The sequence below is a fragment of the Canis aureus genome, chromosome 11 (assembly GCF_053574225.1).
Source record: "Canis aureus isolate CA01 chromosome 11, VMU_Caureus_v.1.0, whole genome shotgun sequence".
Lineage (NCBI taxonomy): Eukaryota > Metazoa > Chordata > Mammalia > Carnivora > Canidae > Canis > Canis aureus.
Genome location: NC_135621.1, coordinates 45,184,379 through 45,246,575, shown reverse-complemented (window position 1 = coordinate 45,246,575; position 62,197 = coordinate 45,184,379). Strand labels below are relative to the sequence as shown.

Sequence of the window (62,197 nt, the reverse complement as noted above, 5' to 3'; positions counted from 1 at the left end):
GGGCATTGCTACACAGTACAATAACTATTCACCTGGCTTCTGGCAGTTCTATGCTGTCATGTTGCTGCTATTGCTTTGGAAGTCCAAAATCCGAAAAACCATCAGTGGACTGGGTTCTGTAACACCCTTCCCCTATCATCAGCTCTGGCTGGATTTTAGGGCTGCTGGGACTCCTTTCACTGGGGCACTCTCCCATCTCTTGGGGTCCTTGTTAGCATGTTAAAGAAATCCTGAGTCCTAGGAGGCTGCTTCCAAATTGATCAGTTCTCTTTTAAGCAGGTTATATTCCAATTGTGTTGAGAACATCCCAGAATCCTACCCCACGAAGTCTCTTGCCTTCTGCTGGTACAAATGGGGTAGGTCTATTCCTTTGGGATACAATACTCTCCCCAACCCCTTTATCAGGCTCAGAATATCCCCAGGAGAATTTCACTGTGATTTAACCCTATTATAGGCTTAGTAACCAGGAGGATAGGTGGGGTAGATCCTGAGGGGTACAAAGTGTTAGCCCCTATAGGAAGGAGCCTTTGCATTATCTCTATGCTACTTCTGTGGATAGGTCCTGTAATTAAAAAATAAATCTTTGCCATTTGAAGACCATGAGATTGAGAGGATGCTTGTTACTGTAGCATCATATAGCCTATCCTGACTGATACATCTGATTGCATTCTGAAAGAAAGGAAAGACATCTTTCAAGTCTCAAGGACATAAAAAGGAACGTTTTTCCCAGAATAGTATGCCTTTTCTTTTTATTTATTTATTTATTTATTTATTTATTTATTTATTTATTTTGCCTTTTCTTTTTAAAACACGTTGATTCAATAATCATTCTGAACACATGTAAGTAGATGAGACAGACAATTTTTTTCATATCTCCATGTCCTTGGTTAGTTTCACCAAATTCACTGGCTTGGGCCTTGATTTGCTAACATGGTCACCGGGCCTGGAGGGAAGCCCAGAAGAGGGTACTGAGGTGGGCCACAGGGCTGGGAGTGGGCAGATTTCTGGGCAAAAAGCCAAGTTTAAAACTGAGTTAAATAAAAAATTTAGCTTCTCAGCCACATCAACCACAGCTTAAGTGCTTAACAGCCACCTATGGGTACTGGTGACCATACTGGACTGCACAAATAGACATTCCCATCATTTCAGATAATTCTGTGATGTAGTGCTAAAGGATTTAAGGTTAGGCACTCCATGAAATACCTTGAAAATGCTCATGTATAAAAGAATACCAGTTTAGGTTTTCCCAAATTTAGCAACAATCCTCATAAATGGTATAACCAACAACTTGTGGAAACTAAAAGAAACTTCTAAATCATAAAGTTCTTTCAACAACCACAAGAGAAGTAGAATTTAAATATCATTCTCTCTTGAGAAACTAATACAAAATTATCATAGGAAGAAGAGATCAAAGTGAATGCAACCAAAAAAAAAAAAAAAGAGGAGGAAATGTATCATAAAGGTGTCAGGCTATTAATAAAAATAGTTTTTAGTATTTTGCAATGAGTGTGGTATATCCATTTTCAAAATTTTTAACTTACTCCTTTTACAATTCTAAATATACATTTTTATAACCTAACTCTGTATTTGCAATTTTATATTCCTTTTCTCATGAAGTCCTACTCCACTCACTTATTCCCCAAAAACTGCATAAGCCTCAGTTCTTATAAAATCTTATATGCCTTGGATAGAACTATTCTTAAAAAGTGATTTTTATTTTTAAGGCAAAGCCACTGACAGCCTCTTCCCTTATTTTTCTAATACTGAATTAAGCTGGAATAGTTCTACATCTGTACTGGGTTAAATGGTGTTCCTCCAAAATTCATATCCAACTAGAACTGTGAATATGACTTTCTTTGGGGATAGTTTTTGCAGAGGTAATCAAGATCATGCTGGATTAGGGTGGGCTCTAAATCCAATGATTTAGATTTCCTTGGTGTTCTTACACAGGAGGAGGGAGACATGGACACACACAGGGAAGAAGGCCACGTGATGACAGCGACAGATTTGCTGTTAAGTTGCCACAAGCCAAGGACTGCTGGCAACCACCATGAGGTAGAAGAGCCAGGGAAGAATTCTTCTTAGAGCCTTTGGAGGAAGTGCAGCCATGCTGATGCCGTGATTTGGGGCTTCTAATCTCCAGAGCTGTGAAAGAATAGATGTCTGTTGCTTTAAGCCACTAAGTTCGTGGTAATTGGTTGGAGCAGCCATAGGAAATGAACACAATATTCTATGCATTAAACTGATCTAAATTCCAGCCGTTGTACCCTATTATTTGGGTGCAATTATTTATTAAAGAGCATTTACAACACTGTATATTTTATTTACTCCAAATATCACATCTTAGATATAGAATTCCAATGAATGAAAATGAACAGTACAAGAATACATGAAGTAAATACTGCAACATTTAAGACTGGCCTCACTTAAGCAACAGGAAATGCCAAATACTTATTACATCTTTAACCACTGACTTGATCTTAAAAAATAAAAGGCCAGGATAATCTACATTAATGAATGTGATAACACATTGCCTATCTCTAAACAGATAAAAGCATAATTTTTAAGTTTATCTACTTTGACTTAATAGTTCAAACCTGCTCTTCTAATTAAGAAAAAAATACACGTTAAATTTTTAACTGGTAAAATCATTTCACAGCTATAAAAGATGCTAATGACACCATCCTCTACTAGCAAAGAACAATATACAAATAGAGCTTTCTGACCTATTAACAATTTTTTTCTACAGTTCAGTGGAAAACTGTGTATATGGGTTGGGGGGATAGAGGGTGAGTAGTATGAGAGGTAAGATAAGCCAGTCACTGATCAAACTGTTAGCTTACAAAACTTGACCAAACCATTCAAGCTAAAAGACAAATAAATGACAAAGGTCCCAATGCAATGTTTCAAATGATCTCAAGAGTAAAAGGTTAGAGATAATCCATGTTGCAAATGCTGTTTTTGTCCTCAAGAGCCACACAGACCAACTCAGCTTTATGACTTGGGCAGACTCCCTCAACAGATTCTGTTGTTACCTGGGCTCACGCTCTTTCCCTGGGGACTGTCTTATGCTGAGAGGCCTCCCTGCTCTGCAGAGCTACCCCTCTGCCTGCCGCACAACTACAACAGTGGTTCTGCTGCTGAGCTCTGCACATACGAAGGCCTGTGCCCATGGGCCCAGGCCCCACTTCTGTAGAGAAATGCCTACTCGTCGGAGAATACATCTACCTCTCTTTTACAGGGGCTGTAGTCAGAAATGCTAGTAGAGCTTCTTTAATCATTTTTTAAAAGATTTTGTGACGTTTCAGCAATATGGGGGCCTCCCTGATTGTGAAGAAACTGCTCTTCCTGGTCTGGCCAATTCTTAGAGACAACAAAAGACCCACCACTGAGCACACCCTTCCTATGAAAACCAGCCAATCCACAGCCCACACTCTCAGCTGCTTTCTCTATCTGGCTCTTATGCTCTGGAAGGCAATATTCCTCTGCCCTAATCACCCAGAGTCAGCACCACACAAATAGAGGTCAATCTGGCTTATAGCCCAGAGCCCTCTGACATTATCCAAGCTAGCCAATCCTAAGATGTTCCTCTGCCCTGCCTGGCCTTTCCTGCAAAAACACTCCATTCTTTCCCAGCCCTCCTGCTTCTTCCTCCTCAGTGGCTCTGGTGTGTTTCCCTGTGGCTTTGGCATGGCATTAGCTTTTCCATGTTGTCACTCGGTTGCCTCCATAAATAAAATCCTCTGGGTATATTTTAACACAACTGATGCAGCAAGAAGGCTGACAATTTTGTCAGAGGGGCAAGCCTCTTCACTGCTCCTGACTTGCTAAATAGATTCACTAAGTAGCCTGCACTGCCTATGAAAGCACAGCCAGCTGTTGGCATGCTTGTACTCTGGCAGCTACACTTATGCTGCACCTGCCATATGGTGACATGGTGTTCCAGCCTAACTTGTAGGAAGACCTCAAAGGCGTGTGTGTCTATGGTCCTCATTTACTCTTAAGCGCTGTAGCCTAGGCTGATGGGAATCCAAATTCCCTACCGGGATAAATAACTGGACTCATGGCTCCCACATGATTGCTTACCCTGATATGCCTAATTTCTGGACTAATGACCCTCATGGACTAGGATAACTGGAAAACACACAAGGCACACATGGACTTGCTGTAGCTGTGACACTTATGTCTGAGCTACTGGCATTTGCAGAGCTCCCATAGGCAAGAGGCTTTTCCCGACCAGGACCGAGAGTGGCTTCCTCTAACAGACTGTTGAGATGTAAGCCTGACTGACTAAGCCAGCAATGCCAAAGCCAGTCAGGCCTGCTCGACTGAGTTAGCTCTCTCCTCATTCTGTGACCAACTTATCCCATCACACTGATGCCAACTTCCTCCAGAATATCTTCCTTTTAGAAAGTGTCTCTGGCAGAAATCCAAGTGTTAGTCCCCAGGACACTACAGGGATCCATCAGTAACATGATGTGAGAGCCCTCCTCATGGAAACCACGGATCTCAAAAGGCTTAACATGTTGCTTCAAGGGGTGCCTGGGTGGCTCAGTTGGTTAAGGCTTTGACTCTTGGCTTTAGGTCAGGTCATGATCTCTGGGTCATGAGATCAAGCCTCGCTTTGTGCTTTGCCTGGGTCCTCTGTAGCAAAGGCTGTAAATGTCCATTGCTGGGGGCCCCTGCTCTCCTTTCTCTGTGGGATACAATCCCTCTGAGGGGATCCCTCTTGGTACTGAGCTCCCCTGGACTGAGGGTTGGGGCTAATGTGCCTGAGGACCCAGGACGATGGCAGTTCTGCATGCAACCCATCCCTGGAGCACAGCTCCACTGAGGATCAGTGTACTGACTTGGTGCCAGCAGGGATACTCTCAGCTAGAACTTCCTTCCATGGACAACAAAGGAGAACAAGAGAACCTCAGCACCTTCACCACCAAGGACTGCAGTAGCCCTAGTCAATTATTGCCACCAGCAAGCCCTCCATAGTTTGGGCCACCAAAGATCTCCACAGCCTTTACTGACACTGAGCTCATCTAACAGGCCTGCGTGGAGACTGTGTCACTGTACTCTCCCCACAAGAAATGCACCCTACTCAGACAGTGCCCTCACAGCCCACCTTCAGATAAAAGTCTTTCCCCATCAAAGCCAGTCTGAAAAGACTGGAGGAGGTAAATTCTCCCTCAAATGCTCAGACATCAATATAAACCCACTAGAAACACACAAAAAAGCAAGGACACATGACATGACAAAAGGGAACACAATAACTTCCAGCAACTGACCCCAAAGAATTGGAACTCTGTGTGAGTTACCCGAAAAAGAATCCAAAATAATTATTTCAAGGAAGCTCAGTGAAATTTAAGAAAACACAAGTTGGTGAATTCAGGAAAATAATGCGTGAATAAAACAAAAAGTTCAGCAAAAAAATTAGAAATCATAAAAAATAACCACACAGAAATTCTAGAAGTGAAAAATACAATAAATTAGATGAAAAATGCAACAAAAAGTTTCAGTGAAGCTGGCTCAACAAGCTGAAGAAAGAATCTTCATGGGGTAGGTGAACGTAAAGACAGAGAACTGGTACTATCTAATCAGAGGCCAAAAAAGAAAAAGAGTGGAGAAAACCTATGTGAATTACTGGACATCAGCAAGCAAAAAAATATTCGTATCAATGAATGTCATAGAAGGAGAAGAGAGAGAGAAAATCAATTAAAAAAATAATGGAAGAAAATCCCCAAACTGGGGAGAGATATGGATCATCCAGGCATATGAAGCTCAAGGTTTCCCATACAGATTCATCTTGGACAGATCTTCACCAAGACACAGTATAGGGAAACTCTCAAAACTCAAAGACAAAGATGGGATCCTGGGTGGCTCTGTCAGTTAAGCATCTGACTCCTGATTTCGGCTCAGGTCATGATCTCAGGGTTGTAAGACTGAGCCCCATGTCACAATCCATGCTCAGCAGGGAGTCCCCTTAAGATTCTCTCTCCTGGGGTGCCTGGGTGGCTCAGCTGGTTATACCTCCAACTCATGATTTCAGCTCAGGTCATGATCTCATGGGTCCTAAAATGAAGCTCCATGTGGGGCTCCACATTCAGTGGGGAGTTTTCTTGAGATTCTCTCTCTCTGCTCCTCCCCAACACTTGTGCATGTGTGCATGCTCTAAAATAAATAAATCTTAACCAAAAAAATATTTTCTCTCCCTTTCCTCCACACCTCTTACTCTCTTTCCCTCTCTAAAACAACCAATCAATCAATCAAAACGAGAAGTTTGAAAACAGCCGAAGAGAAAAAAGACATCACATACAAGGAAACCTCAGAAGCCTATCAGCAGATTTCTCTGCAGAAACCTTGCAGACCAGGAGAAAATGGGATGAAGAAAAAAAACTGCCAACCAAAAATGTTTTGCCCAGCAAAGTTGTCCTTCAGAAGGAAATAAGAAATAAAGACTTTCCCAGATACACAAAAGCTGAGGGAATTCATCACCACTAGACCTGCCTTACAAGAAATGCTAAAAGAAGTTCAAACTAAAACTAAAACTAAAGGATGCTAATTAGTAAATTAAAGCATAGACTATAAAATTCACTGGTAAAGATAAATATATAGTCAAATTCAAAATACTCTAATCAAATCACTTTGAACTCTAGCATCTAGGTTAAAAGACAAAAGTGTTAAAAAGAACTACAGCTACAATATTTTGTTAATGGACACACAATATAAAAACAGGGAAACTGACAGCAACAACATAAAATGTATGGGACAAGTAAATGTGTAGAACTTTTAATGCAAATTAAAGTTAACTTGTTATTAGCTTAAATAGACTATTAAAACTGTAAGATATGTTATGAAAGACTCATGGAAATCATACAGCAAAAACCTATTAACAGATACATCTATGATAAAGAGAAAAAAATTCAAAGCATACCACTATAAAAACTCACTAATTCAGAAAGACAGACAGTAATAGAAGAAAAAAAGGAACACATTAACTATAAAATAATAATAATTCACAAAATGGTGATAGTCACTGCCTATTAATAATTACTCTAAGGTAAATGGTTTAAATTCTTCAATTAAATGACATAAAGTGGCTAAGGATAAAAAAAATTAAGACTCAACTATATGCTGCCCACGGGGACTCAATTAAGCTTTAATGACATTCGCGGGCTAAAAGTAAAGACACAGAACAGGATATTCCATGCAAATGAAAACCAAAAGAAAGCAGAGGTAGCTATACTTAATGTCAAATAAAACAGACTTTTAGTCAAAAGCTATAACAAGAGGGCACCCAGTTGGCTCAGTGGTTTAGCGCCGCCTTCGCCCAGGATGTAATCCTGGAGACCCAGGATTGACTCCCGTGTTGGGCTCCCTGCATGGAGCCTGCTTCTCCCTCTGCCTCTCTCTCTCTCTCTCTCTCTCTTTCTCTCTCCCCCCTCTCTATCTCTGTCATGAATAAATAAATAAACAAATAAATAATCTAAAATAAAAAGCTGTAACAAGAAACAAGGTCATTATGCAAAGACAAAGGGATCATCAATTCATCAAGAGGATATAACAACTGTATATATAGATACCACATATCGGGTACCACATACCTGAATATTTAAAAAAAATTATTACCAGATCTGAAACTAGAAACAGACAGCAATGCAAGAGGGGACTCTAACCCCATTTTCAGCAAGGATTTCATCTAGAGGAAAATCAACTAGAAAATAATGGGCTTGAACTATACTTTATACCAAATGGGTCTAACAGACATACTGAATATTCTACCCAACATCAGCATAACATACATTCTTCTCAAGTGTATATGAAATATTTTCCAGGACAGATCATGTATAGGTCACAAAACCAGTCTTAAGAAACTTAAAAGATGAAATGTTATGAATTATCTTTTCCTAACAATGATAGGAAGCTAGAAATCAATAACAGGAAGAAAGTTACAATATTCACAAATATGGAGAAATTAACATACTTTTGAACAATCAATTTATCAAAAAAGAAATCAAAAAGGTTTATCTTGAGACAAATGAAATGGAAACATAGCATATTAAAACTTACAGAATGTAGCAAAAACAGTTCTAAAATGGAAGTTTATAGCAATAAATGCCTACATTAAGAATAAAGAAATATATCAAATAAACCTAATCTTAAACTTTAAAGAACTAGGAAAAGAAGAACAAACTATGTCCAAAGTTTTCAGAAGGAAGGAAATAATAAAAATAAGAGAAGTAAATGAAATAGACACTAGAAAGACAATGGAAAGGATCAATTAAGAGTTGTTTTTTTTTTAAAGATAAAATTGACAATTCATTAACCAGACTAAGAAAAAAGTGAGAAGATTCAAGTAGGTGATAAACGAAAGAGGAAACACCACATATAATACTACAGACATACAAAGGACCGTAGGGGAGACTACTGTGCTGTGAGCATTTATGTCAAATGACAGGACTTAGAAGAAATGGATAAATTCAAAGAAATATACAAATTACCAAGACCAAATCATGAAGTAATAGAAAATCTGAGTATGTCAATAACGAACAAGGAGATGAAATATGTGATCAAAAATTTCAAAAAAAAAATTTCCTAAAAGGAAAAGCCTAGAATCAGATGGCTTCACTTGCAAATTATATCAATCATTTAAATAATACCAATCCTTCTCAAACCATCTCAAAAAAATGGAAAAGTGCATATTTCCAAACTTACTTTACAAGGTCATTATTGCCCTGATACAAAACCAGGTAATGGGCACTACAAGAAAAGAAAATTACAGACCAATATCCTTGATAAAGATAGACTTACAAAATCCTCAACTAAATACCAGTCAGCCAAATTCAAGAGCATATAGAAAAGATTTACCCATTATTTACATCATGATTTACATCGTGATCAAGAGGGATTTACCCTTGGGATGCAAGGAAGGTTCAACATATGCAAATCAACCAATATGACATCCACATTATCAGAATGAGCTTTTCAATAATGAAGAAAAATATATGACAAAATTCAACAACTTTTCATGATAAAAACTCTCAATAAGTTAAGTGTAGAATGAATGTTAATGTCATAAAGGCTACATATGATAAGCCCATAGCTAACATCATACTTAACAGTAATAAGTTAAAAGTCTTTCCTCTAAGGTCATGAGTAAGACAAAGATGTCCACATTCACCACTTTTATTAAAGATGGTACTGGAAATCCTAGCCCCAGCAATTGAGCAATAAAAATAAATAAAAAGCATTCAAATGGGACAAGAAGTCAAATTATCTCTTATAAATAGAAAACCCCAAAGGTCCCACCAAAAAACTGTTAGAACTAATCAATGAATTCAGTAAAGTCACATGATACAAAATCAATAGTATTTCTATACACTAACAACAAATTATGAGAAAGAGGAATTAAGAAAACAATCCCATTTACAATTGCATCAAAAAACAATAAAATACATAGAAATAAGTTTATTCCAGGAGATGAAAGACCTGTACATTGAAAACTATGAGACACGGATGAAAGAAAATGAAGACACAAATAAATGGAAAGATATCTTACGTTCTTAGATTGGAAGAATTGATATTGTTACAATGCCCATATTACCCAAAGTAATCTACAGATTCAATGTGATCTCTATCAAGATTCCAATGGAATTTTTCACAGAAATAGAAAAAAGTCCTAAAATTCTTATGGAAGCACAAAAGACCCTAATAGCCAAAGCAATTTTAAGAAAGATGAATAAAGTTGGTAGCATCACATTTCCTGATTTCAAACAAAATTATCAAGTTACAGTAATTAAAACAATGTCATGCTGGCATAAAAAGGCACACAGACCAGTAGAACAGAACAGACAGCACCAAAATAAACCCATGCAGATATGGTCAAGTAACCCTGACAAGGGAGCCAAGAAAACATAATGGGAAAAAGATAGTCTCTTCAATAAATGGTATTCGGAAAGCTGGGTATCCACATGCAAATGAATGAAAATAGACATCTATCTTATACCTATAAAAATTAACTCAAAATTGGTTAAAGACTTAAATGTAAGACTTGAAACTGTAAAACTCCTAGAAGAAAATGAAGAAAAGAAACTCCTTGATACTGGTATTAGCAATGATTTCTTTTGGGGTAAGATGCCCAAAGCATGGGCAAGAAAAGCTAAAATAAACAAGGAGGACCACAAAGTACTAAAGTACTTTTGTACAACAAAGAAAATGATTAATAAATTGAAAAGGCAATCTATAGAATGGGAAAAAATATTTGAACCATACAGGAAATGAAATGAACTCATATAAGGAATGAAATTAGGATTTCGAAATCTCTGCACCCTCTGTTCACTGCAGCTTCTTCACAATAGTCAAGATAGGGAAATCTTAATGTGTTTCAATGGGTGACTGGATAAAGAAAATCTCTCTCTCTCTCTCTCTCTCACACACACACACAGTGGAATATTATTCTGTCTTAAAAAGAAGGAAATCTTATCATTTGTGACAACAGGGATAAATTATGCTAAGTGAAGTAAGCCAGACACAGAAAGACAAATACCATATGGTAACACTACATACGGAATCTTTAAAAAAAAACAACAACAAAAAAGCTGATTTGATAGAAATAAGGAATAGAATGGTGGTTGCTAGGGGCTGGGGAGAGGGGGAAATGGGAGATGTAGGTCAGAAGGTACAAACTTTCAGTTATAAGAAGAGTTGGTTCTGAGGATCTAATGCACAGCATAGGGACTAGAGTTAATTAGTTAATTATCATGTTCTTAAAAGCTGCTGAGAATAGATTTTATACATTCTCATTACACATACACTGTAAAGTGACAGCTGTGTTATCTCAATGTACATGTACATCAAATCATCATGTTGTACACTTTGAATATACATAATTATATTCATTCATTTTTAATAAAGCTGGGGAGAAATTTCTGATTGCACTTTCCTCTATTTAAAGGGAGATATGTGTTCAGATGGCTAACAGATACATGAAAAGATGCTCAACACCACCCATCAGGGAAATACAAACCAAAATCAAGATGAGATACCATCTCACACCTGTAAAGATGGCTAAAATTAACAACACAAGAAATAATAGGTGTTGGCGAAGATGTGGAGAAAGGGAATCCTCCTGTATTGTTGGTGGGAATGCAAACTGGTGCAGCTACTCCGAAGAACAGTACTGAGGTACCTCAAAATGTTAAAAATAGAAAATACACTACAATCCAGCAATTACACTATTAGGATTTACCCAAAGGATATAAAAATACAGATTTGTAGGGGTACATGCACCCCAGTGTTTATAGCAGCATTATCTACAATAGCCAAACTATGGAGAGAGTCTAAATGTCCATCAACTGATGAATGGATAAGAAAGATGTGATATATATATATACAGGATGGATATTATTCAGCCATCAAAAAGAATGAAACCTGTCATTTGCAACGACATGGATTGAGCTAGAGTGTATTATGCCAAGTGAAATAAGTCACTCAGAGAAAGACAAATACCATATGATTTCACTGATGTGAAATTTAATAACTAAAATAGATGAATATATGGGAAGGGGGAAAAGAAAAAAGGAGAGAGGAAAACAAGCTATAAGAAACTCTTAATGATAGAATAAACTTAGGGTTGATGGAAGGAGGTGGGTGGAGGATGGGCTAGATGGGTGATAGGGTAACAAGGAGGGCACTTGTGGGGATGAGCACTGGGTATTGTATATAAATGATGAATCACTGAATTCTATTCCAGAAACCAGTATCACACTATATGTTAGGTACCTAAAATTTAAGTAAAAAAAATAAATGGGGGTATGTTGCCCTCATGTACATTAAAAATTCATTACATGTTAGGCCCTTTAACAAGTTTTCCCCCTCCCTTTATAAATTTTTCTATCTTGCCCTCATCCCACAAGGGATATAGGCCAGATTGAGGGCACATACTTTCTTGGGACCCATTAATCACAGACATTCCCACAGGCCAGGCGGCTGCTCAACTGTTAAGAGACCCAAGTGAACCTAAACCAAAAAGCAAAAGCAAAAACTGCCCAGTGTAGCTGCCCACCGTTCCACTGACCGTTGGTCTTATTACTGCTGGTCTGGTTGCTTTCATTGGTTTGCAAACACCTCAAGTAAACCACTGTTTCAAGCAAACATATCAAACCCACACCAACCTGAGTGGGTACCCACTTAAAATGGATACTCCATGTCTCACACCCCAGACAACATCACTCTGGTCAGAAGCTCACTACTCAGATAACATCTCCCAGACCATAAGCTTGCCACTGGAGAGAACTCTACCTTGGACACTAGAATTTATGCCCATGGACTACCTTTGCTAAGTCACAAATTAGACACAGGGCATTTTTAGTTCTCTTCCTTCTATATTAAGAATTCTATTATGTTTCTGAGCTTCCTGCCCATTTAGTGCATTGCCCTGGTATATTCCTTGCTCTCTGCCAAAACACACACTCCTACACTCTCATGCCTAAAGTGAAATCTGATAGAAGTTACTATCTGTACAGTATTCCAAAAAATGAATGGTGATTATTACTTTCCCCAGGAACTCTCAGTCAACCCCTGAAGTCTCTGGGAGAGGACCACTCACTCACTGTCCACTGCCTTCTCCTACTGCCCTCTCCAGCTTTCCACCAGAACCTCCTGCCCCATGTCTCCAATCATAATACTCCTTTCCCTTGGTTACACATACTCACTGCTTAATCATTAATTTATTTACTAAATTATCACAGGCTCCAATAGCATAACTGCTGGACCTGCCATCTTGACTCAAGGAACATATCAAGATATTATTACCACACTCACACTTTTCATATAGTTTACAACTCCACCCAGATAGTGTTGAAGATCCCCCAAGATTCCAGATCTATGATCCTGGCTAATGTGTATAAATGGGAACCTTAGTTATAGACCAGCCTCAAGGACTCCCTACACCCCTGCCTGTGCTTCTCCTTTCTACTCTCATAATAAAATGCTTTCTGTTCTGTTTAAGCTAACATATGCCTTACTCTTTTATGTCTCCATTCTCATCACTCCAAAGATTCCTTAATATGATGTCACATCAGAGGGCCAATTGTATTAATCATGTGTTTAAGAAGTATGATATTTTGACACCTTGGGGGCCTCACTGGCTGAGGAGACCAAGGGCTGGTCTTGGGCTGGTCTTGGTCTTGGGCTGGTCATTCAGAAGAAGCAAAGGGCCCACAAGGAAGCATACCTTTCATATGAGAATTAACCAGTCCAGAGCCTAAACTCTGAGCCACCTTCTTTGTCTGGCTCTTACAGTCTAGGAGAAAAGAGTCCTTGGCCTTAATCACCCAGGGCTCACTACCAGACAAGTAGATCCCACCCTTATAATCCAGAGTCCACCACCATCATCCAAACTAGACAGTCCTAAGCTGTTTCCACTGCCCTGCCTGGTGTTTCCTACCAAAACACAGTAAGGGCTCTTCCCCTCACTCCTGCTTCTGCCTTGTGGCTCTGGTGCTTCCCCATGTGGCCCTAAGTGCATGCCTGTCATTTCTAGGGGAAATATGAGTAGCAATGAATTTTCCTTTCAATGCCATGGACCTCTTTGGCAACTTTAGAAGTCTTGGGCACAAATCAGAGCTAATGTCCCCAACTAGTCCACCCACCATGGGGGCACTTGAATTTCTTCCGTAGTTTATGCTACTGCAATATTCTAATACTCAATATGCTAATGTTCACCCAAAAGCCGATACACTACTAAAAGCTATTTGACTAAAAGCAGATTTGGGTACATTTTTTTTAGCAGTTGAAAGGCCAAAGTTAAGGTGAAGTTAAGGCGAGGAGCTGCAAAGTGGAAAGATCTCCCACAAGTCAGAAGGCAATGCCTCAGAATGAAACATTAGTCCTAGTAGGGATGAGGTGATACTGGGCAACAATCAGGGTTCAATTTTTCCCACATGACTTGCATAGCTCACCCTACTCATTCAGATCTAGCCTCCCTGGTTTTTAGTTTTGATGAACTATAGAATCAGAACAGGGTCTTTTAGTAGGGGCAAAGCTACAGACAAATAACTTTTTTCTGCAAGCTGCCACTGGCATCCATGCTGAGAATGAAGATAGGGACCTCTCTACCCTATTCCATAGGGGTATTTAGAAAAAATAAAAACCCATGCCTTAAACAAACAAAAACCACTCACATTTATTTTCCCTCCTAATGCTTTTTCTTCCTCATATCTGTCACATTATTTGACAGAGCATCTAAATTTTAAGGAGTGGTATCTACCAAAGTAGATACATAAAAGGAGAAAGGAAGAAGAAACAGACGAGTACTTTTAAAAAGCAATGTAAAAGCCATAATGACTTCTATGTAATACAGCCAGGTCAGGCAATGGAGTATTTTGATTATAACAACTGCCAGTTTTCAAATAATTTTAGGACAAAATGATAATATCACAGTTGATGGCAATTCTACCATCTATAATTTTGTTCCCTGATGATTCAAAAGTCCTGTAGTAAGACTTGATATGTGTTACTAGTTGAGATATAATTTACTAAACAATCTTGGTGTCTTTTGATATGGGAGGTAGGGGGGTGATGCTTAAGAGAAGAAAGGACACCTTTAGGGTTATAAAATGGGATAACACTTCCAAAAGTTGGCACATGAACTGGTTATGAACCACTTATTGTGGTTGCATGGATAAATCTTAAAATTTAAAAAAAAATTTAATTCAGAACTTTAAAAAATATTCTAACATTCTGAAGATGAGCACACACAGGGAATGTGATACCCTAAAAATCTCATGAGCTTTCAGCATACTGCCCATCAGGATATCAGCTGTATTTCAGAGACGTAGGCAGGGATGGAATTATGAGTCAAGCCACTTAGGAGAGTGAAATGGAAAAATACCTAACAGAGTGTACAGAATGTACTTCAAGTACTATACTTAAAGAAGAAAAATTACTCCTCCACACTGTTATTATTACTCTAAGTAGATTCTGTTTTTATTCTGATGCAACTAGACCGTTAGTGTTGGAACATTTTCAGTAAAATTAAACTTGAATGTTCTGACTCTGAACGAGACCTTATTTTCTGAGAAATATTAGACATGACATCTCCATGATAGAAAAGAGGTGTGTGTGTGGAGGGGAGCTGTTCTACTGCTTTAGCTAAATTAGTAGCAAAATGAGCAAACTGGAGTTTAGGCTTCCTTAAATTTGTAAAAGGAAGCTTCTCTCATAATATGACTTGAGATATTATTTCCCTGGTCCAACTTCCTGAGAAAGAATGTCATCTGAGAGGTACCTGGGTGGCTCAGTCAGTTAAGTGTCTGCCTTAGGCTCAGGTCATAATCCCAGGGTCCTGGGATCGAGCCCTACAATGGGCTCCCTGTTCAGGGAGAGTCTGTTTCTCCCTCTCTCTCCCTTATCTCCCTGCTCATGCTCTCGTGCACACATATTCTCTCTCAAAGAAATAAATAAAATCTTTTTTAAAAAGAATGCCATCTAAGTGCTCACAAAGTGGCCATCTGCTCCTGCTCTGCTTTAGGTAGACACTAGATGCTCAACAGAGCATGAAGTAGTCACAGTCCATTCCCTTGGGTGTCAAAAGACAAAGACAACAGAAAGTTTTGCTGCTCTATTTACATCATTACTGACAAACAGGCTTTTACACCAGAATACTCAGAATGAGAAGACAACTCAGAAAGAGGCAGACATAATTAGGAAGAGATACGTTATAGCTCTGGTCAGAGATCTGTGCCAGTTATGACATTTCAGGAGTAAGACTGAGAAAGCAACAGCATCCAATGGGTACAGGAGAAGCCCTGGTACTCTGAGCACAGAGACTTAACTTCAGGAAAGCTCCTGGAGAAACTATGATCACAATGTGGTTATTTTACACATTCCCAGATGGAAACAGCAATGATATGGTTTCAGGGTAGGAAAGATTCTCCAAAAGAAAAAGAAAGAGAATGGTCAGTACATACCTATTTTCATGAACCATTCCTAAGAAAGGTCCTCTGACATATTAGATACAGTTTTGCTTTCTTTTAGATGATCAGCTTAGGATACACATCCTAAAACGGCTGGATATTGTCATTAACACATGAATCAATAAAACAGTTTAAAAATCACTTGGCTAAACAGCCTTTAAACCATGTTCAAGATGAAATTTGAGATTTGCAATAAGTGAGGCACTAGAAACGTCTGACTGGAAATACTTTCACATTTTCTCTTTATGACTAAGTTACACAAGAATAGTATTTTCTCACTCCCATAATGGAACTGAGCTTTAGCTTGAAAACTCCAATGAAAACAAAATACAATCATAGAGTCTTTCTAATAAAATGCTTGATGGATTGATAAACCAACTTTTGACATTATGAAATATATTTGTTAAAATTCAAATATCATATACCTTGAATGAATAAAGCGAAACTTAAAACTGTGATTTATTCCCTGGTCTGGTTCTCATCATCTTTTAGTTAAGAACATCCACAGCATATACCAAGAAGCCAATCAACACACCAGTTGGTTAGGCCAGTGAGGACAATTCAGTATCTCAGGTTCAAGTGGTTATTTCAATTAATACTACCAACATCTGTTAGAGGTTGAAGTTGTCATTATATGGTTCTTTAACAGATAACACCAGGTCTTATCACTTCTACAACTTCTTTTCAAAAGACACAAAGCCAATTTTTAGGTTGAGGATGGAGGAAAAACTTGCCGAATATTTACATCCCATAACCATCTCCCTCTTCTTGCATATTGTCCTGTTAGGCTTTCCTGGAATAGATAAATTCCCATTCCACAGGAGCTTTTTAATATCTTCATATATGAGTGGGTGGATGGTAAACTCAAATTACTGATGGGCCTAATTTCCAATGCAAATCCATCAGAAAGAGGGCTATTTTCTCAATGCTTTGTATCTACCAATTTAATGAGATAGGGTTATGCTTTCAAGGAGGTTTTTATTTTTATTTATTTGCACTAATTTGACTATGTTTGACATCCCAATGCATGTACAGTTTTAGCTAACTTTTGCTCTCACTCTTCATTGAGTGTGTATAAATATGTATCCTTAAGTCACCATACTGTTCTCAGATTTTCTATATCCAAGGTACACCTTTGTGTATTCTGACGTTCATTTGATTACAACATGCAATGTACAACACCTGAACTACTGCAGGACACAAAACACAGTTCTATCCGGCAGCTACTACTTCTTGGGTGAGGACTAATTTTGGCTCCTGCACTGGACAACAGTTTGATTACTCAATTTCACAGACAACTTCACAGTGACACACAAAGCCTAAGTGCATTTTCAGTTAGCCTGTGCGCTGAGAAATCTGCTTCTAGATAAAAATGTGGTTTCCCCCTTACTGTCTAGCCACTAAAGCATGCTGTTTCCATCTGGTGTAGCAAAATACTTTACTGGGGAGGGAGTCCTTCTTTCTTGCAAAACCTAAACCACTCCTCAACCATCTGTGGTGTTCCCTGCTGTTAGCGAACTACAAAGTAGAGCATCTGCTTCAAAGAGATTCTCTTAGGTTCTTTTCCAACCATAGGCTCTGTTCAAACTTCACACTAACCTTGTACACAGTCAGGTTCCACCAGGCACAGACTTTTAACATTTCAGTAGGAGTCAATGTTTGCTAAATGTTCCATTTTGTAACCCTATTAACAAGCACATTACAAAGCATGATGAATGGGATGCTACTCGTCCATGCCTAGCACTCCTCAAAAATGTACAAGGGCTCCCAGAAAAAATCAATTATTTCTCTCCCTGCTATTAACCAGCTCCTGCCGACTATTCATCTTACGAGTGATGATGACCAATATTCGCCGAATGGCAAGCAGACGCTCTTTAAGTGAGATCATGCCAAGAATAGCCAGCTGAGCCTTGCGCTCCAATGGCAACACTGCCAGGATCCACCAGGACCATGCAGGACCACTAGGGTTACTCTGAAAAAGAAATGAAAGCAAAACAAAATTATCATCTAAAATACAAGTCTCTTCCCTGATACTGTCCTTGTGTTTCACCAACAAGTCATGAGGAAGAATTAAATGCCACTTTGTCTTTTAGGTCTACTTTCCATCCATTCAGCCCTTGACATACAAAGTTTACATTCCTGTTACACATTTAAATATGGGAGAACTCAAAATATAGAGCTTGCAATGAGAAGTATCTTCCACAAGGAAATTCCATGAATTATTTGCTTCTGTTCTCTCAAAGCTCTAGTTGTGAGTATATATCAGCCAGAAGAGGAGATCATACATTTTTACCTCTATTTCCAATGTTGTGTTATTGTTTTTTAAGTTTTAAATACACTTTAGAAAGTTCAATATTAGGAAGGCAAAAAATATGTGTCTGGGTATTATAATGCTTCTAATATCTATGTGATGAATGTACACATATAGATGCAACATCTATGTATGAATTATTGTTAATCCCATGAATTAACTATATAAGAGTTATTAAGCTGACAGCCTTTATTTCACATACCAAAACACACAATTCTGGATTGAGCTCTAAGCAAAGTTGGTCATAAAGTTGTTCTCAGTATTCCTGGCATTAAGAACCACAATATCCAGGCCCCCCTGTTTCCTGTCTTGGATTCTCCTCCCAATTCCACCCAAAGGTATACAGAATCCCACTGGGAACTACAGAGGGTGGACTCTGGAGTCATCTTAGCTTAAGAGGAGAAAGATTCTACTGAAAGATTGGGAGTATCATATTTGGGACAATTTTTGGCTTCAAGGACAGGACAGTCATGAGTTTGGACAGTCATAATTTGGATGGGGGTGGGGACAAGACAGAAGTCCTCGAGAGACAGAAAAAGAACCTAAAAATGGATGAGAGAAATATAAAGGACATTTCACCTTCCCCCCGATCTGCTGAAAGCTGGTCCTCCAGCTCTACTTTCTCTATGAGACAGGTGAGCATGTACAGTAGAAGGAACTACATACTCTCAGCTATGAGCCTAAGCCATTCCTGCCTGGTGGTCATCCAGAAGAGGAGGGGATTCATTTGCACTTAGAACTGCTTCACAGCCTGAAGCCACACTCTGCCTGAAGAGCCAGCTTCACTAAAAGCATCCTTGCAGAGCACCCAAGGAGGCCACATTGGATAGAGGGCAGGAAGGCTTCTCGTTTACCCAGAGCTAGATTTTTCTCTTCATTTATTCAACACCTGTTTCTTAGGCACAAGGCAATATTATATGTAAAACATGGAGCATTCATGCTAATGTACAAAGATTATTACTCTCTAAATCAGAAGATTTATTTTATTAAGATTTTATTTATTTATTCATGAGAGACACAGAGAAAGAGACTGAGACACAGGGAGAAGCAGGGAGCCTGATGCAAGACTAGATCCCAGGACCTCCAGGATCATGACTGAGCCGAAGGCAGATGCTCAACCACTGAGCCACCCAGGCATCCCTAAATTATAAGATTTAAACAGCTGACTGAAATAGTTGGTGAGAGAAGTGAAAGTACTAAAGGTAACAGCCAATCAGAACAAACTCATTTCCGATAGAAAAGAAATTACTTTTATGCAGTATATTAATCAGAAAGCACTGACTGTTTTGCTCCAAAAGGCACATGCTACTCTGTTAGGTGCTTCTCTGGGCTCTCGATGAATGAATCGGTTCATAAGTGAGCATAATGGAGTATGCGGCATAGTACTGCCTAATTTTCCAGCAGAATAGTATGTCTTAACACATTACGGCAGCAAATAAGAGCATTATAAAAGAAATAAGGAGAATATACCTGAGGTTCAGATTCCCTGTCTGGCATTAACCCAAAATGGCTTAAAATTTGTTCTTTCATGTGATCCTGAAGGGAAGTAAACCAGGAAACTGACTGTTGGTAAACAGAATCGTGAAGACTGGTGAGTTCTTCATATGCTGGTCCTTCCACCTGATCAAGGAGAAAGGAATCCACTCTTACATGTGAACGTACTGATGTCTGCTGCATTTGATATGTGAACTCGTGGCATTTCGATGATTCATTTGTGTTTTAGAACATACTATATGCCCAACCACACAAATCTCTACTTCTCTTACGTAGGGAAGATCTATCTACCCTGTCTATATCACCCTGATTTTTCTCTTAACCACGTATACATAAATCCCACGTTACTATGAATAATTTTCACTGGCTACATGCAAATCTATATTTGAGAATTTACTCCACCACTCAGATAAGATTTAAAAATAACACAGCAATATAAGTATTTATGCAAAAGTAAGTGTTTTTTAAGAAATTTTGTTGGTGGTGGTAAGAGAAGGGGCTATCATTCCCTCAGGATAGTTTCCTAGAAGAAGAATTGCCAAATTAAAGAGTGAGACATTTAAAATATTGTATTCCATATCATCAAACTATATTCCAAAAAACATGTTACTATCACCACACATTCCCTACATTAGCCTTATGCAGCAGGAAGCCCTGCCACTTTAGATTTACCATGCTTTGCTTCTGGGTGCCAAGTCACTCAGTTTAAGTATGTCCCAGTCCTACTCAGGAACACCGAGTGGGAAAAGCACTGGGTTGGGGAAGCCAGGGATCCAGGTGTGTTCTGGCTTCACTGCTGATTCTCATGAGCCAGTCACACAGCCCCCTGAGGGTAGAGTTTTTTCATCTATAAAATGGGGATAAACCATTCTGGTCCTTATTGGTTATAAAATTCCAGGATCTCTGAAAACTAGGGTAAACTGAGGAATTAGATGATAATGCATACAACCATTCTCAATTTGACTTATACAAATTAAATACTCACAAGTAGTAGAGAATTTTCTGTTTTTAAAAAAACACCAAAATTATTTCATGTTGTAGCCATGTAAGCTCTCATTTTAAATATATATACCACTAACAATCACCATCCACATCAAGAGTCAGTAAACCCTCTCATCAGCAGAGAGACCCTGAGAACAATCCCATTCTGTCACACTCTTTACACTCCCCTCCCTGGTCCTGAGGATGACCAGGAGCCAGAACCAGCAGCCAGAAAAGAGACAGTGCTGGCGCTGCTGCGGGGTAGCTCTCCTCAGGGGCATCACGAATGGACATCACTGTCCCCACAGCGACTTCCAGTGTGATGTCAGACAGCTGAAGACTCACTTTCCATCTTTCTAAATGTGAACCAAAGAATTCAAAAGAGGGATACAGTAATTCCAAGGATTTCCTCTTTCTAAATGGTGGTAATGTTTTTCTTGCAAGATAATTTACATACAGAAAATGCATAGATCTTAATGGTTGGCTTAAAGTACTGTCAGCTGTACACACTAGTGGGATCACGATCCTAAACAGGATAGAGAATATTTCCATCACCCACAGTAGCCCTCCCATCCCCTCTCTAGTCAGTTACAACATCCCCACCCCCAGCCAGTGTCTGCCCTCCAACACCATAGACAAGTGATGCCTGGTCCTGGACTATATAAATGGAGCCACATATCATGTGAGGTTGTGAGTCTGGCTCCCTTGGCTTGGCATCACGCTAAGACAGGTGTTCCCTGAGAGACCTAGAAGATTGTTCCACGTTGTTCTATGTCAGCAGTTCCTTCGTTTTTACTGCCAAGTAGTATTCCATTGTATAAATACACTACAGTTTGTTTATCCATTCCTCTGCTGATGAGCATCTGCACTATTTCTTGGTCTTGGCCACTAATGAATATGTCTGCTAGGGACATCTTTGTACACGTCTTTTCAAGAATCCCTTGAAAACATTTTGTTAATCTGTCAAAATATGGATTCTGATATTTCTATTAGGCATATCAATATTTCTTAAGGGGTAAGAGATCCAAACCTTTTATATTGGGCTTAAGAACCTATTTTTAAGCACCATTTTTTGTACTATATCTCATTCTGCACTAATACGAGTATCTAGAACAGGGATGGACTACAACCCACAAGTCAAATCCTGTTCATTGTATTATTGTTTATGTAAGTAGCATTTCACTGGAAACCAATTATGCCAACTCATTTACATAATGCCTATGGCTGCTTCAGTGCTACAATGGCGGGGCTGAGTAGTTGCAACAGGGGCTGTATGACCTGCAAAGTCTATAGTATTGACTGTATGGCCCTCTGCAGATAGTTTGCCAAGTCCTGAACTAGAACACCAAGACAACAAATCACAAAGGCATTTCAAATGTGCAGCAGTAAGGTAAATTTTTTTTAGGAGATGTTTCCACCAGCTCCAACTCAGGTGAAAAATCCACTGAGGTAATAAGTAACAAAATGCTGAATTAGGGAGGATGTAAGTAATACCGTCAATAAAAATCCGACCAAGTTTTTCCACTACGCAGAGGGAACCAAGATGAGTGACCTCTAAACAATGCAGCAGTAAAATAAACCTCACCTTTTCATCTTCAAGATATTCAATGTCGGCTGTGTTATAGCCATCTCTGTGACGGTGGCTTAGGACTCTGAATCGACTTATTCCAATGGCATCCACAACCGAACTCCCATCAGGAAATGTTCTGACATCCTTAATCTCCAGCATGCAGCCATACTCTGAAATTCTGACAGGACAGTTGGGAGAAATGACTGATTTGAAAAATGCAGAAGATCCAAAAAAAACAAATGGTTGTCTTCACATGAGACCAGCAAGCTTATTTTGTCTAAGAGACACTGGCAGAGATTCCTTCTGTTAATGTGAAACATAGAGTGTGCAAGGGCTGCAGAGGGAGGGCTGGATGGGAAAGGCCCTTGTGCCTTGGTTGCTCAAACAAGGTAGTGGTTTGGAAAGACTAAAGAGGTGGAGAAAGAATCATCGTGGTCCGGGCACCAGCAGGAGGTACACACAGCACAAGGTATGTCCAAGCCCCCATACCATTCACAGATTCTGCTCCCTCCTTCCCCATTTCCACTGCTGCTGACCAACTCTGTCCTCCCTAGCAACCGCTATGGAAAGTCATCTACAGTCACTGCTTCATCTTCTGCTTCCCATCAGGCCTCTGACTCTACCACTGGAAGTCACAAATAACCCTGCCATGAGCCTGCTGATCTGTCACTGAGCCAACCCCCACTGCTGCTCTCTGCCATTCTCTCTGATCAGCTGTGACCAGCCCTTCACAGCTTGCCTCCCTCCTCCACACATCCCTCACACACAGAGGTCACCCAGGGTGGCATCCTCACTCCCAAACTCTTCCATGTGATCTTACCCACTCTTGCTCTTTGAACTCTTGTCTGCTTCCTGAGGACACTGATCGTGCCTATTACACGTCAAGCACCACGTGGAGTTTATAGTATGTACTCAGTCAAGCTCCTCCAAAACAGGAAGGTTTAAAAAAAGTCAAATAACTTATGTAAGGCCACAGTAAGATTTTGAGCTGAGACCTGAGCCTAACCCCATCTAATTTTAAAGTGAATGAACAACTTCATTACATACCTTCAAGCTAACTTTAAGTGACAGTTCTCAAGTCACACACAGGCCTGTAAGGCTGGACACCTCTACCTGGATCTCTCCGAAAACTCTTTCTGCTTATTGAACGGGGCTATCTTATCCATAGCCAGGGCATGGGTGGAGGTACCCTGAAGATCTTCAAAGGAAGACTTACTGCCCCAGCTATCGGCAGACAAATGCCTTCAAATGGCTGCTCCCAAAGCCTGTCTCAGCTGTGGAAACTGTCTTTCCAATGAGCATACTGTCCCGTCTGTGGACAAGAACTTGTGAATGAATGCAAATTTCCTTTGCAGCTATAACTCTCAGGACATCTGGACTCTCATGAGGCCATCAGAACATGGCCCCCCAAAATTAGCTGAATTCTTCCTACACACTTGCATGTCTCCTTCTCCTGGCCTCTGCCACAGGTGAGCCACGCTTTTGTCTACTGTTCTCCATGGTAGGACTTGCCTTTCCTCACTTACTCTCAGCAACCTCTGCTCACCAACAAGTTGAAGAGACTTATGTTCTATAGTTTATCTGGATAATGCCCTTCTTAGTGTGCTGTATCCTTCATGGAAGCAGAATTTCTGGAACTTGGGTTTTCACTCTGCTTTTGATGAATCAAATTTTAATACATTAAAATTTATTAATCTCTTCCTCTATGTGATGCACTCTCAGAATCTTGTATTTAAAAAAATCTTTTCCTTTTCCTAATTATAGTTTCCAGTGTTTTCTCGTAAAAATTTTATAGGTTGTTTTTCACATAGAGATGTAAATAACATGTGTTAATTTGTGTATATGGTACAAGGCAGAGAAAATATTGTATCACTTGGGCTGCCCACAAATTTTCTAAGTACCTTTAAAGTGAGCAGCTTGCTTTTTCTCACAAACTTGTATGTAAATATGGGTCCATATATGAGTGGTTCTGTTTTGTATCTCCCTATTCTGTTTCAGTGGTCTACTTATTAGGGCTTCTGAGTTTATTACAGCAGTGTTCTCCCATCTTACTGCTGATTTCTTCAAAACTATCGTGACCTTGGTCTTTTGTTTTTCCATAATTATAAAATCAGCTTAAACAATTCCATGAAAAAACCCTCTTGTAATGTTGACTGAAAACTACTTTAGATTTGTAGATGTATTTGGGTAAAACTGAGATTTCTGTGACATGGAAGTCAATGCATCCATCCATACATATGGTATTTCTCTCCATTTATTTAGATCTTCCTGAATATTTTTCAATAAATCTGTAGAATTTTTTCCATGAAGGTCCTGCACATATCTTTAAAAAGATGTGTTCCTAAGTATATATGGTAGAAACTAGTGGATGGTCCCACATGTCCATTCTCCCTTCCTTCCTGGGCACATCCGTGGGCTACAATTTCCAGCCTTCTTTGCAGTAGGTGTGAGCAATAGTGATGTGTATCTGTTTTTCCAGAATCCTTTTAGAGCATTTGTGCCTCTTTCACCAGCTAGAACTTGCATGTAGTGACCTCATCATAACCAAGCAGTAATGACAGCCCTAGAGGATAAGGAAGCCCACAGATGGGAAGGACCCAGAGTCCCCAGAGTCCCCAGAGCAGCCATGGAGGGGAGCCACCTGCCAATCTGATGTAAAATGAAAAGAGGTAAAAACTTAGGGCTGTGGTTTTTATAAGACTGAAATTTGGCTGTGTAGATGGAGGTTTTTTGATTTTTTTAGCAAATTTTTTAGACTTTAAAAGTTAGACTAGATTTGTTTGTATGATGATGAACTAGAAAGGAATTATAGGCAGAGAGAAGCATGGAAGTATGAATATGAATTGTATTTATAGAAAGGCAAATAATATGGTATGGGCTAGCAAGTATAATGTCTGAAACAAAGGAACAGGAGGTGGGACTAGAAAGAAGTCTGGAGTCACATCAAGGATGGCCTCAGACTTATACCTTGTCATGTAATGGGAGCCACTGGAAGTTTTCAACATCATCTAAATTATTCTTTGAGAAAAGTAACAAGTTATGTATTTACTTAGGACCCTCCGAATGCTGACAATTCTTACCCTGCATGCTCAGCAGAGAGACACATGCCGAACCGTTTGGTGCCAGTTTCCATGCATCTTCTTATCATAAGCCGATAGCGGGGCTCAAAGACATGAAGTGGACATGGGACGGTAGGGAAGGCCATGGCACACACAAAGATGGGGACATCTCTGGTCAGACTGTTGGGTGAAGGAAAATGTAAACTTAGGAGGAGGAGCAGTTAGAAGCAGAAAGCAATATTAGTCCCTATAAAATAGCAAAAGCTAGCCAACCTCAATTCTGTCATTTACAAAATAAAACCCTCAGGCCTGTCTTGGTCTTTAGTGGGAAAAGGAAACCAAGGACCACCTTAAGAAAAAGTTCTCAGCTCTCCAGGTTTCCTGCCAAGCCTATTTAATCTGATGAAACAGAACTGCTGAATTGTATTCATGGACTTAGAAAAAGTGATAGCTTAGGACCATGCTAAGAAAAAATTCTGATGACCCTGAGGGCACTATGCTAAGTGAGATAAAAAGACTGTTGGTTGCCAGAGGCTGAGGTGGTGGTGGTGGTGGATGAATTGGGTGAAGGGGGTGGAAAGTACAAGCTTCCAGATGGAAAATAAATATAAGTCCTGGGGATGTAACACACAGCATGGTGACAATAGTTAATAATACTGCATTGCATATTTGAAAGATGCTAAGAGAACAGATCTTAAAAATTATTTTTCTAACAAAAGAAAAAAAATTGTTAACTATGTATAGTAATGGATGTTAAGACTTATTGTGGTGATCATTTTGCAATATATAGAAATATCAAATATAATGTTATGCATCAATTTTACCTCAAAAAATATAAAAGGAAAAGGAGAAAAACGTTCTGACAAAAGCAAAAATTACACAGTAATCAAAGGAAATGAGAGGAAAAGAGTGGAAGAATTATAAGACCTCAATAGTTAAAGGTTGCTACAATACACAACTTTGCTCATTTTAAAAGATAAAAGCAACTGTCAAGCCTACTTCCAGTGGTAAACCTGTTCTCCCCCTCCTGTTTCCATATACTGTGCCTTTTCAAATCTGAAAAATTTAGTACCACTTATTCAGATACAAAAAGCAACTACCTAATCTTCTGAAGACACATTTTTTTAAAGTGGTCTCCATACTCAGCATGGGGCCCAACATGGGGATTGAACTCATGACCCCGAGATCTAGACCCAAGCTGAGATCAAGAGTCAGACACTTAACCAACCGAGCCACCCAAGGGCCCCATGAAGACACACTTTTGAAATATTTCTTATCACCCCTTTCAATTAAATTTCCATAAACTCCCCAATTAATTTTTTTTCTTTTTTAAGTACTAATTTCTCTGCCAAGGGGGGAAAAACCTGAGATAAAGCTATGAATGCAAGGATTTCCTTCTTTAATCTGAACTTAAGACCAAGTACGTACCACATGAGGACTTACTTTGACAGTTCTGTCATTTCTTCATCATAAATTCTCTTCCTATCAGAGAGCTCATCAGACAAATATCGAAATATTAACTCTTCAGCCAGAATAGTTATATTAAAATTTCTGCTTGCCAACAACTGTAAACAAAAGGAAATGTTAAGTAATACCACGTGGTAATTAATTCTAGAGGACAAAATACTCTCTCCCCAGTAGAAAAGGCCAACAAGGAGGGTGAAGGTTGGGGTCTCCGGTAAGACAAAAGGATGGGGATGGAAAGCTCAGAGGTCAGCCAGCCACCGTGCCTACTAGAGTTTCAAGTCTAAGATTTAAGACTATGAATTTAAACTGAAACCAATCTTCCCAATTTTGTGGCTTTTCTCTAGCTTTGCTTCGTTACTTATATGGACATGTGCAAGAGGCAGCGCTGACATTATCTGGATTGGGAAAGGGACTGAGGAACCAAGGAATTACAGTTGGACGTGAAGGGAAGGAAACAGGTGAAAACTGCATTAAAATGTGTTAGGATTAGTATGAGTGGAAGGGTCCTATGTAGCTGAAGATCCATTATTCTGTGTGTGTGCACTGCTTTTATCTTAGGCATGTGAATTTGCAAATAACAGTTATTTTTCACTAATATCCTAACATGTATCAGGAACCAATTGCAGATGCTTCATGTAAATTAAGTTAGGTCTTAAAATAGCACTATCCCATAGGTATTCTCTACAATGCACTCATAAGGAAGATGGGACTCAGAAAGGTTAAAGGGTGAGTGTAGAGCCACCATGGCACAGCAAGGACCTCAGGGCTGGTAGGTTTCAATGGGCTGCTGCTTCTTTGTTAACTTGCTGCATTTCTGGGCTTAGGCTGCTTTACCTATTTCTAACAGTTACATCTGGGTGAGTCCTAGACATACTGCCAAGTTTCCCTTTAGCTTCTATGAAATAAGCTACATGTGTTGCTGTAATTGACTAAGAATTAGGAATTCAACCTCAAGGACACGACTGTGTTTGAGACCCTCAGTAACAGAATAACTAGCAGAAACAAGTTTAACTTAATTCACAATTAGCATGATTAATGACATCAGTATTTTATACTGCTATGGCACCATCTTGTTGAAGAGTAACACCATAAAATTTGCTTTACTTGGCATTACGTTAAAGACTTCTGTGCATACATAGATAATTGATGATTCTTTTTTTTTTTTTTTAAACTTATGATAGTCACAGAGAGAGAGAGAGAGAGGCAGAGACACAGGCAGAGGGAGAAGCAGGCTCCATGCACCGGGAGCCCAACGTGGGACTCGATCCCGGGTCTCCAGGATCGCACCCTGGGCCAAAGGCAGGCGCCAAACCGCTGCACCACCCAGGGATCCCGATAATTGATGCTTCATGTTTATACTAATGTATGTGACAAAGTCAAAGCTCATGAAGGGATTTCTGCATTGAAGAAAGATCAAATTGTGGTTTTTAAATTTTAATTGGTTTTGTTATAATTTCTAATTTCTGCAACACTGGCAGTCTATGCAGAGCTTACACTTTACCATTCACTCATTTAATCATTCATTCATTTAATCATTCATTCAACACGGATTTCCTGAACCTCTAGCGTATGTTCTGGCCCCTAGAGATAGAGTGAAAACAAGACAGAAGTCTTCTCTATCCCTATGGAGCTTACATTACTGTGCTAACCTAAGCATACTGCTTCATCACACAGCCCCCTACCAGACAGCACTGAACAAAAGTGAACAAACAGTGGTCACAAAGACATGCGTTTCACTGTCTTAGAATAAACAAGCTGCCTCCAGACCCACTGGCCCCAACAAGCATAGGCCCAACAGGGCAGCAGGCCAGATGCTGTGTCACTGTTAGCAAGCAAAGAAAGCAAACACAGTGCAGTAGACCCGCACAGGAACTGCCAAAGAGAAGTGCTACACAGACTCAAGAAGCATCCACTGTCATGACACGTGGTGCACAGTACAATGAGCAGTATTCATGAGAACCCTAAATAACCTAGATTCAGGATGTATGCAATTTAAAAAAGCAAGTATGAACATATAATGATATAGAAAAGTCTAATTATAATAACTTAGTTCAACAAGTTTTAGCAGTAAACTAAGTTATAATTATTTGAAAATTCATGTAAGTATAGTATCTCCTTTACCATATCAAATTCAAAAATAAATTTGAATTTTTAAAATTTTACCAGACATCTGTTTTAAAAAACCACTTTATCCTGGGGTGCCTAGGTGGCTCAGTCGGTTACTTGTCTGACTCTGATTTCAGCTCAGGTCATGATCTCAGGGTCTTGAGATCAAGCCCAGCATCTGGCTCCACCCTCAGCAAAGAGTTTGCTTGAGATTCTCTCCCTCTCCCTCTCTCTCGCTCTGTCCTCCTCCCCCTGGCTCACACATGCCCACACACAAACACACACACACACACACACACACACACACATATACACACATGCTTTCTTTCTCTCTAAAAAACAGATAAATTTGGGCAGCCCGGGTGGCTCAGCGGTTTAGCGCAGCCTTCAGCCTAGGGCCTAATCCTGGAGACCCGGTATCAAGTCCCATGTCGGGCTTCCTGCATGGAGCCTGCTTCTCCCTCTGCCTGTATCTCTGCCTCTCTCTCTCTCTCTCTGTCTCTCATGAATAAATAATAAATAAAATCTGAAAAAATAAATAAAGAAATAAAAATAAAAAATAGATAAATCTTTAAAAAAAAAAAAACACTTTATCCTACTTAAAATGCATTAAGTAAGCTGAATCCCCAGAAGTAATTAAGGCAAATATTATTAGTATCATTTTCATGATTTAAAAAACCCCTCTCCTACCCCAGGAAGTTAAATAGTTTGCTTCATGGAAGGTTAGTGGCACCAGAGCCCAAGAGAGTTGATACATATTCACGATTTGAAAAGTTGATCAGAAAGCCTTTAAAAGCCTTTAAGTGGTGTTTATTATATTTACCATACCCAATATATAGACTTAACAGTTTATTTTTGAGTTAGACATAATTAAATAGCTTCCCTTCATGAAGTTTTAAATATTACTGGCTTTGATTACAGACAGAAGACACAACTGACAGCACACCAAAGGGATTTCCAGTAGTCAAAAATGATCAAGTCTTCAATCCTATGCAAAACTGAGTATTACAATGTAACTTCACCTTGAGATGGGGAAAAGGACAGAATTCTTGGCACATATTAAGTGCACCATAATGTTATCTCAACCCTTTATGATTAACATATGGTGAGGACTCAGTACTGTTATCTCAACTATTTATAATAAACACATAGTAAGAGCTCCAATTATATTACCTGTTTTCAGTATACCTCGACTATAATTTATGCCTAAAAATTTTCCTGAAGTTTAATTGTTTCTGTATCTAAATTTCTCTTGTGTATTTTTTGAGAAATCATATAGGAAAAAGACCTACCTTTGACTAGAGAAATCCAACTTTCTTTAATAAATGGGTAGTAGAAGCAAAGCCAACCCAAGAAATGGGCATCTACTGAGGGATGAGAAGAGGAGCTGAATAATCTTGTTTCAGAAGAGATACTTACCTCTGACAGTTTTTCTTTACACAGCGGACAATGAGGGGCATGGTCGAGGCAGCGCTCAAGGCATTTCAGGCAAAATGTATGTCCACATGGTGTAGTGACAGGCTCAAAGAGCAACCTGGAAAATATATCTGAGCTTTTAGCCAAAAATATCCAGAAGAGATTTTCAAATAAACTATTTATTTTCTAAGAATTGCTTACAATTCCCTTACGGCTGCAGAAATCACTGATATCCATTCCCATTGAGATCTTCTTTATCAAAGTTTGAGAAAATAAATCACTTATTACTAAGGTACACATAATTTCTCTGGTAATAAAAAGCCCATTATATTTAGGATATCAAATTCAGAAACGATGAGTTTTTCAGAGAGTTGCACAGATTCTCTGTCATCCTACCTCATGCAAAGGGCACACTCGAAGTCAGTTACATCTATGGAGAGCTCTGGACTTTCTCCTGTGTTGGAGGTCATGTTCCTTTGAGGTGAGGAATCCACCTCTGAAAAAAGGTTACAATGCTATAATTAAAATTGCTCATTTGGACAAAAGCATGCAGTAACTTCACTTATTCTGGCTAAAGCGTGTTTTGCCAATTTCACAAACCATGCTGGGCAGGAATAGTTCAATAATTTATCTGGACAGTGAGCACAAACGGGAGTTAAAGTTATAACAAAATCTTCCCTATTTCTGACAATGAAGTCTTCATAGGATTAACTACTTAAACTATTCTATAACAGTAAAGCTAATATATTCTTTTATTAATAATTTTTTAAAACCATGTAAAAATTTTTTAAAAAATATCTTGAATATAACTAACTTCCTATCACTCTGGAGTCACATAGCTCATGACAAAAGAGCTTACTGACCTTTCTTGGGAATTTTCCCAGGGCCATTCAGGTCATGCACATCCTCCAAATCATTTGGAAATTGTCTCTTTAAACCAGTGCTGGGTGCCACTGGAAGGATACTCTCTAACACTTCTTTATCCTCTTCAAAGTGCAGACCCAGTATAAAATACAAAACTGAAGAATTGGTATTTCTAAACACATCAGATTTCTCAGATGGATTCTGGTCAAGTAGGAAAAAAGAATCCTGAATATTAAAGAAATCATAGCATAAGAGAAAACAATATTCATGCAGTGGCCTTTCTTAAAAAACTCTGGGAAAAAGGACTTATACTCTTCCTTCACAACTGGTTTCATCTAACAACTTCTAGATGAACTTTATGCTTTCCATGGTAAAATACAGAATAATTATTTTTGAGATAGATCAATGGAACATCAACCTGCATATATTCAAATCACCCCTCTCTTTCTTTTCTCCAAGCCAAAACCAATTCAAGTTTCCTGATACTTGGGATGTGATGTGTGAAGTTCTAAATGTTTCTATATGATGTCCTAAGTGTTTCTATATGGTTTTTTTTTTTTGATCATGTCCATTACTTCCACCAACTTCCTTTAAAAGGATCAACTTTCAGTATGAGGAGCTGGAACCAGTCTCGAGAAGTATTTCCAACTAACATAATGCCACAGTCTGAATAACTTATGTTCAAATTTTAAGGAATTACATAAAGCTTAATCAAGATAACACTGACAAACACATGCACGTCATACCTTAGAACTCCCTGCACTGTCCCCTTCTTCCAGAGGCTCGGTGTTCACATGGCTAGCACATTGAGCCTTCAACCTGCTGTTTAATATCCTGCTTTGGATGGAAGATGTCAAATTCTGATGCACATTTTCTGAAGCTGGAAAAAATACCTCACACATTACCTACAAAATTTCCGAGAAGAAAAAAAAAATTTAAACACTCTTGAAAAATAAATAATATGCCCGAAAGATCCAAAGGAAACTATAAGGCCAAATAGGCCTAAAAGATTGAAAAGAATAATTATCGTATTTCAATTGCCACTATTTCAAACCTCAAGTTTCTGAAACCAAAATCAATGCTTTAGGCATTTTAGCTACCAGTCCCTTTCCAGCTTGGTCTCACCAATTACAAAATATGAGTATTAACATTTTTTTTCTGTCTGGTCCTTAGACATCTGTTACAGAAGATCACCCCTAAAAGTCTCACGGTTAAGAGAGCAAAGTAGGGTGTAGAGGTTGCAGGGACCCTAAATTAAATCCAAGCTGTGATCACCCACAGGACTGAGATATTTCTAGAGGACTACTCAACTTACAAGAGAACCAGAAAGAGCTGCCTTGTATGGAATTTTAAAGGAAAACCAAGGGAATGGCCATAATTCTAATTCAAAAGCCATGGACCAGCCTTTGTTGATGGTGGGAAGTGACTGCCAGTCACTCGATGGTCCTGCCAAACTTCATGGACTCAGCTGAATTCAAGGGCTTAAAGAGAGGTACAAAGGAGTGACCAAGACCCAATAAAGAACCCATCACTGTTCCTCATGTGACAGGTCAATGCACCAGAACCAATGACCCTTCTATCAAGAAGGAACAGCACTTGGCAGGGACACTGGTGTCCTCTGAGCTGGCTCTGAGAGGCTTCAGTAAAGCAGCAGAAGGCTGCCCAGTAGATTACTACATTTCACGGGCATTGACAGGCTGGCACTGTTTTGACCCTGAGACAGAAGACATCTACCTCTCACAGAATGCTACAGGGAAAAGCATCATAATTTAAATAGCACCTGACAGACATGAAGCACCACAAGTACCACAAGACCTAGATGCTGGTCCTTGGACCTTTGTAAATATGCTTAATTTTGAGCTCAGGCTGAATTTCTTATGATGCTGTTGTAAAGAGCAGTTGAGTTATGTTTTAAGGTTCTTGTGAAATTTGCAGGTGGGACAGAGCAGGCAGGGATAGTTAGAAGAGCCAATGTTAAGATTCACAATTATTTTGAGAAGTTGAAACAATGGCCAAAACCTGTAAGTGATATTTGACAGCATTAATGAAGACCAATCCACTACACAATAAAAGGATGAAAAATATTGCTAGAAGGTTCTCACTAAAAACAAAGATCTAGGTATTTTGGGCTAACTATGGTTCTAACAGGAGCCAACAGTGTGATGGTATTAGGCTAAAAATAAACAAACATGCCTCATGATATGAACACAAGGGAAGGTCAAAGTTCCCCACCTGTAGCTGTCAGATATGGAGGTACACTAGAATGCATCCAGAGGAGGAAACCCTACAACCTTATTCCATGAGAAAAGGATATTGTTGGGTCCAAAGACGTAAGGCAAAGATAACAGCCAATCTCAAATATCTAAGGTAGTTTAAAATGGAAGAGGAAGAATGGATTCATTTTCTTTTGCTCCAGAAAATAAAACTAGACTCTAAAGTCAAAATTACAAGGTAAATGTATGATAGAAGTCAGCAATGAATAGTGCTAAAATAGGGAAACACTGACATAAAAACAAGAACTGTGGTCACTGGAAGTGCTAAGATTGTAACAATTGCACAGGCTCTTATAGGGTGGATTCCCACAGTAACTGTGACTCAGTGACCTCTAAACAAGATTGGGCTAAGGACCCAATAAGAGAAAAGATCTTTCTGCATTGTGCCAGTAAAGCTTTTCTAAAAATTTTAAGTTAACACCAGCTGAACCTGTATATTTTATATATTATTACAATGTCTTTCATAGAATTCCTATACAAGCTATAATGCTTGAAATTACAACTCTAAGAAAATTTGCTTTGCCTCCCCAGTCTCACACACGGACCCTGCCTCCCTAGCCCTTGTCACTATCCCAGCAGAACTGAGCCGCAAATGCCATCTAATGAAACATTGTGCTTTATTGTTGGATAAAAGGTGTCAAACATGTGAAACTCATTATTATTCCTGTATTTTTAACTACATTGTCATGAATACTCAGGATTATATTTCTTCTTTATGCTCCATGTAGGAGCTACTCAGCATGGACATAAAGGCTATAAATGAGACCTAAAAAAGAAAGTTTAAAGAAAATCACACCTTCTGTACTTCTTTCTTCACTGAGTTACATTCCGGATTTAAAGCAAGGCAGTAGAGAAACTCCTTTAACACTTCCTTACTTCTTCCCAATGCAGAAAGAGCCTGAGCCTTCACATGATGCCCCTGGATTCATCAAAAGACAAGATATGCATTTTAAAAAGTGTGATCATATACTTGCATACAAAGAGCCTTGATAAAAAAAATCATTAGAACTACTTAATTTTCATATTAGCTAGAATAAACAAAACCCCACCTAGGATGACACTAGCTCTACTACCTTGGAACCTGAGCAAATCTGAATACCTCATAAACACAATCTACAATCAGAACACAGCAGTCACCAGACTAGGAATATGAACCCAAGGTGGGTTTCAAGGGACATGCTAAGTAAGAGAGAAGTGGTATCTACCAAGTTTAAATACATTCAGTCATCACAGATCATAACTATGTTCCTGTCTTTAGGGAGCATACAATCTTGTGAGAGAAGACAGATATGACCAGAAATACCTAGAACACAAAGCAAAACATACAAAATACTACAACAGAAATAAACAAAGTGCAATATGAATCAGTATTTTCACTAGCATTTTTTTGTGCCTGTAGTATTTTCTCAAATCATAGTAAACACTGTAATTTGTTTTATCAGTTCACATATTATGTTTCCATTGGGGTCAGGTGTCCTGATCATTCATATTAGTCTCTTTCTTCTTTATTTCATTGAATTTTTTCTTGTTAATCCCTGTTTCTTCATTCATATTTTAAAAAGATGTACTAGGGGTGTCTCGGTGGCTCAGTTAAGTGTCTGTCTTCACCTCAGGTCATGATCTCAGGGTCCTGGGATCCAGAGCCTTGGGCTCTCTGCTCAGCGGGGAGTCTGCTTCTCCCTTTCCCTCTGCCCCTCCCCCTGCAGCTCTTGCTCTCATAAATAAAAAATCTAAAAAAAAAAATAATAATAAAAAAGATGTACTGTTTCAACTGATTTTCATCCATGTTGAGTCAGACTCCTGACTTTATAGACTTCACTGCTGAATGGAAGGCTCTTTGGGTCCTTCATCTACATGTGGGAGATCTTTTTGAGATGTTTTATTTTCAGGTGTGTGTGGTACAGAAGCCAGGCCTTAGGCTGGGAGCCTCATGTACCAGGATTTAGAGGGGTTTACTCAGGGGTGGGGGGCCCTGTTGGCAGCCACAACTTTCCCCAAGCAGTCTGTCCAAATTCTTTGCAGGAGGTGGGGGTGGGGGGCTAGGATTTTTTTCCCCTACTACTACTCTGCATGGTGGAGTGAACTGTACCATCAAACAAACCTTTCTTACTCCTTTCCTAAGAGCTTAAATTGAATCTTCTCTGGAGTTTGTATTATGACATGAGCTCAGCTCCCATTTGAACTATCATGATCTCTGCTTTTTCACCCATTCACCTGCATTTTAAAAATTTGCTGAGATTCCCTTCAGTGATGGACTTATACTTGTTTATGCTTTCTTGCTGCTACAGTTCTATGGAGGTATAACTTATACCTAGTAAAATTAATCAATTGTAAATGTATAATATAGGACTTTTGACAAATGTATGCAGTGTGTAACTGCAACCACAATCGTGATGTAGCACATTTCCATCACCCCAGAGAGTTCTTTCATGCCCCTTCAAAGTCAATCCTCTCCTCTCTCCTAGTCCAGGAACCACTGATCTGCCACTAGTGTTTTGCCTTTTTGAGAATTTCATATAAATGAAATCACACATTTATTTGTGTGCCTTCCTTCACTTTAATGTGATGCTTCTGAGGTTCATCCACATTACTGAATGGATCAATCGACACTCCATTACTCCCTATCACCAGGTTGGGTTCATTCCACTGAGTGATTAGTTATTTACATTTTTTAACTTTTAAAAAGAAATGTTATTAGTTTCACAGTATTTCATTTAGGCAAGTAAATCATACAATGACCCTGTGTCTGCCTGTGTCTCTCCCTCTCTTTCTCTCTGTCTCTCATGAATAAATAAAATATTTTAATATATATATATATATGCCTTTTCTTTTCTTTTTTTTTTTTTTTTTTGCCTTACTAGACTGGCTAGGACCTCCAATACCATACTGGTAAGTGCTAAAAGCAAACACCTTTTATTTTTCTTGGTCTTAGCAGAAGGGTATTCCATTTCCCCCCAGTAAGTATGATAGTCATTATCAGATTGAGGAAATCCCTTGCTATTCCTAGTTCATTCAAAGTTTTTAACATGAAGAGTGTTCAATTTTATCAAGTGCTTTATCTCCATTTATTGCATTTTTTTTCAGTCTGTCAATACAAATTAATTTTCAAATGAGATAGAGATACTAGTTTGAAGTTTATTTTTTACTGTTTTTACCTAGTTTTGTTATCAATAATAATACTGTTCTCATAAAATAAGTATTCCCTCCTTTTCTGATTTCCAAAAGAATCTTGAAGGATTGGCATTATTTCTTCCTTAAATGTATGATAGAATTCACCAGTAATTCTATAAGGTCCTGATAAATTGGGGGGGGGGGAGGCGTTAACTGTAATTTCAATTTCACTAAATAGAGATAGGGCTATTGCAGGCTCTATCTTTCCTTGAATGAACATTGGTAGTTTGTGTTTTTTAAGGAGTTAACTTCTAGGTTGTTGAATGTATTGGTATAACTTTGTTCATAAAATTGTTCTTTTTTATCCTTTTTTTTTTTTAAGATTTTCTTTATTTATTCATGAGAGAGACACACACACACACAGAGAGAGGCACAGAAACAGGCAGAGGGAGAAGCAGGCTCCACGCAGGGAGCCCAATGTGGGACTCAATCCTGGGTCTCCAGGATCACACCCTGGGCCGAAGGCAGGCGCCAAACCGCTGAGCCACCCGGGCTGCCCCTTTTTTATCCTTTCAATGTCTGTGGGATCTATAGTCATATCAACTCTTTCATTCCTGCTATTAGTAATCTGTACCTTTTCTCTTTTTTCCTGATTAGTCTGGTGAGGTATATCACTTTCATTTATCCTTGCAAAACAACAAGTTTTGTTTCATCGACTTTTCTCTATTGTTTTTTTCTATTTTATTGACTCCCTGTTTCTTATAGTTCTTCTTTCTTTCTGCTTATCTTTGTTTTAATTTGCTCTTCTTGTCTTAGTATTTTAAGAAGGAAACATCACTCTTCTGAGACCTTATTTCTTTAATAATTTACTAATATTATAAATTTCCCTCAAAGAATAGCTTTAGCTGCATATGATGAATTAGATGTAATATGCTTTTATTATCAACGATTTAAAAATAGTTCCTAATTTCCTTTGTGATATCATCTTTGTTCCACGGACTGTTCAGAAGTAATATAATTAAATAAGAGATATTTAAGGATTTCCTGGATATTTTATTATCATCGATTACTCTTTTCATTCTATTGTTAGAGAGCAGACTCTTCAAGATTTCAGCAATTTGAAATTTATTGAGATTTAATTTACCAGCATAGGAATCTATGAGCATTAAAAAGCACAAGTATGCTTACCCATTTGCTAAGGTCAAACTTTCACATGCCTATTTATAGTTCTGTATATGGGCAAATATTTTGTTTGCATTGGCTTATCTCCATTTGCACCAAAAATTGTGAATCAGCATCAGCCATGACAGATGGCTTGAAAGGATAGTTTTGCCTGGAAAAAACACACTGGTATAGTAGTCCCCAGCTGAAAACTCGAAGTTGGTTCTAAAGTGCTTCCATCTCATCTCAGACACAGTTGGACAACATCATCCTTCCCTCAGTCCTTTCAACTTACTTTCCAATATTGCTTCTGCCCTAATCCTTTAGTTATAATATTAACCTGGAAATACATTTCTATCCTTCATTATCTTAAACTGATTTATCAGGGTATACTTCCACTAAAGCTGTTCTTCTCTAGCCATTTATCAAAAATTGAGGTCCACAGATTTGCAATAAACCCTAAAGATATAACCCAAATCCCAAAAGCTAATGATTCATTTGCTGGCTCTCTTACAGTTAAAATTATCTCCATAACTTTGTAGTAACTAAGTCTGTCTTTCTTCAAAGACACACTGCCAACTTACCAAGTTTTTAGCTCAAAAATCAATACTGTAGAGAAGAAACTAGCTTCACAGGACAACACAGGTCTACTGTCATTCAGAAATCCTAAACTTATAATTCATAACAATCAAGGCTCAATCATTACTGACAGAAATTCCCTCAGAAGATTAAGAGATCTAGGGATAGGAGAAAAGTCATCAGAAAAAGGAGGAGAAAATGTTTTTAGTGAAGCAAGCAAGCAAAAAAATAGATTCCTGGGCTTAGTCCAACAAACATTTGTTTCCCACCCTTATACTCATCCCCAATTTCGATTTAACACTCAATCTGATCTGAAAACATTTTGTTTTAAAGAATGGAAGGTTGAATGGAAGAAAGTAAAGAAGGGCATCTTTTCTATTAACATGGGTTAATGCCTCTTCAATGCTTCTAAAACAAAAATGATAAAAAGTAATATAGAAGGACAAAAATATTTGTATTTACTAGCTATAGAGCATGTGATCCATGTTAATTTCATTACAAGTTCTTTAAAACTTTAAAATATCTTTTGGGTTTTAAAATCCAGAGATTCATGAAAAAGCTACAACTTTTATTGTCTGGCTTCTTAATCTTCAAGGATAACTTAAGCTATTATTTTTAATTAACAAAGCTTATTTTGTATCATCACAGGAAGAAATATTAGACCTTTCCAACACAGACTAAAGTTATTCCAAAATAAATAGAAAACATTCATCCTTTCACTAACAAAGGCATATAACATTTATATGCTACACGCATATTAGGGTACAACTGTTAATCATGAATATTATATAATCTTCCTATTTATATAAAGTGTGGTTTTAAACATTTTCCCTTTACTTACAAATTTATATAACTTTATCATTATGCTTATATATTTATTTAGTATATAAGACATATTATATAAGGCAACTGAGTATCTCCTAAAAATAATCTGAATTAGTGTTTCTCCCAAAAGTGGGAGACTTTTTGGTCTTTTAAACTGAGTTGGTTTATTATGAAGTGGATTGCTACATTTAGACTACTATCATGAGGAAAATGTATGCTGTGTTAGGCACCTAATACAATCATCTTAGTTTATTCTTAAGGAAGTCCCATGAACTTAACATTTATTATCTCCAAAGACAACCAATATATTAGTCAAATACCTTAGTCAAGAGAGGTTCATTCTGACAAACTGCATTGGCATCCTGTAGAGCCTGCTCATAATTCTTCAGAGTTAAATATAACTCTGCTCGCAGCAGCAATAACGAGTTATCTCTAGGAGCTGAAAGACATGGAGAATAGAAAAAAAATTAAATGACTACATTTAAAAATCAATCTTCAAGTCACTAAAAACATTAAATTGGAAAATAAACATAAAGGCAAAATAAACACTTCCTCCCTCAAATCACATGTGGTTTGGTAGCTTGGTAAGTATATTTTAAAAGACCTCTCTCAGGAAAACAGAAAGAAAATTAACAAGACTTCAAAATCAAGAAAAACAGACTGCTGAATACACACTAGGTTTAACATAATCTGCAATAATGAGTAAATGCTGAATCATCTTAATGCTGTAACTAGGTATTAAAAATGAAAAGATTTAAAATAACTTTCTTGAAGTACACAAGGAGATTCATGCTCAAGAAACAAAAGAATGCATAACTTGTCCTCTAATACAACTGCATGGATATGAACTTATCATCATAATTGTACCTACAATAGTATATTCTCTTAAGTGAGAAAAGAAGGGGGAAAAAATCTTTCTCAAACAGAAGAAAGGTTGAGAACTGCTCATATTAGACTATGGACATAAGCCTAGCTACGCAGAAGCCAAGATAGACTCTCTAATGTGTAGTATGTTTAGTCCTTGACCTGGCAAGATACCGTGGAAAAGTGACAGAACCATCACAGCCATTTTCATACTTCTGGACCTGGTTCACTCTACCTATACTCATTGCAGGATCTTTGAAAGAGAGCTACAGTATGCATTTTAATTGATAATAAATATTGTAAGTACCTAAAATGTGGTCTCATTTCTCTACCCAATACCCATTTAAGTTTGCTCCAAATCCTAGACTTTGACTCTCAAGCTAGCCACCTTTCCAAACGTGACTACCTCTCCTCTTAGCTTATGTAGGTAACTGAGCAAGAGTGCAGAATAGAACTCATGCAGAAAGACATCATATCAAGATGATGAGGCTACTTATAACTGTGTTACTGCTACATATGTTTAATGTAGAGAAGGTATGACAAGGAAAAAAAGTGTGGAAAAGAGGAAAGAAATGGCAGGAATGGAGAATCTTAACAATAAAAGCAATAACAAAACAATGTCTTTTAAAATGACATTGACTGGTTAGATTAGGAATCAACAACTTTTTCTGTAAAAAGCTGAAGAGTAAATATTTTAGGTTTTGCAGGCCAGGAAGAAATTTGAGAATATTGTACAAGTACTTAAATAACAATAGAGAAAACAAACTTTCAGATTTTTTTGATAAAATTAAAAAAAAAACATTAATAATTTAGTACTTTTTTTGTGACAAAGGTCTACTAATTCGAAGAATGGAATTCTTTGGGGGAAGGGATAACATTTTCCTTAAAGTTCAAAGTTAATGTTCCCTATCATCAAAATAAATTGAAAATGTTCGTGTTGGTTATGATCTGTAATGAAACTTTGTTTTTCATCTTGGAATATGAAATACAGATGTCAATCCACTAGGGTAGGATTTTAAATTGAGCATTTTATTGCTTAGAAGTTCTTTATTGAATCCTATCAGATCCTCCTATCTGTCTCCATAGTGTGTCATACAGGAAATATAATTACAGATTAATCATTTCCAACTGAAGATTAAGTGAAAATTCCTCAACTGCACAATTAAATACATTCTCAAATACAGAAATAATCTTTGGAGATTTTGGAAATCTCAAAAAGAAAATGCCACTGAAACTATAGCTGGAGCTTGAGAAATACACCTGCTGCAAATGTGGGTGAGAATGAAGATCTCCCACTTTGTTCCCACTTTGCCAGAGTTGATTCTCTTGAATCTTCTAAGCAACCATATCATGTGCAATCAGCTTTGATTCTAGAAAGCTAGTTTTTATTCTTTGTGTTTCGTTTTACTCCACATTGCAGTAACAGTGGTGATAGCAGACATTTTCCTCTTATTTTTGAACTTAAAGAGGGATATGTGGAATGCTTTAACATGAACTATTACTATAAGCTCCTGACAGAGAATATTTATCAAATTAGTCAAGCTTCTTTCTATTCCTCGTTTTCTATGAAGACATTATAAGAAGTGGGTGAATTTTATAGTATGCTCTTTCAGCATGTGAAAAATTACATGGAGTATATCTCCTTAAATCTGTCCTTATAGTAACTACATTGAACAATTTGTCTAATACTTAATTATCCTTATTTTCTTGGGATAATCTCATCTTGGCCTTGAGTCTTACTATATTGCTAGATTCAAATACTAAGAGATTTAACTGAGATTTTGGCAGCTATGTACATATATAAGCCTATAAACTTTTTCCTAAGCTTTACTTGATTGTAGTATCAACACTAATCTCCTAAAATTAAATGAAAAATTTCTCATATCGCTGCATGATCTGAAATAAGATGAAAGTTAATATTCCTTCAAAGTTTGTTAAAACTTGCTTGACCTTTGTGTCTTTTTCAAAAGAAAAGCCCTGAGTAGCACTTCTATTTTATGATTATTGGTCAGTGTCAAGTTTTTACCTCTTCTTGGGTTAATTTTGATAATTTATAATTTCCTTAAAATTGTCCTTTTTATATAGGCTTTAAAATCTGTTATGTTCCTTTATATCTGCATTTATGCTGCCTTTTTCATTCCTGATCCTGTGTTTTGCTTTTTCTTCATCACATTTGCTGAACATTTGTTTCTTTTATTGGTCTCTGTAATGAATCTGCTTCTGACTTAACGAAATCAATTTTTTTTGTTTCACTAATGTTTTCTTCATTATCTCTTTGCTTACACTTGTGTTAGTTTCATTATCTTGACAAAGTTTTTGGAGTTAAAAATACTCTTCATTTACATTTATTTTTAATCATTCTTTTCTAATGAATGCATTTAAGCCTCTACTCCTCACAGTCTAAAAGCTTTTACCGAAGTCCAAAAAAGTCATTTCTCACCCAAGACACTGAGTGAATCAAACGGTTTTCTTTGTTGACTTCCACCATTTGTAATCCACTTATGAAGCCAGAACTTCAAAATTTAATCTTTTAAAACATTTCAAGTAAATCTCTACACATTTCCTAAGTATTAAGCCTTAAGCTTAATAAAACTGAGAGAATTTATGGAGGAATCACTAAAAAATCGAAGAGGAAAAGCAACTTAAAAATTCTTTGTGTGAAGACAGCTTATGGAAGAAAAAGACATGTGTGCACCTTCCAAGAAATTGACACAAATATGCAAACAGTTTATAAATTAACCCTTGTACAGGGAAATGAGCCAAAAAGAGTACAGTCTGAGAATCAGGCTTTGTGAGGAAGAGACAGTCTACTGTCTGCATTTGCATTTAGGGTTAATCAAAGACTGTTCTCTTCCAACTGCAACCCAGAGTTGTCATTGTGCTGGGAGCTAGTGTTACCACCATAAGATCTGTCAAATGAGTGGGCAGTGGTGAGAAGTAGAGAACTGTACAAGTGTTATTTAGGAAGAGCTGAATGAATTGATACATAAAGCAATGACAGCTAAGTAGTGGTCCTGGTGAATATAAAGAATCAACAGTAATACTCCTCATGGGTTATTTGTTTAGAGTGATGTAAGGACTTATAAAGTGAAGGCTACAAATTTTAAGTGTGTATCTTGAACTTTTATATAGTATACACCCAAGTCATCGTGACCCAGATCAGGACCTAAGAAGGCTCCTTTGTGCACTTTCTCAGGTAGTACACCTTTTCTAAAGGTAACCAGCATTCTGACTTCTATCACCATGGATTACTTTCACCTGTTTCTGAACTTATACATGGGGCTATATGAATATACTCTTGTATCTGTCACTATCATTCTGTGAAATTCCTTCATACTGCTGTATGTCTGTTTCTTTAAGAGAATAAAAGACCTGCTGCATACTACACTGTATGATTTGATTTATATACTCATCCTACTGGTGGGTTGTTATCCAAATGTTCTTGGCATTTATTTATATAAATAAATATAAAGCTGCTATGAACATTCTTGTATAGGTCTTTTGTTGGGCAAAAGCATTAATTTTTTTTGTATATATTATTTTTATTGGAGTTTGATTTGCCAACATATAGCATAGCACCCAGTGCTCATCCCGTCAAGTAAAAGCATTAATTTCTATTTGGCATAGTCAAAAGTGTGAATACCGTGCCAGAAGTTATGTTACGTTTGGCTTTAGTAGGTACTCCTAAGTATATTTAACTTATACCAATTTCCACTTCAACTAGCAATGTAAGAGTTCCGATTGCTTCCAATACTTGCCAAAACCAGGTACTGTTACTTGTTTTCATTTTCAGGTATGTTCTAATATCTTACTTTGGTTTTAAATTTGCATTTGATCAGTAATTACATTGGGCACCCCTTCATATATTTATTTTCCATTCTGAGATCTAGTTTTACAAAGCATCTGTTCAACTCTGCCTATTATTTAGACAGACTTCCTTTTTGGTTCTTGAGCTATAAGCATTATTTTCAATAGTCTGAATTAGCATTCTCATTTAGATACATATTACCAATACACATCATCTTTTCAGTCTTTTGTGGAGGTCTCTGAGGAACAAAAGTTATTAATTTTAATTGAATTTATCTATCTTTTCCTGCATGGTTATGCTTTTTGTGCCTTAAAAAGGATCACCTCCCCTAAATTCATGAAAATATTCTATGATTTCTTTTAGATATCTGATTATAATTTCCATGTATGATGTATGATGGGCATCTAGGTTCATTTTTTTTTTCCAAATGGATAAGCAACAGACTTTGACTATTTAAAACACTCCCCCCTCCCCAACCATTTAACTCTATTGGCATCTTTGTAGCAAATCAAGTGACTGTACATGAGAGTCTGTTTCTATGTGTCTATATTTGGGCCAATACAACTCTGTGCTAATTACTGCAGCTGTATTATAATAAGTCTTGGTATCTTGCAAGTATCAGTTCTCCACTTTCATTATTTTTCTTCAGTATTGCCTTGGCCATTCATCAACTTCCACCAAAATCATTAGCTGAGATTTTGACTGAGAATGCACTGAATCTATAGTTCAGTATGCCCAGAACTGACATCAATACTGAGTTTTACAATCTGTGAAAATCACGTACCTTTCCACTTACTCAACTTCTCCCAGAAATGTTTCGTATTTCAGTGAAGAGGTCTTGAACTTTCAGGTATGTCAAGATTTACTCCAAAGAAGTTTTTTGTTACTTAAATGGGTTTTCTATTTTATTTTTTGGTTTTTACTAAGTATATATAATCATCACTGATCTTGCTGTATTAATCTTATAGTCAACAATCTTGATAATTCACTTATAATTTCCAATAGTTCAAATATTCCTCTGGACTTCCTATGTACTCCACCATGCCATCTACAAATAATGTTTTATTTTTCCAATCTTAGTACTTTTTATTCTCTCCTCATTGCAGCACCTAGAATCTTAATATGATACAAAACGGCAGTAACGGCAGTGAACAGCCTTGTCACTTTTTCCCTCAATGGTAATACATTCAATATTTCATTATGAAGATTGCTACAGATTTTTTAAAATTTAAATTCAATGTAGTTAACATATAGTGTATTATTAGTTTCAGGGGTAGAATGTAGTGATTCATCAGTTGCAATATAACACCCAGTGCTCATTCCATCAAGTGTCCTCCTTCATGCCCATCACCCAGCTACGCCATCCCCCACTCACATCCCCTCCAGCAACTGTTTCCTAGCGTTAAAGGAGTCTCTTATGGTTTGCTTTACTGTTTTTGTCTTACTTTTCCTTCTCTTCCCTACCTTTAACAGATAAACAGAACTTAATTTCTTGAATTCCACATGAGTGAAATCCTATGGTACTTGTATTTCTCAGACTTATTTTGCTTAGCATAATACCCTCTATTGCCATCCACGTCATTATAAATAGGGAGATTTCATTCTTTCTGATGCCTTAGTACTGCATTGTGTGTATATATATATATATATATATATATATATATATATATATATAACCACATTTTTATCGATTCATCTGTCGATGGACGATGGATGTCTGGGCTCTTTCCAGAGTTTTGCTATTGTGGATATTGCTGCTATAAACATTGGGGTGCATGTGCCCTTTTGGATCACTATTTTTGTATCCTCTGGATACATACATAGTAGTGCAGTTGCTGGGTCATAAGGTGGTCCTATTTTTAACTTTTTGAGGACGTTTTCCATGCTGTCTTCCAAAGCGGCTGCATCAGTTTGCATTCCCACCCACAGTGCAACAGTGCTTCCTTGCCAATATCTATTGTTTCCTGTGTTAATTTTAGCCATTCTCACAGGTGAGAGATGGTATCTTATTGTGGTTTTAATTTGTATTTCCCTGCTACAGATTTTTGTAGATACTCTAACATATTAAGAAAGTTCCCTTGTACTCCTACTTCCCTGAAAGATTTTAACACAGCTTATATGATTTTTCTCTATTCTACAGATGTAGTGAATTACATTAGTTGAGACACAATGATTAGATGAAATAACATTTTACTTGATTGTGACCCGTTTTAAGTGTATCACTGGATTCAATCTGCTAATATTTTGTTTCCCAAAGGTAACCACTGCCCTTACCTACAACATGCTATTGTGATTTTGTCTGTTTGGATTTATAGATAAATAGAATCATATGGTAAAAATGCTTTTGAGTCTGACTTCTTTCACCCAACATTATGTTTGTGATTTGTCCATGTTGTAATGTGTAGCTGTAGCTGGTTTACTTTCTTTTTGTACAGTATTCCAAAAGGCATAATATATTTAGTCATTCATTCCATTTATTGGACATGTGTGTTGTTTCCACTTCAGGGGTATCTCTACATAAGGATATAAGCTCTTGCACATTCTTGTACATTCTTTCAGTGCACATATATATGTACCTTATTGAAACTGCTTGGCCAATATTCTATTTAACACTTCAGATACTACCAATTTTCCAGGTGTATAATTTGCAGACCCATCTGCAACATATGATGGTTCTCATTTCCTCCATCTTCTCCAACAGCTGGTATTGTGATCTTCTACACTTCTAGCAGCTGTTTTTATTTCTGATTTATTTATTTGAAAGAAAGCATAAGCAGGGAGAGGGAGGGTATGGCAGAGGGAGGGGGAGGGGGAGGGGGAGACTCCTGCTGAGCAGGGAGCCTGAAGCTGGGCTTGATCTCACAAACCCAGAGCTCATGACTTGAGTCAAAATCAAGAGTTAGATGCTTAATGGACTGGGCCACCCAGGCACCCCAGCAACTGTTTCTATCTGTTCTATACTTACTGAGACAATAGCCACTAGGGCAAATGAAATGGTGTTGGAATGACAAAGGAAGTGAGACACGGACTTTTTAAATTTAACTAACTGAAAGTTAATTTTAAAAGCTGATATTCCATTGACTAGTGGAAAGCTTTTAAGTTAATCTGGAACAATTTCAACATGGCAATCTACTTTTTCAACACTAAGTTTTATGAAACTGAAACATACAGGAGGGATTTCTGATGAAAATTTTGTATCCAAATTGAAGTTGGCAGTACATGTAAAAATTACAATGCATTTGGAAGATCTGTTTGAAAAAAAAGTAAAATCTCCATACTTTACATTGAAGATATGTTGAATAGTATTTTCGATAATATAGGTTTAAAAATATTAAGATAAATGTTATCTGCTTCTGTTCATCTTTTACACGTGGCTACCAGAAATTTAAAAATTACATATGTGGCTTACACAATTTTTCCACTGGATAGTGTTGCTCAACACTACATATATAAAACATGATAGATGAAAATACAAAAATATACAGCCTGTTAAAATATGGATACAAGCTGCAAAAATGGTACAGGATATTTGTTATATAATACAGTTTAACTGCTCTATCCAACAAAGAATCCCCCAAATTAAATACAAGTGTATCTTCTAAAAGGGAAAACCTTAACTCTAAATTTAAAATAAAATGCATAATGAATAGAGCACACAAGATTCTTTTAGTAACAAAAAAAATAAGCGAAGTCTTCTTGGCTGGTGATTTAACTCACACATAACCTGTAGCAGAACCAGGGAATCCGAATCACCCTCCACATAGACTTCACCACCCCCCAAAAATTGTCAATAGAGTATATGCAGTGGGAATCAAGTACAATGACAGGAAGTTTGGTCTTTTTTTTTTTTTTAAGGTTTTATTTATTCATTTATGAGAGAGAGAGAGAGAGAGAGAGAGAGAGAGGCAGGCAGAGGGAGAAGCAGGCTCCACGCAGGGAGCCTGATGTGGGCCTGGATCTCAGGTCTCCAGGATCACGCCCTGGGCTGACACCAGCGCTAAACCGCTGAGCCACCCGGGGATCCCCAAGTTTGGACTTTTTAAATGACATATTCTTAACAGGTGGGAAGAGAATCAGAGAGCCTGGTGCTGGCCACGAATTTCAGTAACTTTTAAAAATTAAACACACACTAGTTAATTTAACTAATAAACCCTAAGGACATCTAATGCCCTTTGAGAGAGAATGTGCAAATAATAAAAGCACAACGGAAAAGGATCCTCCTTCCTGGATTCCTTACTTGAAACCCCCAGAGCAAATCCTGCCCCGGCACAAGGCACTCCCCCGTCCGCGTGCCTCTAGGGTGCTGCACTTTCCTGCAGGACAAATAAAAACACCGGGTCATCCCGCCACTCCCGGGCGGCGGAGACCGGGTGGAAGGCGGTGCCGGCCTCACGGCCACTGGGGAAGGAGGCGGAGGTCCGGCACAGGACGGCCCGGGGGCGCACCTGCCTCTGCCGCTGGCCCCCTCGGGCGCCGGTTCGCCTTCCCCCCTTCGGAAGGGGGCCACCTGCGCGGGCTGGCGGGCAGCTCCGCGGGCCGACTTACCGAGCTCCAGCGCCTGGTCGCACCTGAGCAGCGCGGCGTCGGGCTGCTGCTGGCGCTGCAGGCTCCGCGCCTGGCCGGCCAGCCTGCGCACGCGGCCCTCGGCCGGGAAGCACTTCTCCAGCAGGCCGCTCAGCACCACGTTGACTCGCCGCGCCGGCGGCCGCGCCGGCCCCGGCTCCACGCAGCGCTTGCACACCGTCAGCCCGCACGGCAGGGTCACCGGCCTGTGCAGCAGCCGCCGGCAGCGAGGGCAGCCCAGCAGCTCCCGCGGCTCCCCCCGCGCCTCCCCGCGCGCCTCCCCGCGCGCCTCCCCGGGGGCGCCGCCCGGCCGCCCCGCCCGCAGCCGCCCCTCGCGCCGGCCCAGGGCGCGCGCGAGGCCGCCCGCCAGCTCCCCCAGCTCCTCGGGCCGCAGCGCGCCGAGCCGCGCGGCGCCGCGGAAGGCGCCCAGGGCCTCGGGGAGACGGTCCGCGCGGGCCAGCGCGTCTCCCAGCCGCAGGCACAGGCCGCGCTCGGGCTGCGCCAGCCCCGCCAGCCCCGCCAGCCCCGCCAGCGCGGAGCGGAGGAGCTCCGCCGCCGCCCCGTACTCGCCGGCGCGGAAGGCCTCGTCGGCCCTCTCCAGGCGCTGGGCCAGCGGCTCCCCGCAGTCGCCGCCGGGGCGCGGGGGCGGGGGCGGCGGCGGCGGCGGGACCGGCTCGGGGCTCATCGCCGCGGGCTGTGGCGCCGCAGGCCGGACGCGAGAGGAGGCTCCGCCGCCCGCCGCCCTCCGCGAGAGCCCCGCGCCTGGGGGAGGGGCGGGGCGGGGCGGGGCGGGGTCCCCCAGGGGCGGGGCGGCAGGTGCCGCGGGCCCACACCCCGGGCCGGGCGGGCGCACGCCGAAGGCCGCAGGCCGCGCCCCGAGCCCCGCGCCCCGAGCCCCGCGCCCCGCGCGCGAGGCGCCCCCGTCGTCGCCGGCTCGCTCCCGTAGGCCAGGCGGCCCGTGAGAGCCCGGCGGCCCCGCGCCTGTGTGCGTGCGCGTCCGCCCCGCCCCGCCCCGCCTCCACGCGCCCCTCGCCGCGCGCTCCTTCCCGCCGCCGCCGCCGCCGCCGCCGCCCCCACAACCTGCGGCCGCCGTTGCCAAGGGAACCGGGCGGTTGCCCCGCACGCCGCGAATTTGACTTGGGAAATTGTCTCCAGGGACGCGAGAGCCCGAAGTAGGCGCTGAGCGGATCCCCAGCCAGCCTCCTCGGGGACCTCTTAAATTTGAGACCCAAACATTTTAGAGCAAGAGTTTTAATAGAGAACGTAAAGAGAGCCCATGCTGGGTGCCGGGGCCGGACGGACCTGAGAGACGGACAGGTGTGCTGTGCTCTTGATTTAGAAAGCAGAAATCGAAGTTTTTAAAATGTCTCCTAACGTGGGGTTCTGCAGACCGAAGTTGCTGGAAGGAGGGAGTTAAAAGCTACGTTGGTGTATAAGCAAGGACTAAATGTTCCCTTCTGTGCTCATTAACCAGTTTTTAGAATTCTTCACTACATAAGGCCTAGTGTCTCACCATTTATTTTATTCTGTGAATGCAATAAAATGCAATATTCCAGAATCTGCATGTTCATTGTGTCAGGTCGGAATGTCTCTGTTCTAAATTGGTGAGGTTTAACGTTAAGACTGATGACTGAAGAAAATATAAAATAATCAAATCTGGCTTTGGGGAAGAGGAAATACCTCCTCATTAGGTAAGGAGAGAAAAATTAGACTAATTAGCAATAGGAAAAAAAGAGACAACTTTGGCGAACCTTCTAGTCCTGTGATCAATGTAGGGCAATCCCACCACCTCCCATCCCACCACCAGCCCTTTCCATGAATGATTTCCACCCCAGCTCTCTATTTTGATAACATTTGTAGTCGAAGTAGGTTTTGATCTGTTTCTCATTACTGAATTATTCCAAACTCTCTCTTTAATCACTTTTGAGGGTTTTTTTTTTTTAAAGATTTTATGTGTGTGTGTGTGAGAGAGAGGAGAGAGAGAGAGAGACAGCGCACAAGCCAAGGGAAGGAACAGAGAAAGAGGGAGAAGCCAACTCCCCACTGAGCAGGGAGCCTGTCCCAGGGCTCCATTCCAGATCCCTGGGATTTTGACCCCAGCCCAGCAGACGAGCAGACGCAGACGCTTAACTGACTGAGCCACCTAGGTGCCCCTCCTTTTGAATTTTTATCTACTTTCTCTATACAGTAATAATTCACTTACCCAAAGATTGCTTATTCAACAAATTCACAACCAGAAAGCTAGGAGAAAAAAGCTGAGTAAATTAGAGCTACAAAGACGATACACTAAAGATTAACACGTGTCCCTCCATTTGTTTAGGTCTTCTCTGATTTCTCTCAACGCTGTGCTTTTTTTCACACTTATCCCTAAGTTTTTCATAATTTTTGACATAGCATAAATACTATTGTCTTAAGATTTCAATTTTCACTTGTTGCTAGTATATAGAAATCTAATTATTCATTCCAATTATTCATTCTATGGGTTACTTAGAGGTATGTTCTTCAGTTTCCAAATATTTGAGGATTTTCTAGATACTTTTCTATTACTGATTCCTATTTTCAATCCATTGTAGTCAAAGAACATACTTTGTATGACTTCTTGAATCTCTTAAAATTTATTGAGACTTGTTTGATGGTTCAAATATGTAGTATATTAGTAAATGTCCATGTGCACTTGAGAAGAATACGTATTCTGTTGACAGGTGAAATGTTCTACAATAAGGATATAGAAGACCTGACCAGTATTACCAATCAGCTTGATTGGTAATATTCTCTTTTCAGCATACATATTCTTTTGATTTTTGGGAGAAGGATATTGAAATCTCCAGCTATAATTATGAATTTATTTCACCTTATGATTTTATCAGTTTTTGCTTCAAATATTTTGAAGGATCTCCCCCAAATTGATCTATAAACCCAAAACTATCTAAATCAAAATCCCAGCATGTCTTTTTGTAGAAATTAGCAAGCTACATCTGAAACTCACATGAAAATGCACATTACCTAAAATATCCAAAATTACTTTTAAAAAAATGAACAAAGCAGAGTCTTCAAGACTCTACAATAAAAAGCAACAATAACCAACAGAGTATGGTTTTGGTTTCAAAATAAACAAGTAGATCCATGGAATAAGTTAGAGATTCCAAAAACAGACCCACACATATATATATTGGTAATTGATTCTTGGCAAAGCCTATACAGTGGAGAAGGGATAATCTTTTCAACAAATACTGCTGGACTAATTGGTTATTTATAGGCAAAAAAAGAGGAAGAAAAGGAGGAGGAGAGGGAGAAATAAAAGAAGAAAAAACTTTGATCTATACCAAGCATCATATATGAAAATCAACTCAAAGATTATTGACCTGAGGGGATCCCTGGGTGGCTCAGCGATTTGGTGCCTGCCTTTGGCCCAGGGCATGATCCTGGAGTCCCGGGATCAAGTCCCGCGTCGGGCTCCCGACATGGAACCTGCTTCTCCCTCCTCCTGTGTCTCTGCCTCTCTCTCTCTCTCTCTCTCTTTCTCTCTCTCTATGTCTATCATAAATAAATAAATCTTTTTTAAAAAGATTATTGACCTCAAAGTAAAACTACAGAACTTATAGGGGGGAAAATGCATAGAAGAGAACCTTTGTGACTCTGGGCATTATATTTAACAGCAAAATCATGATCCATAAAAGAAAGGAGTTTCTTACATCTGGTCTGACAGTGAGGCCTCAGTATTATTACAAAGCTAGCCTGGTGCACACAGCTAGTTAATGTTGCTCTCCTAATGGACATGAACAATCTCATAAAACACCAACATCAGACAAAGTCATCCTGAGACCATGATAAAGTGAAACAAAAACAAAGTCACTATTGGGTCACTATTGAATCAGAGGGTGGCTCAGTCAGTTAGGCAGCCAGCTCTTGATTTCAGCTCAGGTCATTATCTCAGGGTCCTGGGATCAACCCCTGTGTCAAGCTCTGTGCTCAGTGGGGAGTGCTTGAGGATTGTCTATCCTTCTTCCTTTGCCCCTTCCCCACCCTGGTCACTTGCTCTAAAATAAGTAAATAAATCTTTTAAAAAACACAAAAACAAGGTTACTATGTAACTCACAAAATATTAACCATTCCCCTCTCCCAGCTAAAATGAATGATAACTACTTCTTTTTTTTTTCTTAAATTTTTATTTATTTATGATAGTCACAGAGAGAGAGAGAGAGGCAGAGACATAGGCAGAGGGAGAAGCAGGCTCCATGCACCAGGAGCCCAATGTGGGATTCGATCCCGGGTCTCCAGGATCACACCCTGGGCCAAAGGCAGGCACTAAACCGCTGCGCCACCCAGGGATCCCGATAACTACTTCTTTAGCAAGTGCAGCTTCATCCTCATTCTGGTGTGCTCTCCTTTTAAATAAGATTTAGTAAAACCTAAATTACAGAATTTCACCTGCCAAAGCTAATATTACCCAACCAAACCCCAAGCCCCATAACAGATTCTTTCTAACATCCTTTCACCAAGACTACCTATGATTCCCCACAGTAAGTGTTCTCCCTCATTGCAATGAATAATAAACCAAAATATAAATTATAAAAATATAAGACACAGCGTGCCTAGTGGTTTGGGGCATTGATGAATTGATAAATTGGATGTATGAAAATTGAGAACTTCTATTCTTTGAAAGAGACTGCTAAGATATGCCCCCACACTTCCTGAAATCAATACTATACTATATGTTAACTAACTTGAATTTTAAAAAAAATATGCCCCAGACTTGAAGAAAAATTTTAAGTTATGTGTCTGTCTGATTAAGGACTTTAATCAAGTATATACAGAGAACACAGGAAACTCAATAATAGGAAAACATATAACTGACTTAAAAAGTAGACCAAAGATTTGAACAGTCAGCTACAGAAGATATATTGATAGCAAATAGATACATGAAAAGATGCTCAGACAGATTATAGCTGCCTGACACAGGTTATAAAATTCGGACAACTCAAAATTATCACAGAAGTGCAGTGTCTTGGCAGCTGCTCAAGTCTGCTCAAGTAGAATGTGATTTTAAGGTATTTTGTTTCTATTTTGTAAAAATCATTTTGAAAATTAAGGCGATAAGCAGGAACCTCTGCTCCAACCTCAGTTCTAGGAGAGACTATTTGGCAAAAGGGGAGTGATGTGAACTTGCAAGAAATTGTTTGCTATGTTAGAGCGCATTATAGGCAAGGAATAAGAGGCTGGCATTACTTGGCATGTGCCCTAAATCTTAAAAAGTGTATTTCATAATTTCCAGAGAAAAGATAATCATGAATTATGATGAAACTTTATTAAAGAAAGAAGACTCACAAACATGAATTTCTGTCAATATATTAGTAATTGTGGTCACAGTAGTAATGGGCATTAGGAGTAGTTTCTACCCAACCACACAGGATGTTGTAGACCTTAGTTTTCATTTTGAGTGAAGTGGGATGCTCTTAGAGGGTTTTAAGCAGAGGGATGACATGATTTGATTTACATTTGAAAATGTTCACACTGGTTGTTATGTTAACCTATAGCAGATTATTATGTAATCTCAATAATAACTCAAGAAACTTACAACATACTTCTATTCTCCACCCCACCCTTGTGCTCTTCTGTCCTAGATATTTTATTCTGGAAAAAATCTTCAATTCTTTTTAATTTTGAAAATTACTGTTGGTGATCACAGAATTCTAAGTTGAAAGTTACTTTCTTTCTGCAATTTAAAGATGTCATTCCATTGCTCTGGTTTGCATAGTTTCTGATAAGAAGTCCATGATTATTCTTTGTTGCTCTTTTGGTTATATGTCTTTTTTCTTCTGATTGCTCTTAAGGTTTTCTGTTTAACACTTTTTTGACACTGAGGTGTCTTAATGTGTTTTGTTTTCACTTCTTGGGCTCATTGAGCTTCTTGGACTCAATGAATGTATATAGTTTAGATCAAATTTGGGGATTTGGGGGCCATTATTCTTTCAAATATGTTTCTGTCCCTCCTTTTATCCTTTGGGTAGTTCAGTAATAGGTACACTAGTCTTTTTGATATTGTCCCATGGATCACTGAGGTTCTGGTCATTTATTTTCAATCTTGTGTATCTCTGTGCTTCAGTTTGGATAGTTTCTATTACTATCTATTGCTATGTCTTCACGTTCACCAATCTTTTCTTTTGCAGGATCTAATCTATACATTTTTTACTATACAGTGAATTTTTTAATTTTCAGAGATTTTTTTTTACCCTTTAAAGGAATGTTATGCACTTATTAGAAATAAGAATTACAAAAGACTTTTTTGTGACGTAGATAACTGCTTGTGAGATGATACACAATGAAATATATTCAATAAATGCATAAATTTGAAAAATAAAACCAAAATTACGGGGCATCTGGGTCGCTTAGTGGTTGAGTATCTGCTTTTGACTCAGATCATGATCCCAAGGTCCTGGGATCAAGTCCCACGCTGGCCTCCCCACAGGGAGCCTGCTTCTTCCTCTGCCTATGTCTGCCTTTCTGTCTCTCATGAATAAATAAATAAAATATTTTAAAAATAAATAAAAAATAAAACCAAAATTACACAGTATGACCTCAAAATTTAATATGCATAGAAAAATGACCAGGAGAAAATATTTCAAATATTAAGAATAGTGTTGCTCCCAGGGAACGGGAACATCTAAGTACTTTAATTGGTTGTTTGTTTTTTTTTGTTGTTGTTGTTGTTTTTTGTCTCCTTATACTGTTATTACTTCCAAAACTTCTATAGAGAGGATTATATTGGGCTCAAAGTAAAAGTGACAATCTCTTTCAAAAAGCAGGACAGGATTTCAAAGGAAGCTTTGAAATGAATGATTCTTATAAGATGTTATTTTGTCATGTTTTGCTTAATGGATGAAAAGTTGATTTTGACAACCTAAATGGTCACCAAGAAAGCATTACTTTAATATATAACGGGAAGTCATGGATCAAGAAGTAGGCAGCCACTAAATGTCCCAAAGTACATGAAGTCCATTGACATGAGAAAGTTCCGTGAAATATTCTTAATGAAAGAAAGCAGGCTTCAAAATGCTTATGTAAAATCAAACCCATTGTTTAAACACAAAATTAGAAATAATTTTAAGCACAGAAAAAAGTGCCAGGTCACCCAATGGTTAATTATGGCTATTTGGGAGTAATTTAAATTTATTTTTTTTTAAAGATTTTATTTATTTATTCATGACAGACACACACACAGAGAAGCAGAGACATAGGCAGAAGGAGAAGCAGACTCCATGCAGGGAGCTGGATGTAAGACTCAATTCCGGATCTGGGGATCACGCCCTGAGTCAAAGGCGGATGTTCAACTGTTGAGCCACCCAGGCATCCTGGGAGTAATTTAAATTTAATAAAATTTAATTTACAGTTTTAATGTAAATGTTCTCAATTCTAATAATAGGGACTACAACTTTGAATGTTTTAAAATCCAATAGCAATTATTTTTATTAAGTTTATAATTTTAATTCCAGTATAGTTAACATATAGTGTTATATTCATTTCAGGTGTACAATATAGTGATTCAACAGTTTTAAACATTATTCAGTGCTCATCATAATAATTATACTCTTTAATCCCACCACCTTTTTCACCCATCCCGCTACTCATCTCCCCTCTGGTAACCATCAATTTGTTCCCTATAATTAAGGGCCTATTTCTTGGTTTCTCTCTCTCTCTCTCCTTTTCCCTTGCTCATTTGTTTTGTTTCTTAAATTCCACATATAAGTGAAGTCACATGGTCTTTGTCTTTCTCTGACTGACTTATTTTGTTTAGCATTATACTCTCTAGCTCCATCCAAGATTTTATTCTTTTTTATTGCTAAATAATATTCAATTGTATCTATATATCACCTTTTCTTTATTTACCTAAGGATGGACACTTGGATGCTTCCATAGTTTGACTATTGTAAATAATGCAACAATGAACATAGCGGTTTAATTATCCCTTTGAATTAGTGTTTTTGTATTTGGGGGGTAAATACCTAGTAATGCAATTACTGGATTGTAGGATAGTTCTATTTTTAACCTTTTCAGGGATCTTCATACCGTTTTCCACAGTGGCTGCACCACTTTGCATTCCAACCAACAGTGCACAAGGGCTCCTTTTTCTCCACATCCTCACTAACATCTGTTGTTTCTTGTGTTATTGATTTTGGCCATTCTGACAGGTGTGAAGTGATAACTCATTATAGTTTTGATTTCCATTTCCCTGATGATGAATGATGTTGAGCATTTTTCATGTGTCTTGTTGAACATCTGGATGTCTTTTTTGGAGAAAATTCTGTTCATGGCTTCTGCCCATTCTCTAATTGGATTATTTGTCTTTTGGGTGTTGAGTTGTATATGTTCTTTTATATACTTTGAATGCTAACCCTGTATCAAATATGTCATTGGCAAATACCTTCTTTCATGCAGTAGGTTGTCTTTCGGTTTTGCTTCACTGTGCAGAAACATTTTATTTTGATGTAATCCAATAGTTTATTTTTGCTTTTATTTCCATTGCTTCAGGAGAAATATCTTCAAAAAAAAGAAAAAAAAACAACAACATTGCTTTTGTTTTGTTTTCTTTTCTCTGATGTTAGAAAAATTACTGCCTGTGCTCTTCTAGGATTTTTATGGTTTCAGGTCTCATATTTAGGTCTTTAATCAATTTTTAGTTTATTTATTTTTTAAAAAAGATTTATTTATTTATTCATGAGAGACACAGACTGAGACAGAGAGAGGCAGAGACACAGGCAGAGAAAGAAGCAAGCTCCTCGCAGGGAGCCTGATGCGGGACTTGATCCTGGATCCAGGGATAATGACCTGAGGTGACGGCAAGCACCCAACCGCTGAGCCAGCCAGGCGTCCCAATCAATTTTGAGTTTATTTTTGTGTGTGGTGTAAGAAAGTGGTCCAGCTTCATTCTTTTACATGTAGCTGTCCAGTTTTCCCAATACCATTTGTTGTGGAGGTTGTCTTTTTTCCACTGGATATTCTTTCCTGCTTTGTCAAAGAATAATTGACCATGTAATTGTGGGTATATTTCTAGGTTTACCATTCTGTTCTATTGATATATGTGTATATATTTATGCCAGTATCATACTGTTTTAATTACTACAGATTTGTAATATCATTTGAAGTCTAGAGTTTTGACACATTTCAGTTTTGTTTCTTTTTTTCAAGATTATTTTGGCTATTTGAGGTCTTTGTGATGCTATACAAATTTCAGGATTGTTTGTTCTAGTTCTGTGAAAAATGATGTTGGTATTTTAATAGGGATTGCATTAAATTTGTAGATTGCTTTGGGTAGTATAGACATTTTAACAATATTTGTTCTTCCAATCCATGAGCATTTCCATTTCTTTGTTTTGTCTTGAATTTCTTTTGCCCATGTTTTATAGTTTTCAAAGTACAGATCTGTCACCTCTTTGGTTGTTTATTCCTAGACATTTTATTCTTTTTGGTATAATTGTAAATGGGAATGTTTTCTTACTCTCCCTTTCTGTTGCTTTATTAGTGTAGGGGAATGCAATAGGTTTCTGTACATTGATTTTGTTTGTTGTGACTTAACTGAATTCATTTATCAGTTCTCATAGATTTTTTGGTGGAGTCTTTAGGTTTTTTTATATATAATATGTCATCTGAAAATAGTGACAGTTTTACTTCTTCTTTAGCAGTTTGGATGCCTTTTATTTCTTTTTGTTGTCCAGTTGCTGTGGTAAAGACTTCGAAGTACTATGTTGAATAAAAGTGGTGAGAGTGGACATCCTTGTCTTGTTCCTGACCTTAGGGAAAAAGCTCTAAAGTTTTCCACATTGAGTATAATATTAGCTGTGGGTTTTTTCATATAAAGCCATTATTATGTTGAAGTATGTTCCCTCTAAGCCTACTTTCTTGAGATTTTTTTTAACATGAATGGATATTATACTTTGTCAAATGCTTTTTCTGTATCTATTGAAATGGTCATGTGGTTTTTATCCTTTCTTTTATTGATATGATGTATCATGTTGATTGATTTGTGAATATTGAACCATACTTTCATACTGGGAATAAATCCCACATGACCATGGTGAATGATTTTTTTTTTAATGTATTGCTGGATTTGGTTTGCTAGTATTTTGTTGAGGATTTTTTGCATCTCTGTTTATCAGAGATATTGGCCAGTAGTTCTCTCTCTTTTTTGTAGTGTGTTTATCTGGTTTTGGCATCAGGATGATGCTGGCCTCATATAATGAATTTGGAAGTTATTTTTCTTTTACTTTTTGGAATAGCTTGAGAAGAATAAGGATTAACTCTTCTTTAAATGTTTGGTAGAATTCCCCTGTAAAGGTATCTGGTCCTGGACTTTTATTTGTTGGGAGTTTTTTGATTACTGACTCAATTTCATTGCTGGTAATAAGTCTCTTCAGATGTTCTATTTCTCCCTCCTTCAGTTTTGGTAGGTAGTATGTTTTGAGAAATTTACATATTCTTTCTATGTTGTCTGACTTGGTGAGATATAATTTTTCATAATATTCTCTTATAATACTTTGTATTTCTATGGTGGCTATTGCTATTTCTCCTCTTTCATTTCTGATTTTGTTTATTTGGGTACCCCTCCCTCTCTTTTTGATGAGTCTGGCTTTGAACATGAAACCTAGACTTATCAATTTTGTTGATCTTTTCAAGGAATCAGTTCAATCATCGATCTGTTCTACTGATTTTTTTGTTTTTTTGTTTTTAGTTTCTGTATCATTTCTTTCTTTCTAATCTTTATTATTTCCTGCCTTATACGGTTTTGGGTTTCATTTGTTCTTTTATTTGTTCTTTTCCTAGCTCCTTCAGGCATGAAGTTAGATTTTTTATTTGTGATTTTTCTTGCGTCTTAAGGTAAGCCTCTATTGCTATAAACATCCTTCTTAGAACTACTTTTGCTGCATCTCAAAGGTTGTGCATTATTGTATTTTCATTTTCACATAATTTTTTATTTCTTCTTTGATTTCTTGGTTGACCCATTCATTGCTTGGTGGCATGCTATTTAACTTCCATGTATTTATGTTCTCTCCAGATTTTTTTTTCTTGTAGTTGTTTTCTGGTTTCATAGTGTTGTGATCAGAAAAGATGCATGGTATGACTTTGATCTTTTTGAATTTTTTGAGACTTGTATTGTGGCCTAATTGTGATCTATTCTGGAGAATTCTCCATATGCACTTGAAAAGAATGTGTATTCTACTGGTTGAGGATGGACTATTCTGAATATATCTGTTAAATCCATCTGACATCCATCTGGTGCGTTATTCAAAGCTACTGTTTCCTTGTTGATTTTCTGTTTGGGTGATCTGTTCATCCAGGTTAAGTGGATTATTAAAGTCCATTACTATTGTTTTATTACTCTCTATTAGTTCCTTTATATTTGTTTCTTAACTGTTTTATGTATTTGGGTGCTTCTGTGTTGGGTACATAAATATTTATAATTGTTACATCCTCTTGTTGGGTTTTCCTATTTATTATTATAGAGTATCCTTCTTTTTCTCTTGTTACAGTCTGTGTTTTATAGTATATTTTGTCTGATATAAGTATTGCTACCCCAGTTTTCATTTGACATCATTTGCATGATAATAGTTTCTCCATCCCCTCACTTTCAATCTGCAGGTGCCTTAGGTCTGAAATGAGTTTCTTATAGGCAGAATATAGATAAGTCTTATTTTTTTTAAATCTACTCTGTTATCCTATGTCTCTTGATTGGAGCATTTAGTTCATTTACATTCAAAGTAATTATTGAGTAATTACTCAATTACTTATTGAGTGACTATTACTCAATAAGTAATACTTATTGAGTATTATCCTCAATAATTTATTTATTATATAAATTTACATATAATATATACCTCAATGGTATTAATTGCCATTGTGTTACTTGTTTTGTGGTTGCTTTTGTAGTTTTTCTCTGATCCTTTCTTCTCTTGATCTCTTTCCTGGTTTATTGGCTTTCTTTAGTGTTATCCTTGGATTCCTTTCTTTTTATTCTTTGCATATCTATTACCGGTTTTTAATTTTTGGTGACCATAGGTTTGTATATAACATATTCTCCATATTACTGTCTATATTATGTTGATAGTTGCTCAAGTTTGAACCCAGTTTTTACTCTTCTCTCCCACCCTTGTTCTAGGTATATGAGTTTGGTATATGGTGCCATAGTTAACACCCTTTTATTTTATGAATCCCTTGACTGATTTTTACAGAAATACTTGTTTTTACTGCCTTTGTGTTTTTAACTTTTCATACTCTCACTTATGGTCTTTCCTTTCCATTTAAAAGTCCCCTTTAATATTTCATGTAGGGATGGTTTAGTAGTCATGAAGTCCCCTAGCTTCTGTTTATCTAGGAACTTTTTATCTCTCCTTCTCTTCTGAATGATAGCCTTGCTGGATAGAGTATTCTTGGCTACAGAGTTTTCCCTTTTAGCACTCTGAATCTATCATGCTACTTTCTTCTGGCCTGCAAAGTTTCTGCTGAAAAATCTGCTGACAAAAAAAAAAAAAAAAAAATCTGCTGACAGCCTTTGGGGTTTCCCTTGTATGTAATTGTTTTCTTTTCTCTTGCTGCCTTCAAATTTTTTTCTTTTTTTTTTTCAAATTTTTTTCTTTAGCACTACTTTATTACAGTGTGTCTTGTGGACCTCCTTGGGTTGATCTTTTTTAGGGGAAATCTCTGTGCCTCCTGGACCTGGATATCTGTTTCTTTCCCCAGATTAGGGAATTTTTCAGCTATTATTTCTTAAAATAAATTTTCTACCCCCTTTCTCTTCTTCTCCTGGGACTCCTATAATATGAATGTTATTATGTTTGATGGAGTTATGATTTCCCTAAGACTATTCTCAATTTGCATATTTTTCCCTCTGATTTGCTCAGCACTTTTACTCTCCATTACTCTGTCTTCCAGGTCATTAATTCTCTGCTTCATCTAGCCTTCCATCAAGTGTATTTTTAATTTCATTTATTATGTTCTTTATATTTGATGAGTTCTTTGTTATCTCTTTGTAAAGGGTCTCACTGATGTCCTCCACTCTCTTCTCAAGTCCAGTGAGTGTCTTTATGATCATTACTTTAAAATCTCTATCAGGTGGAGCACCTGGGTGGCTCAATTGGTTAAGCATCTGCCTTCAGCCCAGGTCATGATCCCAGGTCTTGGGATTGAGCCCTGCATCAGGCTCCCTGCTCAGTGGGGAGTCTGCTTCTACATCTCTCTCTGCCTGCCACTCCCCCTCCTTGTGTGCTCTCTCTCTGCAAATAAATAAATAAATAAAATCTTTTTAAAAAATAAAATCTATTAGTCATATTACTTATATCCTTTTTACTTTGGTCTATTGCTGTGGTTTGGTTCCGGTCTTTCACTGGGGAGATACTCCTCAGTCTCCCAATTTTGTCTAACTCTGTGTCTGTGTATATTAGAAAAGTCAGCTACATATTTTGCTCTTGAAAGTAATGACCTTATGAAGAAAAGGTCCTGTAATGCCCTGCAGTGTGGTGTCCCCTGTTCCCTAGGACCTGGTGCTTCACAGAGTGACTCCTATGTGTGTTGCCTATGCCCTGCTATTTAGTCCTGGCCACTTTTCCTTTGAGTCCAGTTGTCTGCAGAGGCTGTCTTTGCCTGTGGTGAGCAAGCAGTGCTTGGTCCCTGGCCAAGTGGAGTACATTTTAACAAGGTCTGTGCTGGTCTGCTTGCAAAATGAGATCTGCCACCACTGCCACTGGAAACTCGGCCATGTAAAAAGTTGCATGTGGGAAAACAGTGCTGG

The 62,197-nt window shown here is 38.3% G+C and overlaps 1 protein-coding gene across 1 annotated transcript; it reads right to left on the bottom strand.

Annotated features, from left to right (window-relative positions):
• Window positions 1-2,302: 2,302 nt before the first annotated feature.
• On the bottom strand, window positions 2,303-49,120 carry LONRF2 (LON peptidase N-terminal domain and ring finger 2). The gene is made up of 12 exons (XM_077915031.1): window positions 48,403-49,120; window positions 39,506-39,624; window positions 34,306-34,428; window positions 31,983-32,141; window positions 31,236-31,437; window positions 30,769-30,868; window positions 30,376-30,490; window positions 26,827-26,948; window positions 25,405-25,563; window positions 22,340-22,502; window positions 19,750-19,899; window positions 2,303-17,940 (listed from the first exon to the last, which is right to left on the bottom strand). Exons 1-12 carry the CDS (start codon window positions 49,103-49,105, stop codon window positions 17,746-17,748), a joined length of 2,310 nt encoding a protein of 769 aa, XP_077771157.1. The 5' UTR covers window positions 49,106-49,120; the 3' UTR covers window positions 2,303-17,745.
• Window positions 49,121-62,197: the final 13,077 nt, after the last annotated feature.

Excerpts from the sequence above, each read along its gene's own strand:
- LONRF2 (XM_077915031.1), bottom strand. The coding sequence starts at position 49,105 with ATGAGCCCCGAGCCGGTCCCGCCGCCGCCGCCGCCCCCGCCCCCGCGC. Across the intron at positions 32,142-34,305 it reads TGAAGAAAGAAGTACAGAAG|GTAATGTGTGAGGTATTTTT; the intron begins GTGTGATTTTCT and ends GAAATTTTGTAG. Across the intron at positions 19,900-22,339 it reads AATATCTTGAAGATGAAAAG|GTGGAAGGACCAGCATATGA; the intron begins GTGAGGTTTATT and ends CTCCTTGATCAG.